At 39.5% G+C, this 72,089-nt stretch overlaps 3 pseudogenes; all 3 read left to right on the top strand.

Moving 5' to 3' along the window:
- The first annotated feature begins 10,221 nt into the window (after positions 1-10,221).
- Positions 10,222-16,610, top strand: LOC116275327 (annotated as a pseudogene).
- Positions 16,611-44,099: 27,489 nt separating this feature from the next.
- On the top strand, positions 44,100-49,098 carry LOC101016540 (annotated as a pseudogene).
- On the top strand, positions 45,235-46,813 carry LOC101015226 (annotated as a pseudogene).
- Positions 49,099-72,089: the final 22,991 nt, after the last annotated feature.

The following is a 72,089-nucleotide window of genomic DNA, read 5'->3' on the forward strand; positions in this document are numbered from 1 at the left end:
TCTACACCCAAAGGTATTTCCTGAGATTCTACTGGTCCATGGAATCCAACATCTAGAAGTCACTAAACTAATTCACTGTCTTTCTCATAAATTATAGTTTAAATATGGCAATAGATGATGAATACAGGGTTTCTTTGATAAGTCTCCAGATAATTTACCCATGGACTGGAGTGTTGAAGACTAGAAGTGTTTTGCTGGTATTTTCTATGTACTCAGTAGAGATCTAAGAATCCCACCGGAGGGGGAAATCCCTGGTTGGTCTTTTTCAACAAAGAGTTTACAACCACCTAAATGAACTAGAAAGAAAACACACACACACACACACACACACACACACACACACACACACACACGGCTTTCTGAATAGACACAAAAGCATTAAAAAGAAATCACGGTGAGAGTGCATATTGATGTGGAGGAAAGCAAAGTTGCAGACTCAGCTACCATGAATTGGTAGAGAAGTGAGAGGAACTGGGCACAGAGGAACTTCTTGACAGAAGGCTTTAAACAACATGCCCAGAATTTAGTCAGAAGTTCATGGCAGACTAATGCTCATCATACTCAACCCAAGTATCAGGTTCAATCAGGAATGAAGAGGCAAGGAAATGTCTGAGGACCCCAAAATTCTCTCTCTCCTTTCAGTTACAAGTTAAAAATAAGCCTCCATTAACGTTATTTTAGATCAACTTAAAAGTTTTAAAGACATGAAGCCCAGTTATGAGTCTAGCAGCATAATTTATGTGAGACATGAGTCAACTGTGGTCTAGTTCACTCATTCTCAATAAAATTGGTTTATGGTGGGGCATGAAAAAAATCTTAGATATTACAGTGGTTTATGTTCTTCCAAAGCTTCATCCTACCTGAAAAAATATTATTTCTCAATGTTTAATTTCTCTCACTAGGGAAAAAATAATTTTAATTAAATTAATTCACAGACATAAATTTTAATTTTATCCCATTTCTCTTCTTAGAGAGGCAACAATGAATAGAGTTGGAGGAACATTGGTCTGGATCTAGAAATAGAATGAGACGTAGCTTTACTAATGACATTTCTTTTTTGCATTTTTTAATGAAGACTGTCCTTAGTGTCTCAGTTCCCATTTCAGCATTCTTTTCTCTTCCTGAGGAGTCCCTGGTCCCAAGTTCTGACACACAATTCTTTTTGTACTCAGGAAAATATTTGCCATATCAATCATCTATACATTAGGGAAAATTTAAGGCAAGTTTTCTCCTTTTGGCATATTGGAATTATAAGACTTTTATCACACTATGGAATAAAAGGATTACTGCATTGTTAACCTTAATAATTATCACATCACATCACATCACAGGGACACACACTTGCTGGATTTAAAACTGTTTTTGTACTGATTAGCAGACATTCTTCCAGATGTGCCAGGTAGTCATTGTCCTTACTATAATACTTAGACTTTATTGCCCAAATGTGTCAAGACCCAGGACCCAAAAGGTATGACCAACAAGGAGTGGGCATATGGTAGTAGCTAAAGCTTATTAAGCTCTTACTATGTACTAGGCCCTGTTCACATCACTTATGTGCTCAACTCTATGAAGCTCCAAACAACTAAAACAGCTACTAATAATAGCATCTCCTCTATTTTTGAGATGAAGAAACGAAAAAGAGAAAAGTTAAGATCTATGCCAGGTTACATGCCCAGCAAGTACCAGAGCAAAGGTTTACACCCTGCTAATTTCACACCAGAGCTTGCTTCCTGAAGCACTTCACAATACTGCCTTGGAAACTGGTTCAGAGAAAGAACTCTTGGGCCTGGTAGATCAGCATTCAAATCCTGTCTCTGCCATTTCCTACCTGTGTGACTTTGAACTAATTACCTACTTTATCTGAGCCTGTATTTGCAGTTTGCTCACCTCATAGGAATATTATAAGGCATAAATGAGATTGTGCCTAGCCGAACAAAGCAGGACTTAAATAATAATCAAGATCAATATTGTTAAGGTGTCAATTCTTTCCAAATTGATCTACAGATTCAATGCAGTACAGTCAAAATATCAGCAAGTTATTTTGTGGATACCAACAAACTGATTCTAAAAGTGTATATGGAGAGGCGAAAGACAGAATAACCAACAGAATATTGAAGGACAAGAGCCAAAATAGAAGAATAACACTAATCAACTTTGTTTATTTTTATTTTTTACGTTTTTTTTTTCCTTTAACTTTTAGTTTAGATTTAGGGTGTACATGTGCAGGTTTGTTACATGAGTATATCACATGATGCTGAGGCTTGAGGTATGGATCCCCTCATCCAGGTAGTGAGCATAGTAACCAAAAGGTAGTCTTTCAACCCATCCCCCTTCCCTCCCTTCCCCCTCCAGTACTCCCCAGTGTCTATTGTTCCCATCTTTGTGTCCAAATGTACTCAGCGTTTAGCTCCCACTTACAAGTGAGAACATGTGGTATTTGGTTTTCCGTTTGTGCATTAATTTGCTTATGATAATGGCCTCCAGCTGCATCCATGTTGCTGCAAAAGACATGATTTCATTCTTTTTTATGGCTGCATAGTATACCATGGTGTGTATGGACTACATTTTTTTAATCCAGTCCATTATTGATGGGCATTTAGGTTGATTCCATGTCTTTGCTGTTGTGACTAGTGCTGCAATGAATATATGCATGCATGTTTCTTTATGGTAGAATGATTTAATTTCTTTTGGGTATATAGCCAGTAATGGGACTGGTGGATTGAATGATAGCTCTGTTTTAAGTTCTTTGAGAAACTTTCAAACTGCTTTCCACAGTGGCTGAACTAATTTGCATTCCCACCAACACTGTATAAACATTCCCTTTTCTCTGCAGCCTCACCAGCATCTGTTATTTTTTTACTTTTTAATTAGAGCCATTCTGATTGGTATGCAATGACATCTCATTGTGGCTTTGATTTGCATTTCTCTGATGATTAGTGATGAACATTTTTTGTATGTTTTTTGGCCACTTGTATATCTTGCAAAGTATCTGCTCCTGTCCTCTGCCCATTTTTTGATGGGGTTATTTGGTTTTTGTTTGTTGATTTAAGTTCCTTACAGATTATGGATATTAGACCTTTGTCAGATGCATAGTTTGCAAATATTTTCTCCCATTCTGTAGGTTGTCTGTTTACTCTGTTAATAGTTTCTTTTGTTTGCAGAAGCCCTTTAATTAGGCTCCACTTGTCAATTTTTTGTTGCAATTGCTTTTGGAAAATTAACCAAGAATTCCTTGCCAAGGCCAATATCAAGAAGGGTATTTCCTAGGTTTTCTTCTAGAGTTTTTATAGTTACAGGTCTTACATTTAGAATTTTAACAAATCTTGAGTTAATTTTGTATATGATGAAAGGTAGTAAGGTAGGGGTCCAGTTTCATTCTTCTGCATATGGCTAACCAGTTATCCCTGCACCACTTATTGAATAGGGAGTCCTTTCCCATTTGCTTGTTTCTGTTGGCCTTGTCAAAGACCAGATGGCTGTGATGTGTGGATTTATTTCTGGGTTCTCTATTCTGTTCCATTGGTCTATGTGTCTGTTTTTACACCAGTACCATGTTGTTTTGGTTACTATATCCTTGTAGTATAGTTTGAAGTTTGGTAGTGTGATGCCTCTGACTTTGTTCTTTTTGCTTAGGATTGCTTTGCCTATTCAGGTTCATTCTGGGGGTGCATATATTTAGGACACTTTTTCTAATTCTGTGAAAAACTATGTTGGTAGTTTGAAAGAAATAGTATTGAATCTGTACATTGCTTTGGGCAATATGGCCATTTTAATGATATTGACTATTCCAATCCATGAGCATGGAATGCTTTTTTCATTTATTTCTATCTTCTCTGATTTCTTTCAGCAGTGTTTAGCAGTTCTCTTTATAGAGCTCTTTTACCTCCTTGGTTAGCCATATTCCCTGATATTTCACTTTTTTTTGCGGTAAATGAAAGTATGTTCTTAATTTTACTCTCAGCATGAACGTTATTGGTGTATAGAAATGCCACTGATTTTTGTACATTGATTTTTGGATCTTGAAACTTTGAGAAAGTCATTGATCAGTTCTAGAAGCCTTTAGGGTTTTGTAGGTACAGAATCAGATTGTCAGAAAAGACAGATAGTTCGATGTCTTTTCCTATTTGGATGCCTTCCATTTCTATCTCTTGCCTGATTGCTCTGGCTAGGACTTCCATTACTATGCTGAATAGTAGTGATAAGAGTGGGCATCATTATCTTTTTCCAGTTCTCAAGAGGAATCGTTCCAGCTTTTGTCTGTTCAGTATAATGTTGGCTGTGGGTTTGTCATAGATGGCTGTTATTATTTTTAGGTGTGTTTTTTCAATGCCTAGTCTGTTGAAGGTTTTTATCATAAAGGGGTGTTAGATTTTATCAAAAGTTTTTTTCTGCAAATATCGAGATGATCATATGATTTTTGCTTTTAATTCCATTTATGTGATGAATCACATTTACTGACTTGCAAATGCTGAACCACGCTTACATTCTAGAAATAAAGCCTACCTGATCATGGTGTTTTAACTTTTCTTTTCTTTTTTTTTTTGAGAGGGAGTCTCACTCTTTTACCCAGGATGGAGTACAGTGACACAGTCTCGGCTCACAGCAGTCTCCACCTCCCAGGATCAAGCAATTCTCCTGCCTCAGCCTCTTGAGTAGCTGGGATTACAGGTGCACACCACCACACCCGGCTAACTTTTGTATTTTTAGTAGAGACAGGGTTTCACCATGTTGGCCAGGCTGGTCTCAAACTCCTGACCTCATGAGATCGGCCCTCCTTAAATTCCCAAAGTGCTGGCATTATAGGCGTGAGCCACCACACCAGGCTGGTGTGTTAACTTTTTCATATGCTGCTGTACTTGGTTTGCTAGTACTTTGTTGAGAATTTTCATGTCTATATTCCTCAGGGATATTGGCCTGAAGTTTTCTTTTTTCACTGTGTCTCTTCCAGATTTTGGTATCAGGCTGATACTGTCTTCACAGAATGAGTTAGAGAGGAGCCTCTCCTCAATTTTTTGGAATCATTTCAGTGGTACCACTTCATCTTTGTACCTCTGACAGAATTCAACTGTAGACCCATCTGGTCCAGGGCTTTTTTGGGTTAGTAAGTTTTTATTACTGATTCCATTTTGGAACTTGTTATTGGACTGTTCAAGTATTCACTTTCTTTATGGTTCAATCTTGGGAGGTTGTGTGTTTCCAGGAATTGTTTTCATTTCCTCTATATTTTCGAATTTATTTGCATAGAGTTGTTCATTATAGTCCATGAGGACCTTTTGTATTTTTGTGGGATTAGTTGTAATGTCAACTTTGTCATTTCTGGTTGTACTTAGTTGGATCTTCTTTGCTTTTCTTTGTTAATCTAGCTAGCAACTACCGAACTTTAACACTTACTATAAAGCTACAGTAATCAAGACAGTGTCTTACTAGCAAAAGAATAAACACATATATCAATGGAACAGAATAGACAGCCCAGAAATAGATCCACACAGATATAGTCAACTGATCTTTGACAAAGAAGCAAAGGCAATACAAAGAACAAATGATAGTTATACAGGGAATCTGCACCTCCCATTCAATGTTGCTGTAAACCTAAAACTCCTCTAAAGAATAGTCTATTTAAAAAAGGAAAAATCATCAGGATAGGCAAAAGATCAAGACTAGGAAGACAGAGAAAGAAGAGTCTTCTCGGCTTACAATCTTCTGAGCCCAAGGTATCTAGGATAGCACTTAGGGAGGTAACAATGAAAAGATAAGTGCAGAATCTTCAGATAGCAAGAGAATTCAGTCAGGCACATGGTCAGCCAGATTGCTAGGGGCCACTCAGACAAGGATAGAGAAAAGAACCGAGTATCTGTGTTGACAGATATATGTTGGTGACCAAAGTACTCCTGAGATGTCTCCTTCCTAGCTCCAGATCCCATCCCAGAACAAGCCCTTCTCCAGAGGCAAAGCTTCCACCTCTCCCACTCATCTATAGCTTCTTGAACATATCAAACAAAGATGTAAAGGGTGTACTAGTTAAGCTCTTGTTGAATTCCTATAACCATATTGGAAAGAATATGCAGCACTTCAATGCAGACAAATGATGACAAACCACTGAGAGGGCTATGGGAATGAATGTTCTAAAAGAGCCAGGAATCAGGAAGCTCTGCTCCCTGGAATCAAATATAAGCCAAAAAGCATTCTCACCTGGTAGCCTCAAACATATCACATAGTTAGAAGGTGCTGCCAAAAACTGAGATCAAAAAGAATGGAGAGAAGAGGGGAGAAGAGAGACCCAACATTTTCCCCCAGGACCAAGGTAAAGACACTTAATAGCGTGACCCACCCTATGGCACCTTAGAAACAAAAGGTCACCGTCCAAGTGCAAATGAACTTCTTTCCCTGCTGTGACTGCATTTCATAACTTTTGTTGCACTTCCTAATGTGGAGCCGCTCCATCCATGAAGTCATTTGTTTTCCTGGGAACTCAGTTACAGGGCTTGCCAATCATTCAGATCATAGCTCTGGCCAGGAAAGCTGTGTGAGGAAAGAAATGCATTAAACTCTTTACTGCTCTCTGTTAGGTCAGTCAAAGCATTTGAATCCCATACGATTGTCTTTAAAAAAAAAAAAAAAAGTTATGCATACAAAGATAACAAGTTCCAAATGTTGTCTTTTTCTAAAGGTACATTTGCTTCAAATCATATGTTTTTAATCTATGACACAACAGTCTCAGTTATAATTATTCCAATGCCACATATTATCCAAAAGCCAAGAGATAACATGCAGAAGTGATGAATGCGTTATTGGTGCCACAGAATCAATCTGTTGATTCAAAACAACAGAGTCACACAGAAAAAGAAGAAATAGTAAGCAACAGATCCAAGTTGCATTATGCCTGCTCACAGAACAGAACAGAACAGTTTCAGGCCTTCCAGGCCAGTAGCAAAGGATCCTTACTTTGAGGAAGGACTCTGGTGTTAGTCATTTGCACTTTAATGTGAATTTGAATTACTCAAACCCCACACTCTATTTGCATTTGAACTTTTACCTATTATTGGAAAACAAAAAAGGTTTCCTCTGGTTATTAAAGGAATTTGGAACCTTGATGAATATATAAAATAGATACAGAAAGAGAGACAGGGAAATCCACAATATGTTTAAGAAAAGAGACTTTACCAAGAGTGTTTTTAATTGCACACTGCTGAAACATTAGCTTTAGTGCCTCCTTAGCCTTATAACCACAGAATCTAGTACAAGATTTCTTTTTTTTTCTTTTTTTCTTTTTTCTTTTCTTTTTTTTTTTTTTTGTCACATTCCATCAAGCATCAGGCTCCAAAAAGTGTTTTTTGTTTGTTTGTTTGTTTTGCTCTGGGTAAATATTACCCATTTTTCAACGCATATCTCAAAATGGAGAAACTAAACAATGATTGAGAAGACCTATATTTTCCTGTCTTCACCACTGTAGTTTATGTCATTTGACTAATTGATAGACGTAAAGCTTTAGACATGTATAAACTCTAGGATTTAGTGAAGCACTGTAAACAATGTAGACTGTCTTATAAATATGATACAATCCACTGAAATTCATATTTTAGAGATTTCAAAAAAGAAAGACCCAAAACATTGTCTAGATGGAACTTTGGAATCTTAGAGATCTCCTCCTTTCCCAGCAATGATGCTGTTACTGAACTAGACCTGTTTTGCCCATGATGCAGTATGCCAATCACCAAGACAATGAGATTTGCAGCAGAGAAAGCATTTATTTATGTGGCAGCCAAACCAAGAGATGGGAAAGCAGGTCTCAAACCCACCTCCCCAAAGATGGGGACTGGGAATCCTTTTGGAATAGTGGAGCAGAGTGGTGTGAGGCAGAGAAAAGTGAGTGGGGGTAAGGAAAAGTGTGGTAATCTATGTTCTGTGCAAGAATTAGTCAAGATTCATGGCTCTTCATAGGATGTATGTTTGCAAAATGGCAATATTAGCATGATCTGAGGGTGGAGCTCATGGCCCTCTGATGTCAAAAGGCCACCCACTGGACATTTACACAGGCCCAGTTGAAGAGTCAGTGGTCTCAAGTGACTCAAACTGAACAAGAGTAGACTCTAAGTTTCTGAAAATCAGTTTAGGCAATCTTTATCATTGTGAAACGGAAGTCTCCCTAAATTGAAGACTCCCTTCAGTTTCAGGATGGTCATTTGAAAACCATTTAGGCAACCATTACCATAGAGAAAATGAAGGGAGTCTTGTGATATATTGCTTAGCTAAGTGATATTCAGGGTAAGTAATTTTTTTAAATAGCTAAATCAACTAAAAGCAAGTGAAGCAGGATAAAGGTTGATAAACCCAGTCAGGTTTGCCCTTAGCTTCCATGTTTTCCCTTAATCATGAATCTCTACCTCCAGCCAAATTAGACCACACTGACCATGCTGAAATCACTTCAGATTCATTTCTGAAAAGGTATCTTTTTATCCAAAGAAAGGAAACAGAGCTGGTCAAATTAGGAAAAAATTTAAAAAAAAAAAAAAAAACAGACAAAAACAACAAAACCCCTTGGTCAAGACCAATGGGCAATATCACACTGAATGGAAGTGAGAAATTCATTTAACTCAAGCAAGTCTGAATTTCGCTCTGTGCAATGAATAATCTGGCATTTCCCTATTTACAAGTGAGCTTCTGACAGGCACCCTAGCACAAGGTTGTCCCTTTTCTTCATTTTATAATGAAAGCCTACACCACAGTTGTGGAAAGTGAAAGTAATTGTTAGTTAAAAACCCCTTTTAAGAATTAATTTTATTTAAAGACTTACAAATCTGTGTATTTCAGATTAAACTTAAAGCATACCATATCTCACAGAATTTTGTGGAGGAAATGAAATAAATGAATATTTCTTGATATGAAACCCAGATCCTCCATGAGAAAAGAAACCTGACCTGTGTTGCTCCTGGATATAGTAATCTCAGCCTGACAGAAATCAAATTTCCTAGGAACTCAATCCATAATGAATTATTCTATTACTTGGGAAAGAAAGAGAAATAATCTATAGATATACATTTCAGAAGAAAAGCATACCATTAACTGACATGAGATATCTTCCCATCCTGATATGAGGTGATTAAAGTAAACACAAAATCTAATATCTGCATCAAATAATGAACCAATTTTAGAAATTAGTACAAAAATTGTATTTTGTTCTTGTAGGCATACTAGAAATATTTGTTGAGTATCTACAATATCCAAAATACCATCCCAGAGAAAGTCACATTTAAAAGGGACATAAGATAAAGTCCTTTCTAGTTAGTCTCAGCATGTGCACACACACACACACACACACGCACACACACACACATTCACATAAATAAAAATTATCAAAACCCCCAAGTAACTTTGACATATCAGAGAGAGATGTTTTCTGAATTCAGTATAATTTTTTTCTTCTGTAGAATATACTTAAACAAATAAAATTTGAAGGCTAAGTTCTGTGGTGGATGCATTGGGTTAAATGTTATTTAATAGACATTCTGCATTTGCAAACAGATTTCAATAACTTGTAAAGTGCCCAAAGTGTCTACCTGTTAGCTTTAGTTTACATGGAATTAAATCATGTGCATGTAATAGAGTTCCTAAAATGGTGGGAAAAAAAACAGCTCTCTTAAGTAGGTACATATTTTCTTCTAAGAATTTGTGTAATTTTATTTAGGTAAGAATATCTCATTCTCGTAGCTCAGAAGTAAATATAAGCTTATATATAATTATCATAAGTTTTAAATGACTGAAACCCTGTTCAATAAACTGCAATTGGCATAAAAATCATATTCAGGAGTGACTATCAAAATAAAAATAACAGATAACCTTTCAGTGCTTATTATGTGCTGACCCCTATGCTTATATGTATGCTGATCTCATTTAGTCATCAAAACAACCTCTTCGGCCGGGCGCGGTGGCTCACGCCTGTAATCCCAGCACTTTGGGAGGCCGAGGCGGACGGATCACAAGGTCAGGAGTTCGAGACCACGGTGAAACCCCGTCTCTCCTAAAAATACAAAAAAATTAGCCGGGCGCAGTGGCGGGCACCTGTAGTCCCAGCTACTTGGGAGGCTGAGGCAGGAGAATGGCAGGAACCCGGGAGGCGGAGCTTGCAGTGAGCCGAGATCGTGCCACTGCACTCCAGCCAGGGGAACAGAGCGAGAGTCCGTCTCAAAAAAAAAAAAAAAAACCTCTTCAAGAAGGTATTCTATTTATCCCCATGTTTAACAAGCGGGAACTAGTAGTCTGAGTGCTTACACATTATAAGATACTGCCTGCCTTCCAACCAAGAAATGCAAATTAATATAATATGTCATTTTTAGGCACAACCTCAGCACATTTAAATAAAAAGTAGGTGTTCATTAAAAAAACATTCTGGCATTTTTTTGCTAGTACATATAAGTAAAATCTTAGTTTAAATAATAACACCACCACATCCTATTCTATTTTAAAATTTCCATTCCATGATCAACCTAGAAACACATGTCCCTGGAAACAGTGTGACTACAAACGACTTTATTCCTGACAATGGCAGCCCCATCTGTCTAGTCTCCCAGCCTTAGGGAGCCTTCCTGCCTAGTCTCCTGGTATTTTTTTCTTACCTCCTATTGCTTGTCATCAACCTGGTTCATGCAGTCACAACCCTGTGGCCAGATTATCCCAGCAGTACACAGCTTTCACTGCATTTTCTTCTAATTATTGTTTCTTTCCCCAGATCTTAACTACCAAGCTTTATAAAGGTAATCCACACAGGTTTTCTCCTATTTACTTCCTGCTCCCTGCACTCTGGTTCCTGCCCTCATCTTCATTCTTTCGCAGACTCCTTTACGGTTGCTCTTCCTTCTCCTACCTTTAAGTGCTTCCCAAGACCCATCTTGAACCCGCTCTCTCCCTGCTCCACACCCTCCTTGACACAGTTCAACCACATATGCCAGTAATGCTACAATATCTCTCTCAACCCTGATCTCTCCCTTGAGCTTCCAACTTACATCCAACCTCTACAGGACACTCCCTCTGTATGTTGCACAGGCTCCTCGCACTCATGATTTTCTCCCAAGCTGACCCTGCCTCTTCTCCTGCACTTCCTTCTCATGAGTCCAAACCACCCATACCACCCTTGATCTCCAGTCAGAAAATTCACCAGATTTTTCTCCCAAATAGTTCATGAATCCACCCCGTCCTCTCTAAATGTACTAAGCTATAGGTCCCAACAACCACCCTCACCTGGACTATTATGATAGCCTCCTAATGATTTCCCTGACTCAGTCCTGCCCCTAGGGACTCCATTCTCCACAATGCCATTGGATTTTTCCTAACACATAAAGTCTGCTTATTCCAACCCCTTGCCCAATTGCTACTGATGGCTCCCATCACCTGCCTGTCTCAGCAACATCCCCACTATTTCGCATGACACATTTTATATTTTCACAGAATCAAATTCACATAGGCCCTCTGTGCTCTCTAGTCCATTCATTTTCTGTGATATTCTTCCTGCATGAAATTCCCTCCCCATTCTTTGTCCAGTAATCCCAGAGGTTAGAAATGGGTCCAGGGAAAGCTTCCTGGAGAGAAAAGACACCTTTCTAACAAAAGAAGCATGAAATGGAATACCACACACAAAGTCCTGGGCCCCCAGCCTATGTCAGCTTGAGCTAATAGTCCCTGAAGAATTATGGTTTCAACTGACCCTTTGCATAAACTATCTTGCTCTGAAAACCACCTTTTTATGTCCCCATTTTATTGCCACATTTCTAAATTCCCTGGGGGCAGACCATGTTTTAAGCCATTTCACATTCCTGCTGTCCACCACAGTACAGCACTTTATACATGGTAAATATCAATTAATTTCCCAATGATGTAACTGGACAACATCTATTAGACATCACCTTTATGAGGAAAAAAATGTGCGTTTGGATTTGCATAGAAGGCAAGGTTTGATGGTTAAGATTTCACATCCTGGCCGGACTTCACATACTTTAACTCATTGTGTCCCCATAGCAACCCTCTGAGATAGGTTTATCTTTGCCACCTCATGGAACAGGATGCGGATGCACACAGTGGGCCTAAGGAAACTCACCAAGAGAAAAGCTAGGCTGTGGAATCAAGTAACCTGACTCCAGAACCTCTGCACTACTCAGGGCTCAAGGGCCTGCCATGCAGGAACCAGGGTAACAGTTGCCACCTGCTAGACACTTGCAATATTACTTGACAGTTTTAGCCTAAATTCCACTAGTTATAAAGCCTTTTAACTCTACCCCCCTCCAAAATATACCTTCATCTCAAAAGAACAACATATATGACAAATGTGTACAATTAAAATTGTTTTATTTAAGTATAGTTTCTGATGAAGGACTTAAGAATTTATTTATTCTCTTTCACATCTGACTGGTTATAGTTACTGACTCTATCAAGCAGGGAAGGATATAGAAATATTAAGAGAAAAACATTGATTGAACCCTTCAGTAGACTGCAGGAATAAGTTTTCATTACAGTGAGATTTAGAAGCAACAAAACATTTAATGCTCCATCGGGCTTATAAAAATGAATAGTTTCATATATATGGAAGGACAGTGATTTGAAGAATTTACAATACACAGCCTCCATCTCCTGCACACCCATGTTCCCCAGGGTGCCTGCTACCAGCCCAGGAAGCTAGGATACTCCAGCTTCATGCCCGCAGAGTCAAGCTGTTACTGCAGAAATGCAAAATGTCACTACTCATGTTGGTTTTCTTAAATATTTCACACATGGAACATTATATATATAAAATGTCTGTATAAGCCATAAGAGGGTTATAATAAAATAAACTGCAATATGCCCAACCCAAAACTGGTCCAAGCTCAGTTTTGAGGTTCAAAATACAATTTTGAATCTTTGAAAGAGACAATAGCCTTGTGAGGAAGGCTTTCAAGCTGCGATTGCATTGTTTGGGTCCTAGCTTAAACAATAAGAACAGAAGCAAGCAATGTGGTTATAACAAGTTTGTTGGAAATCCTTCTCGCTCTTCCTTTCCAACTTAGGCCTGGCAGCATGGCTCCCATAAAAAAGGGTGGTGAGAAGAAGGGCTCTTCTTCCATCAAGAGGTGGTGACCCAAGACTACCCCATCAATGACATTCACAAGCGCATCAGTGGAGTGGGCTTCATGAAGCATGCCCCTCAGGCACTCCAAGAGAACCAGAAATTTGCCATGAAGGAGATGGATACTCCAGATGTGTCCATTAATGCCAGGCTCAACAAAGCTGTCTGGGCCAAAGAAATAAGGAATGTCCAATACCATATCTGTGTTGTCCAGAAAACATAATGAGGATGAAGATTCACTAAACAAGCTCTATACGTTGGTCACCTCTGTACCTGTTACCACTTTCAAAAATCTACAGCCAACGTGAATAAGAACCAGCTGCTGATCATCAAATACATCAAATAAAGTTTTAAAACTACCAAAAAACAAAAGGTTTTTGCCCAGACTCAATAAAGATTCCATAAGACAAAGGAATCTTTGGAGAAGACTTATCAGGGCAGCAAGAATAAGATATAAAGGCACCTTTTTAGACAGCACCTTTGATGCTGTGTCCCCGTGCCCTTTGCTCCAGTGAGTGGGGCTATCGAATGCCCCAGTAAGTCTGCAGGCCCATAAGTTCCTGTGTGGAACCCTGGAAAACGGCACGATTGCCTGGGACAAGAAAAAGAGACACAAGGAAAGCCTCAAGTATACTGGGTTGTAACCTAAAATTATCATGTTTGCCAGACATTTTCTAAGATTTTATTTTCTAATGTGGATGGCAAACAGAGATAAGATGAAGTCAGAAAAATAAAGACAGTTTTGAATGTGACTAAGACATTTGCACTTATAACATTTTGAGTAGAAAAAAGACACAGACTGTTTTTCCTCTGCTCTCACACCACAACAATCATCACAGACCACTTCTGTGACCAAATGTGTGAAGGTTTTTCCACACACAACAAGCAAGCAATCATTCCTGCGGTGGCCACAGCTGGGTATCCTTTAACTGTTCAATTCTGACACTATCTACCCGAAGATAGTGTCAGATCCCACAAGCTGAGGGCTCAGTCCCCAAGACTGCCCCCCGCTTTTTAGATGCCAATCACAAGAGGTTGTTTTATCTGTAATTCTGATCAATTGGCTATAAATTAGAGGTGACACAACCCTCTCCTTGGATGTATTAATTTGCTAGCATGATTGACAGAACCCAGAGAGATATACTTACATTTACCAATTTATTATAAAGGCTTTTACCAACAATGCTAATGAAGAAATGCATAGGATAAGGTATGGAGCAAGGGGCCAGGAGTTTCCATGTCCTCCTTCGGTGCACTCCCTTCCAGGAACCTCCACATGTTCAGCTGTTCTGGAAGCTCTCCAAAACCTGTCCTTCTGGGTTTTTATGGAGGGTTCATTGCATAGACATAATTGATTACATCACTGGCCATTGGTGATCGCCTTAAACTTGAGTCCTTCTCCCCTCCCTGGAGGTTGGGTAGAGGGGCTGAAAGTCCCAAACCTCCAATCCTGCCTTCCTTTCTGTGACTAGAAGCCATCCTGAAGCTACCTAGAGACTGCCAGCCATCAGTCAACTTATTAGCATACAAAAATATATCACTTTGTAGATTCTAAGGATTTTAAGACTTGTATATCAAGAAATGGGGACTAAGACAAAATATACATTTTATATTACAAATATAGGTTGGAAAATTTTTTTGAATTTCACTATAGTGGCATATACAAACCCCTAGGGAATAGTATATCAAGTAGTATATGTAATGGATCCAGCTAATGGAGCAAATCGATCTAAATATCTCCACTTTTGTTAATGCAAAGCATTTATCTGCAAAAGGAGTTAAGAGTTGGTTTGTTAATTGATTTGTGAGCACTACAAATATGGAAAGTTGGGATTACCTACTCTTCAACTTTTGCAAAAAAAACTTTTGCAAAAAAAACTTTTGCAAAAAAATTTTGCGAATAAACTTTTGCAAATAAAAAAATGAGGATCATCTTTGAAGTGTTGCTATCCTCTGCTCAGGAGAGGAATTAAGCATCTTGGGTAGATTATCTGAGGCCGGTTAGTGGTATTTACTCCTGACAGGTATCAGAAGAAAGATGTGAAACCTTCCTCCATTCCAAACATTGTGGGATCTCTGTTGTCCCTTTTGAACCAATATTATTCTTTCCACTTTGAAGACCATTTAAGATTCCCATCTTCTTACAAAACCATGAAAAACACAAAAGGGGAAGCACAGATTCTAAGCTTTCTAGCCAACCCACCTCTACACAAAGATCACGCACACAATGTGAAGCTTCAGATACTGAATGGTCAACTATTACACGATTTTGACCTCCGACAGATGATTTCTAGAGCCCTCAGATACCAACCAGTTTCTCTTTTAAAAAAAGGATGTTATTATGTACAATTGTGTAGATACTATGTGCATGTTTAAATGCATTGTCATTACAGATTTCTGAATCTCAGGCCCTCGTGGCTTCACTTTGTAATTCCAGTGTGGCAAAGGATGAAGAACTTGTGGGTTTTGGAATCAGAAAAATTGGAACTGAAATCTGAGGAAGCCACTAAATTTCTGTGTTGTCTGGCAGGGAAGTAGGGCTGAGAGTGCCTGTTAAGGATTGCTTGTTTTTAATGATGACAGGCAATGTTCGTAAAGCTCCTATAATGTATTACTATGTAAATTATACGATTATTCAGTTATTACAGCCCTTGTTTTGAACACACCACTTTTACATTCATTGGTACTTCTCAGTCTTTTCCACACAAAGACTGATAATGGGAGAGGAAAGTAAATATCCCCCTCAAGAAACAAGAGAAATTTTCCATAAAAGATTTCTTTGTAATCTTATGGTTGACCTTATATATTCGTATTAATGTGATATTTAACTCCATTCCCTTCTACTATTGAAGAACACTGAGGTCTACAGAGGCTTGTTAGCTTGCTCAGGGTTACATACTACATGATAATCTGACAGTGAAGCCACCTTCACATATCATCTTACATCTTTTTATTAATATTTGACTCATTTTAATTGAAATAAATTAAAATTTATCAGGAAATTGCATATCACAACAATAAAGAAAAACCAGTATCCCTTGCCATAAACAGAAAATGGCCAAAAAATAAATAAACTCTAGGAAAAAACAAACAATATTATGACACTCTGGGTGGATACAGTTGTCTGTTAAAGACTCTAAGCCCCAAAGTCAATTAAAATAAAGCCTTAGCAAAGTTAGGGACACATTAATAACATGTTAGAACCAAGTAAGAATTTCCTCTTGTCATTATCAGAAGAATTGGAAAAAAATTATAAAGAGGAATAACATTCTTGTATGCAATTGAATGTAACTGAGTGCTGGGTCCGTGCGCCAGCTAAATCCCTGCACCAGCTAAAGTTGTCTGCAAACATTACAGTTTGAGAAAGATATTTCTTTGCTATTCGATGCTTCAGGACAGGATATACATAGATGAATAGATGAATAAGACCCAGCCATTGCCCTAGAGAAGCTTACACTTTAGAAAGGATGACAGATGTACAACACAAAATTTCAATACAGTGTTGTGAGTGCTTTGACAGACATAAACACATGATATTATGAGAGCAGAAGCAGAGTTGTTGGCGGTGGGGGGGGGGGGTGACAAGAAATAACCCTTGCAGAGAAGATGCCTGAGCCAAGTTTTAAAAGAGAAATAGAAGCCTGCCAGGCAAAGAAAAGCACTCATTAACTGCTCAACAAGGAAGATCAGTTACTCAATCCACATGGCTACACAAGAAAAACACACACCATCAATCCCTGTGAAACCAGCATGAGAATCAATCCTGAAGGAGCATGTCTCTGGCGCTTTTGATGAAAAGTGGAGCAGAGATCTCAGGGGGAAAGATGAAAGATCAGAGAGACCTCTAGGTATAAGAACCTTGTCTCTCCACACCATTCATCCACTCAAACTATTTTTATTGGACACAACTGAAAGAAATATTGTTGGCAAATAAAATATCTACCAGAACGTTCTGGACTTCTTCGTGCTGCATACATGCTCGATCTTTGACCGTACAGCACAAATCCATATTTGAGTGGTTAAGGGGCCTTATAAGACGAGCTCTTGTTATGAATGAAACTTTGGTGATTACATCAGCTGCACTAACCCAGAACAGCTGACAACCACTGCCAATATCATGCGTTCAGCAATCAGCAACATCTTTGGTACAGATGTCAGGGAAACCATAGTGCCAATTATGCTGTAATGAAGAGAGTAGAGAATCTGGCTAGGGAATACTCATTTCATGTCTTCTTTGAAAAAGCAAATCTTAAAAGAGGGCAATGTACAATATATACTGTGCATCCTGTCACGCTTTTTGGCTTGAGCTGTGCTCCTTTTGACTCTGTGGATAGTCGAACTTTCTGATCTTAGCATTGGGATGGTATAAGCTAAAGGGTTTTGGCACACACAAAACCCACTACATTCTTGAATGCTCAAGACAGCTTTACAGTGTCTTAAGCTACATCTGAGCAAACCTGTTTCTTACTAATACTGTCAGTGTTTTTTAACATTTTCTCTACAAAACACAAAATTTTAAAAAATATTTCGTTACGGCTCAGTTCATCAGAACCCATCTAAACTTAACACTCAGTTGAATGATCCTTTTTGTGTTCCACTTTTTACAAAATAATTTAGAAAATAAAGAGTAAAAGACAATCTTTTATAGAAAAATAGGCAATGTATCCCTGGGGTCGATGAAGACTTAAGTCCTTCTCTCTCATTTCTGGAATGGTAGTACTATGCAATTCATTCATTGTTTTTCCAGTAAATATTTACTGAGCATCTATTGTATGCAAGGAACTATTCCCAATGACAGTCAATGTTCAAAACTGTAAGCCTCGGGTACAACAGCATTCTCAATCATTAGAGAAAAGTTACATTATGCTTACTATATTGAACTTATTAAGGTTAAAAAAAAGTTACAAAGATTTTCATCAGTAAGGTAGGAAATAAAATAGATTTATTGTCCAATCTTTGTTATTCAGATAATTCCATTACAATCACCTCTCTCCTCCCCCAACTATACCATTTAGTAACCCTTTTGGTAGTTTCAAGACTTTTTAAAATTTGAATAACTCTATGGATCAAAGGCATTAGAGTAAGCAAAAAAGTTTAGTTTCTGGCCAAAATATGTAAGTGCAAAACTATAGAAGAATGAAGAAGAAGGAATTGCTACAAGGCAGATCTTTGGATCATGAAGGTGATGCACCTTCAAGGGGCTGTGTAAATTTAGACCTCAAGTACACTATTGCTTCCAGAAACTGCTTCCAATAGAAAATGTTATAGGCATTTTAAAGCCTCATGGGTGAGTACCTGAAAATATCACAGTTGGTCAAAAAACATATGTGTTTCAACTTTTTCTAACTTGCTTTGGTGTTAGCTTATAAAAACTCATAGGTGTATATTGGACTCATTAAATTGAGGAACTTGTAAGCACCAGCTCGATCAAGGCAGGGTGCTGACAGGCATTATACATTATGCAAGCTTCCCCACACCACTCTGCCAATGTGCTTCCATTTTAATCCAAAACATTCCCAGCTTGTCAAATACTAGGCCTCCCTGGAACACATAAAACCAATCATGCCACCTCATGCGGAGGTTCTCTGATGTGGACAGATTTCCACTAGAGACTGTAAGGAACCTCAACCACATTTTCACATGTTACTTCAAATCAATCCGAACTTCTCTCTTCAAAGTTAGTATAATCACAGCGGTGACTCCAGGAAAAGTAGGTAGAAGAAGAGTCCAAATCATGCTGGCTTAATAGTTGTCAAATACTAGATTTATTCATCATTGAATAAAATCAGTGAATATTCATGAATCAGCTAAAGGCATTTCTTTTAAGAATGCATTGGGGGTATATATAAATATATATACACACACACACACATATAAACACTTCTCAAAATTAGAATCTTCTAGGACTGTTAAGATCAGAGTTAAGATGAATACAAAAAGATACTTTCAAATATCCAAATTTTCTAAAGGGGCCACAGAGAGGGCTCACATAATATATTTCACAATTTCATATTGACAAATTGGTATGTCAAGAAAATCAGCATCTTTGTAGCAAGATAGTGGACAGATGCATAGAAGAATCATGACTAATTGTTCTACAAAGTCAGTAAGTCTGAGCCTTTCTAACAGAGCTAATATGTCAAGGAAGAGAGAGATAAGAATTGGAAATCTTATGGAAAACAGCCAGGCAGGAAATACAAAGGGAAGCATGTTAAATTATAATTGAAAATCATATGAGTCAACTTTGTTCTAAAACATATGTGGTGCTGGAAGCAAGACACCCAGGAAGAGTGATTGTGAGCTATAAATAAAAGATTTATGACAACCTGAACTATAAAAGACTAGTAGGGTGGTGAATTCCTCATGATGGAAAGGGAACTGTATCTAAACCTGGTGAGAAGAAGTCAGGGGAAGAGTTCTGAATTCAGCAGAGGACCCGAAAGAGTGATAAAGTGGAAAAAGTAATCATGTGCTTTCTTCAATAAAAATAAAAGAGAAAAATGCTACAAAAAATAAAATCAATTTTACTAATATCTTGAAGAAGTTCAGAGGGTATTTAATAGTCACCCTATATCTGAAAACATACTCATTTATGCCACTTTTTATGTGTGTTTAGTGTAGATGAGTCTTTAGGTTAGGGAGCCTAAGAGATAGATACATTAATGGAAGGTTATGTAAAAAGCTTGTGTTGTCCAGTGGAAGAATTATACAGGTCAGATTTACTGATACAAAAATCTGAAATCCAAAATGCTCCAAAATCTGAAAATTTTAAGCACCAACATGACACCACAGTGGAAAATTTTACACCTAATGTACAAGTCTGTTCTCACACTGCTAAGAAAGACATACTGGAGACTGGGAAATTATTAAGGAAAGAGATTTCATGGACTCACAGTTCCCCATGGCTGGGGAGGCCTCACAATCATGGCAAAAGGCAAAGAAGAAGTAAAGGCACATCTTACATGGCAGCAGTCAAGAGAGCTGGTGCAGGAGAATTCCCACTTATAAAACCATCAGATCTCTTGAGACTTATTCTCTACCACAAGAACAGTATGGGGGAAAGCACACCCATGATTCCATTATCTCCACTTAGCCCTGCCCTTGATATGTGGGGATTATTACAGTTCAAGGCGAGATTTGGGTGGGGACACAGTCAAACCATATCACCTGACCTCGTGTGATTAAAACATACACAATTATTTAAAATATTATATAGAATTACATTCGGACTATATGTGTAAGGTGTATATGAAACAAAAATGAATTTCTTGTTTAGACTTGGGCCTCATATCTGAGATATCTCATTATGTACATGCAAATATTTTAAAATCTGGGAAAAATGCAATATTTAAACATTTCTGGTCCCAAGCATTTCAGATAACGGATACTTAACTTGTACTAGGCCAGGTCAATTTCAGTGTCTTCAATAGACGGATCATGCTGAAAGGGGAAAAAACAATAATTCCAAGGAATCTGATTTCCCCAAATCTAACATCTTATCAATAAATAAAAAATATAGGGTCTAGATCCTGTTTCTCATGTCTAAGTACACATCAACTAGAATGTGAGACACAAAATTTGGTTATAATCAGCGCCAATATAAGGGATGTCATTGAATGAGATGGTTGGCATTTATTAGTGGCTTTATGACCAGCTTAGCCAACAGGATGTAGCACAATGTCGCTGGAATGCTCAGCAACAAACTGGGCAGCAAAGGACCACTATAAAAAGGCGGAACAGAATTTAGTGATCTCAGTATATTGGACTAAAATCAGAATGATGTTCTATAGGAATGATTATGGTCAATGCCATTAGTCATTAAAGAAATGCAAACTAAAATCACAATGAGGTGGCAGTACATACTGATTAGAATGTGTAAAATTAGAAAAACTGATCACAGCAGGTGTTTGTAAAGACATAGGTGAAATGGAGCCTCAAACACTGCTAGTGGGGGCACAAAATGCTATATCTACTTTGGGAAACAATTTAGCAATTTCTTTAAAAGTTAAACATACATCTACATATTGTCAGAGGCATTTGAACCAGAGCCACTCCATTTTGAAGAAGGGCCAGGTAAAATAAGGCTGAGACATGCTAGGCTGCATTCCCAGTAGGCATTCTTAGTCACAGGATCAAACAGTAGGTCTGCACAAGGTACAGGTCACAAAGACCTTCCTGATAAAATAATGTACTAAAGAAGCAGGCCAAAACCCACCAAAACCAAGATGGCGAGGAAAGTGACCTCTGGCCATCCTCACTGCTCATTACGTGCTAATTATAACACATTAGCATCCTGAAAGATACTCCCAACAGCAGCACGACAGTTTACAAATGAAACGGCAACATTCAGAAGTTACCCTATATGCTCTAAAAAGGGGAGAAGCCCTCAATTGCCCACCCCTTTCCCAGAAAATTCATAAATAACTCACCCCTTGTTTAACTTATAATAAAGAAATAACTGCAAGTATAATCAGTTGAGCAGCCCACGCCACTGCTCTGCCTATAGAGTAACCATTGCTTTATTCCTTTACTTTCTGAATAAACTTGCTTTCAATTTACCCTAAGGACATGCCCAAAATTATTTATTATGCGAGGTTCAAGAACTTTCTCTTGGGGTCTAGATTGGGACCCCTTTCCAGTAACAACATGATCCATCCATTCTACTTCCTACAGATTTACCCAAGAAAAATAAAAGCATACGTTCATACAAAGATTTGTACACAAATGTCTATAGCAACTTTATTCGTAACAGACAAAAACTGTAAACAACCCAACTATCCATTAACAGGTGAATGAATAAATAAATTGTGGTATATACATACAATGGAACACTATTTAGCAATATAAAAGAGTGGACCATTGATACAAACTACAACTCTGATGAACTGCAAAATAATTCTAAGTGAAAGGAGCCAGAAAAAGAAAGGAACTCATATTGAATAATTCCATTTACATAAAATTCTAGGAAATGTAAACTAATCCAAAAAATGACAGGGAACATATCAGAAGTTGCCTGAGGATTTCAGGGTTGGGGGAGTAAGGGCATGAGGAGGATAGGAAGAGGCAGTAGGAGAAAGAGATATAAAAGGAAATGAGGATCCTGGCTAACATGGTGAAACCCCGTCTCTACTAAAAAATACAAAAAACTAGCCGGGCGAGGCGGCGGGCGCCTGTAGTCCTAGCTACTCAGGAGGCTGAGGCAGGAGAATGGCATAAACCCAGGAGGCAGAGCTTGCAGTGAGCTGAGATCCGGCCACTGCACTCCAGCCTAGGCGACACAGCGAGACTCCATCTCAAAAAAAAAAAAAGAAAAAAAAGGAAATGAGGTCCTAGGCATGGTGTCTCATGCCTATAATCCCAACACCTTGGAAGGCCAAGGCTAGAGGATTACTTGAACTGAGGGGTTCAAGAAGAGCCTAGACAACATAGTGAGACCTCGTCTCTACAAAAAATTAGTTGGGTATGGTGTTGCACACCTGCAGTCTCAGCTACTCAGGAGAATGGCTTGAGCTCAAGGAGGTCGAGGCTGCAGTGAGCCATGATCATGCCACGGCACTTCAGCCTGAGCAACAGAGCAAGACCCTGTCTCAAAAAAAATAATAAAATAAAATAAGTAAATAAAGATAAAAGAACATGAGGACACTTTTGGGAGTGGTGGCTATGTTCATTATCTTGAATGTGTTGATGGTTTCATTGTTTCATACATATGTTGAAACTTATAAAACTATACATATTGAATATGTATAATTTATTATATGTTGATTATACCTCAATAAAACTATAAAAGCACTTGCACAAAATAGAACTTAAGGAGAAAATTACAAATAACATAAAGAATGGGCATGATAATGGATAGCTTAGCGCATCTATACATCATCTCTTTAAAGGCACAGTTAGAAAGGCAACATGATATTGTTGTGCAGGAGCTGCAAGTAATCTTTCCATTATAACAGTCCTGGTCTTACCTTTACTCAAATACAGAGGTTAGTCCAGGATTCATATCTGAAAAATGATATAATGCAATTGAATAGAGAATCTATTCATTGCATATGTTGGTTTCCCTAAGAAGTACAAGCATGGAATCATTTTAATTTTCTAAATAATGGTTACTAATTTCACCCTTTCAAAATCCCCTTTCTTCTGGGTAGCCACCTCCCTTAACAAAATCTCAATTTGAGTCCCATTCTTTTTTTCATCTTCTTTGGTGATTAAAGCCATCTTATGCCCTGTGCAAAGCTTTCTTTCTCTTTTTTCTTCGCCTTTAGCTGAGCCGTTGGTTCAAACTGCCTGGGTTGGGAAGATGGGGAGAGGTCTGCTCTCCCACTCTGCCCTCTTACTCCCTCCTTTTGCTCTTCTTTACCACCCCCCAACACACACATGCTCCTCACAAAAGTTTCAGTGGTGAGCAGTGGGTGAGAGATGGCATCCTCTTGCTTCAGTAGCCATAAGTCATGGGTGGCAAGTCTATTCTCCCTTTGTCTGTTCTTTGTTGCTGCACCTCTCCCTGTGGCAGGAACCTAAATGCTGCCTGTCTCAAGGGGATACATTTGCTGCCTTCCAGAGGATGCTCATGTATTAGTCCGTTTTCACACTGCTGATAAAGACTTATCTGAGACTGGGTAATTTACAAAAGAAAGAGGTTTAATGGACTTACAGTTCCATGTGGCTGGGGAGGCCTCACGGTCATGGTGGAAGCTGAAAGGCATGTCTCACATGGCAGAGGACAAGAGAAGAGAGCTTGTGCAGGGAAATTCCCCTTTTTGAAACCATCAGATCTTATGAGACTTATTATCACAAGAATAGCATGGGAAAGACCCGCCTCCATGATTCAATTACCTCTCACCAGGTCCCTCCCACAACACGTGGGAATTCAAGATGAGATTTGGGTGGGGACACAGCCAAACCGTATCACTCAGGGACCTCTTCCTGCATAGTACACGCCACGTGGAAAGTCACTGAGGTTCAGAGGCTCTGCCTCTTCCTCACCACCATTATCCACTAAAAACCCTTATCCACTAAAACGATGGCCCATCCGCGTGTTTTTATGGCTTAGGTTCCCTCACCCAAAGAGACATCGCTCTTAGAAGCTCCTCGCAAGATAACTTAAGCCCTGCCCCCATTGGCAGCCTTTCCTTGACCACAGGGAACACCCTATCCCTTGGGTTTCAAACAGTGCGAAAGCAGACTGCCTCCTGCCCCACACCAGCACCCTCTTACTTCTGCCGTCTCTCTCTAACTCCTTCCCCTCACATGCAGTGCTGCACATTCTGATGGTTTCAGGTTTAGGAGCACAGTAACTTTCAGAGAATAAACTGTGTTTCTAACTACGGAGAGAAGAATAGACTAAACCCCTCAATCTTGTAGAAAGTAGAGGGAACAAAACAAATACCTTCTCTTCCCCAAGGCAAAATGAGGAAGAAGATACCGTTGCCACTGGACAAACTGCATTTCCCCCAAAGTCAGCTTCTTCCCCCACTCACCCTGGTAGACCTTTTCTTAATAAAGGCCTTAATTGTTGTGCTACTCTCAATGGGGTAGGGTAGGGGACACACATTGGGAGGTAAGCCCTCTTTGGATTTGGCCCTAGAGAATTCCACAATTGTTCTCAACAGGGTGGGCTCTCCTATAACCCCTTAGCCACAGCAGGATGGCCTCCAGGGTAGATCACCAAAAGGCCCTACACACACCCTGCATGAACCTATTCCTTATATAGCCCTCTGTGGCATGCTGCAAAGAATTCCTGTGTGGATGGGTGTACAGTCTGACAGGGAATACCAGACAAGTCACTGAATAACCATAATAGAAAAAAATAGAAGAAATTCCATAAGGAAGTCAGAGACAAATATCAAAGTTAGATTGTCCTGTACCAAGTGCTGCTCAGTCACCACTTTCTCAAACTCAAAATAGAGGACGAGATTTCCCCAGCTGTGGGATCATGAAAACACTGGCATTTGTTCTGAGCCTTGGAAAGAATGAAGAGTTTAAACTTGTAGACTTAGGTGGGGAGGCAATTAGAAGTGACACATTTTTTTGGAGACAGTAAATCACAAGGGGTAACTTGTTAACTATTGTTAAATACAGTCTTTCTCAACTTCCCTGATTATATAAATCGCTAGGGGTGCTTGTTAAAAATACAGATTCCTAACTCCACCCTAGATCTCTGGATCAGATCCAGAGGAGACAGGGAATCTGAATTTTTAACACACACCTCCTATCTGATTCTTATAATGAGGTAATTTCATTAGTAAGAAATACTAATAAAAGATCTAAAGCCTTCAAGTAAGAAAATTATTACCTATCTCACTGGACAAAAAAAAAAGGAAGAAAAACGGACTATCATTTATGTAACAGTTTGGTGTGGAATAGGAAAGACTCTAATTAAAGGTTTCTAAACACTGGAATAGGGTTTTATGAGAGTTGGAATCCCCATCCCTGAAAAGCTTTTAAAATGGAGGAGATCACCATTTGCCCTGGAGGGGCTGGCACTAGGTAGTGAGCAGAGAACTGAACTATTTGGGGATCATTTTGGGAGTGTGAGAAACTGAAACCCACTCAAGCCAGCATGAACAAAAAGAGTACATCATGAAGACACACACAAAGGAATCTCAAAGAGGCCAAACAGAGGAACCAGAGCTGGTCTTAGGGAACCCAGAAAGTCACCAGGTACCTTTGCCCTTCCTTTTCCTCTCTCTCTCTGGGACCAAGTGTGCTCTTATGACTGCTTCTCTCTGCACATATACTTAATTATCTTCTCTCCATAGACCAGCTTCTCAACTTAGTCATTCATATACTAAGGGCAATATGATGCCTTAGATACTCAGAATGAACTGATACAGTCTCCATGCCCGGGTTCCGTATTCCTCCAGGTGACAAGATCTGATTGGTCCATCTTAAGTCTCTTGCCCACCCCAAACTAATCACCTGTGGATAGGAGGACTCTTTCCTGGCTGTGCATGTTCCAGGCACTAAGAAGAGGGTATCACTGGGAGAAAATGGAGAACCTCTCATATAAGAATAGATCAAATTATTCTTCTTAATTTGAAGAATTTTATATTTTACTTCAAAATATAAAGTTGTCTTAATTTTATATTTTACTTCAAAAACAATAATGTTTTCAGTTCCAAAATGTATTCTCTTAAGAATTGCCCATCTTGGTTTTGTTTTGAAACTCTTATGAAAGGAACACTCTTTTAATGCCACTGAGAAGGGCTTGTAAACAATGAATGATCAGATGCAGAATCTTCTGAGTCATCTAAACTCTTACCTAAAGAATTTCTGTGTCTACAAACTCAACCCCAGGAGCATTTGCTGAACTTCCTCAAACTTATGATAACCAATCTCCGTCATCTTAAAACCCATGAACTTCAAGATAAATTCAATGTGTGCTTTTGGTTAACTATTACTTAGCTTATCTGAATATTGACTAGTTATCTGAAGTCCAGAGAGCTGTTTAAAAAAGCTATTGCAGTCCTTTCTCCTTGAACAAGAAGATTGATTTTTACCCTTGGTACACGGAACTTGACTCTAGTAGCTCCTCCACTTGAGCTTGTTTAGTCAATCTGGGTCCCCCAGGGATTCAACACTAAGTTTATTCATAAAGTCGGTTTTTCTTGGCTTAAGTAGGAAAACTGCTGTCCTTGTTTCCTGAGGGTAAGAGACATGAACAAAGAACCAGATTATCAAACTGAAGAACAATTCTATCTAGAGGCTCCTGTAGCATCATCAATAGAAGCAGAGGAGCAGTAATCCTAAGTATGTCTTGCCTCACCATGCATGCAAAATCTCCAGGCTGTAAACAGCCATCCTCATTTCTTTTCCTCTGCTTCTAATGGGCCCACTTGACTCCCTGCTCATTCACTCCATCCTCCTCTGCTGCCTCCTCTCAGTCATGGGTCTCTTCCTAGTCAGGGGCTCCCACTCCCAGAATATAAATTACAATTGCCCAATGACTACTGGATTTATAGGGTTATCTACTTTTACCAATAGGATCATTTTAGCATCTTCTAATACTTTGAGGCTTTAATACAGAAACAGGCGGGAGGAAAATACTTTCCTTTATTAGAACATTTCACAGAGAAAAGTCAGCGAAAGAAATTTCATAAAAGACCAGAAGTAAAGGAGGTGTTCAGTTTGTTTGTTTTGGTTATTGTTTTGTTTTGTTTTCGTTTTTGAGATGCAGTTTCACTCTGTTGCCCAGAGTGGAGTGCAGTGGCACGATCTCAGCTCACTGCAAGCTCCGCCTCCCGGGTTCACTCCATTCTCCGGTCTCAGCCTCCCGAGTAGTTGGGACTACAGGCGCCCGCCACCACACCTGGCTAATTTTGTTTTTGTATTTTTAGTAGAGACGGGGTTTCACCATGTTAGCCAGGATGGTCTCAGATGGATCTCCTGACCTCGTGATCCGCCCGCCTCAGACTCTGGAAGTGCTGGGATTACAAGCATGAGCCACCGCGCCCAGCCAGTTTGTTTTTTAAAGCTCCACTTGTGGCACCCTGACCTCCAAAGCTTTGAAAAGCTAACAAATTATTCATCTCGAGCTACCAATTTTCCAGAGTTCCTCTCACCTGCAATCAGAGTTAGTCTTGAGCATAGATTCTGAAAAGGGTATATTTGTCACTAAGAAAAAGAGGCAAATTGAGAGATGCTGTGGATGTATAAATTTCTGGGGGAGAATATAAGAAGACAGGCTAAATATCAACTGTACATAGTTCAAGGGCCTGAAACGGATCGTTTAGATAGAATGTGAATAAGCCTCTCTGGGCTGGCACAGAAGGAAAGACACACACCCAAACAAAAATAGGACACCTCTAAAAAATCAAACAACATCATCTTTTAAAAAAAAAAAAAAAAAGTTTTTAGATTAAATTCATGTAACATACAATTAACCATTTTAAAGTACACAATTCAGTGACATTTAGTGCACTTGTAATGTTATACAACCACTCCCTCTCTCTAGCTTGAGAACTTTTTCATTACCCCAGAAAAACATACCATATCATTCTCCCTTTCCCCCATCCCCAAGGAGCCACTAATCTGCTCTCTGACTCCGTAGCTATGCCTATTCCAGATTTATCATATAAAATGAATTACACAGTATGTGATCTTTTGTGTCTGGCTTCTTTCATATCTTTTTTTATAATATTTTAATGTGTTAGCATCATGTTTTCAAGAGTCATCCAAATTGTATGATGTATCTGTACTTCACTCCTTTTTTTTTTTTTTTTTTTTTGAGTCAGAGTTTTGCCCTTGTTGCCCAGTCTGGAGTGCAATGGCACGATCTCGGCTCACTGCAACCTCTGCCTCCCGGGTTCAAGCAATTCACCTGCCTCAGCCTCCCAAGTAGCTGGGATTACAAGCAAGCACCAACATGCCTGGCTAATTTTGTATTTTCAGTAGAAATGGGGTTTCTCCAGTGGGTCAGGCTGGTCTCAAATTCCCAACCTCAGGTGATCTGCCTGCCTCGGCCTCCTAAAGTGCTGGGATTACAGGCATGAGCCACCACGCCCACCCTTCACTCCTTTTTATGACTAGATCATTATTCCATTGTATATATGTACTAACATTTTGTTTATTCATTTATCTATTGATGGACACAGGTTGTTGAATAATGCTGCTGTAAACACTGTATACTAGTTTCTGAGAAGAACACCATTTATTGTGATCCTTAAAAGAAAGGAAAACACATTTTTAACACAGCAACTCAGCACCCATTCTTCTACAAGTTGTAGCATGTGCAGTGGTACAAACTTAAAAGATGGCCCAAACACAGGACAGGAGAAAACCTGAATGGTTTCTTAGCCATATACAAAACTAGAAAACTCTAGGAGATGATATTCACACCTCAACACACTTAAAGGGGAGCCCATTTGCCCAGATAAAATCAGTGGGGATGAAACTGACCACACTTCTACCAAGAAGCAGAAAACTGTTGTGACCAGCTTCAGACATGATTGAACAGGGGTATTTCCAATGACTGATGAATTAACATCACTGAGAAGTGAGCTTTTCTGATGACGTGCCCAGAGGCAGGCATAGAGTGCCTGTGGGAAGAGAAATTTAGAAACACTGTTCTTTTTTCTAAGACTTTTTGTTGTTGTTGTTTTGGGTTTTGTTTTGTTTTTTAAGAACTGCGCAGCTGCAGAAATTGTGTGAGCATTTTGGGACTGTCAAACTCCCATCTAACTTTGTGAAGAATTCTTCTGAGTGGATTTTATTGGTTTCAGCTGGAGAATCCACCCCCACCCCCTCCCCCCGACTAGCAGAAAGCCACATGCCCACCAAGCACTGCCTCTCTTCTCCTGCCCTGAAGTGATCAGAAAGCAAGAGTTCACCATGGGAGAAAACACGTGGAGTCAATTTGTGCCTCAAGTTAGTCCACAGCTTTCCACAATCTACAAGGTGATAAGGTGGAGTTGGCAACATCCCAATAGGAACAGCAGCCCAGAACACTTCTCCTTTGCTAAGGGCATTTGTGCCTCTTTTTCTTTTTGGCAGGCAATGGGTTTGACTTTTCTAAATGTTCAGTAAAAGACTGTTCAGATTTTTCTTTCTAAAACTTTCTGGAGCTTCAGCAGCACTAACTGAATTCTATATCAACATGCACAATGGAAAAAATATTACTGGCAACAAATACATAAATAAGGACTATTTAGGGAAAGGGGTGGGGTGGGAGGTTGCTGGGAACATCTGCTCCTGCTCACAACATTCAAGCCGGCCCACCTCGAAGCGCCCCCCAACCCTGCTAGATCTTGATGCTCTGATGTTCACAAAGCAGCTCAGCTCTCCTCCGAGTCACCATGTCAACACTGGGGATCCAACCAAGTGTTGAAAAGTAGTGTGGAGACCTCCTTCAGGCGTAGTTTGTGAACAGCAGGAGCAATCACTTCAGCTCTCTTTGCTCGGACACCAAATGTGAGTCTTTGCCAACTCCTTGGCTTTGAGGATAAGCTTTAAGGAAGACCATTGCTGGATAACATTTCCCATGTTGGAGATAAACTCTAAATTCTTCCAGGCCATCATGAAGGAAAAATTCCTGACGATAAATAAATCCAGCCAAACAATCTTCACGTTAGGAACACTATGACAACTTCCTCGCCATTAAAATGCACTTAAAAGGGGGCATTTCTACAGTGATTCCCCAGAAACTGTGTGTGTGTGTGTGTGTGTGTGTGTGTGTGTTCTGGAGTAGGGAGTCAGAGTTCAAGTAGACCTCAAGATAAATATGACTTAAAATTTCAGTGTACCTCTTTGTATTACGAGTATTTTCACTGAGATGCCAAAAAAAGGAAGACCACTGGGGTCCCTGACTTTTTAATTTGGTAAAAACACATAACATAAAATTTACCATGTTAACCATTTTTAAGTAAATAGTACAGTAGTGGTAACTATATGTACACTGTTGCTCAACAGATTGCTAGAACTTTTTCATCTTGCAAAACTAAAACTCTACACCCACTAACAACTTTCCTTTCCCGCCCCCACTTCCCAGTCCCGGGGAACCACCATTCTACTTTCTGCTTCTAATGGTTTGGAGTCCCTGGCTTTTAAAACTGGAAAGAACTTAAAAGCCATCTAATAAACCTTCTGCTCTCAGCTAAGTAACTTGAGCTGTGGAACATTTAAGTGACTGGTTCAAGGTTGGCCAGTGAGTCATGGAGCCAGGATTCAGGCCTCTGCTGCCCAAACCCCGCTCTGTCCTCTGTGTAGCATTATATCAGTTTTAGTTGTCTCCCATCATCCAAATCGATGTGCATTTACATGCAAAGAAATCATTTTGCAGTAATTAATATTATAAGCATCAAATTGCAATTCCAGAAATACTTTGTAAATTCAGTAAGACAGTCAAAGAAAATTTATGTCTATCACATAATCCTCCCCACTCTGCTTAGGTTTGAGGTAACAGTATACAATTCTCATAGAGAGTCGGGAATAAGCTCTGTGTTAGAATTTAGATTTAATTTAAATGTTAGGCATTGCACCTAGATAATTGAAAATTCTGGAGAGAGTTCAAGTACATAAAAGGTGGGAAAGGGTTTTTTACTTGCAATGGAGTCACAGTAAGTACAAGAGGAAAACAATGTGCTGATCACGGGGTGGTTAAACATAAGAATGGATGACCCAATAATGCCATGAACTCACCTTTTCTGAAGGTCATTAAAATCTGTTTCCAGATTCTCATCAATGTGACATCACTGAAGGAAACCCTGGTATTTCCTTGCCAGGCTTCAATTCTATGACACTAAACCACCAGGATTTTCATAGGCTATCCTAGAAGTCCAGGGATGGGCTGAAAAATGCATCAGAGGGACCATCTGCAGCCTGGTGGGAGCTTCATCTCTTGGGCAGAAAAGAGATTCTGAAAATATCCTGTATTGAATTTCACCTTTGTCTCAAGATCCTCATAGTCTACCTGGGTGACATCCCTAGAAGGCAACAGAAGGTTGAGTCCAAAGCTTTGACACCAGGAAGGCTTAACTTGCTTTTGTAAAATCACAAGCTTGAGCTGACACTGAAACTCCAAAAATGAGTCTCCCAGTTCTGTGGGCACAGTAAATGAACATGGGACAGAGAAGCACTGAGGCATACCAAAGCCATTGAGGGCAGCCATGAGATTCATGGCGAGGAGTTTAGACTGCGGAAACAGGATGTCTGGTTTTGAGTCTCGCCTTTGGCTTTATGCCTCTGGGCAACTCATCAAACCTCTCTCTGACTCCGTTTTCTTTTTTTTTTTTTTAGATTCAGGGGAACATGTGTAGGTTGCATGCCATGGAGGTTTCAGGTACAGATTGTTTCAACACCCACATAATAAGTATGGTACCCAATAGGTAGTTTTTCAGTTATCACCCTCCTCCCAACCTCCACCCTCATGTAGGCCCTGGTGTCTGTTGTTGGCTCTTTGTGTCCATATGTACTCAGTGTTTAACTGCCACTTATAAGTGATAATATGTGGTATTTGGTTTTCTCTTCCTGCATTATTTCACTTAGGATAATGGCTACATCATGTTGCTGCAAAGGACATGATCTTGTTCTTTGTTTATGGCTGCATAGTATTCCATGGTATATATGCACCACAATTTTTTTGTCCATTCTACCATTGATGGGTGTTTAGGTTGATTCTACATCTTTGCTATTGTGAATAGTACTGTGATGAACATATGTGTGCATATGTCTTTATGATCAAATGATTTATATTCCTTTGGGTATATAGCCAGTAATGGAATTGATGAGTCAAATGGTAACTGTGCTTTGAGTTCTTTAAGAAACTTAAACTGCTTTGCATGATGGTTGAACTAATTTATATTCCTGCCAGCAGTATATAAGCATTCTCTTTTCTCTGCAACCTCGCCAGTATCTGTTATTTTTTGACTTTTTATTAATAGCCATTCTGACTGGTGTGAGATGGTATCTCACTGTGGCTTCGATTTGCATTTCTCTGATTAGTGATGTTGAGCATTTTTTCATGCTTGTTGGCCACGTGTGTGTCTTTTGAGAAATGTTCATGTCCTCTGCCCTCTTTTTTATTTTCTTTTCTTTTAGACGGAGTCTCGCTCTGTTGTCCAGGCTGGAGTACAGTGGCATAATCTCAGCTCACTGCAAGCTCCACCTCCCAGGTTCACGCCATTCTTCTGCCTCAGCCTCCCGAGTAGCTGGGACTACAGGTGCCCACCACCACGCCCGGCTAATTTTTTGTATTTTTAGTAGAGACGGGGTTTCACTGTGTTAGCCAGGATGGTCTCCATCTCCTGACCTCGTGATCTGCCTGTCTTGGCCTCCCAAAGTGTGGGATTACAGGCGTGAGCCACCATGCCCGACACCTTTGCCCTCTTTTTAATGGGGTTGTGTTTTGTTCGTAAATTTGTTTTAGTTTCTTATAGATTCTGGATTTTAGACCTTTGTCAGATGCATAGTTTGCAAATATTTTCTCCCATTCTGTAGGTTGTCTGTTTACTCTGTTGATAGTTTCTTTCGCTGGGTAGAAGCTCTTTAGTTAGGTCCCACTGGTCAATTTTTGTTTTTGTTGCAATTGTTTTTGGAGTCCTTGTCATGAAATTTTTGCCAGGTCCTATGTCCAGAATAGTGTTGCCTAGGCTATCTTCCAGGGTTTTTATAGTTCTCAGTTTTACATTTAAGTTTCTAATCCATCTTGAGTTGATTTTTGTATATGGTGTAATGAAGGGGTCCAGTTTCAATTTTTTGCATAGTCCATCTCAGTCTTCTTACCCATAAACTGAAGATGATAATAGTAACTACCTCACAGGGTTGTGCCGAAAATAAGGTGAATTAATAGATCTAATTCACTTAGCACAGTGCCTGGCTAATCATGAACACTCAGAAAAACACCAGCAGTTATTTTTTTTTATTAATATATTTTTATTTAAAAATTGCTTTTATTAGACAATCATAGCAGGTCTGTGATATGCCACACAACTCCTTACTTTGAGGATTAAAGTACTCATTCCACCAACTACTGTGAGAGTTGACAGCTAACAATTCTCACCCCTATTGGGGGACTGCCATTATCTGAAGAGAGTCACTTTGAGCAAGTTTATGCTCCCTTCCCAGGGGTGGCTTGGATCCAGTGACTAGCAGCACAGGGATGTAAAGGCTTGCTTCGTTGCACCAACTTATGATACCTTTGCTGTGGTAGTCCAGTTCCAGAGTTTCTTGCTGGCATGGATCTCTCATGCCTTTGTTGTGGCTACACTAGGGTTCAGCTTCTCCCTCTGCCCAGTTCAGCTTCCTACACTTCCCCAACAGGTGCTAATCCTAAAAGAACTCCTCAATAAGCTTCTGCATGCTGGTGTCCAATTCAGAGTCTGCTTCCTAGGTAACTTGACCCAGAACCACAATTATCAAACAGATTAAACGACTCTAAAGTGGCCACTATATATTGGGAGGAAAGTTTTGTCATCTGATTACAAAGCTAGGAAGTGGTGTCTTGTTGCTTAGGATTTATCTTCCATGGCACAGGTATACATATGTAACAAACCTGCACGTTATGCACATGTACCCTAGAACTTAAAGTATAATAATAAAAAAGAAAAAGAAAAAGAAAAAAAAAGTAAACAGCAGTTATTATTAACAATCCACTCCACAATGTGCACTGTGATCTTTTTACTCACTCTTTCTACCACTCTCTCCCTCTTCTTCCTTTCCTTGACACCTTCTTTCCTCTTATCACCTGCCTATGCCCCCTCTCATTCCCATGGGCAAGATCAATCTTACTTTTGGCAATTTGAGGAACAGCCAAAAGGACTCTTCTGCCATAACATAAAAGTTCCTCTAAAATATAATTAGACCTTCAGTCTTCCAAATAAATAATCACTTTTTAATGTAAAAGTCATGGCTTTTAATAATACTGAATAGCCATTAAGTTTTAGCTTTACTCCTAATCACTCTGGCACATCCTCTTATAGTTCTATCTGTCTGAAATTTTCTTGTTTACTTAGTTTAGTACAGTTCTTCTCTGCAAGCTCTGTAAAAACAGAAGCTTTACTATCTTGTTCACCATTATATCTCCAATCCCTACAACAGAGTCCAGCACATAGTAGATGCTCAATAAATATTCATCAAGTGTTGAATGGCTGAGCTACTTACTGTCTTCCAAAATTTGCCATGCTGTTCACCCTCTGGTTCTCTCAATATGCTATTTCCTCTGCATGGATTTCAAAATTCATTCCAGATATTCAGTGACTGCCTACTGTGTATTTCCCTGGCCCACTCCTGCCAGTTCTCCAGGGCTTAGCATGAGCATTTTGTCTTCCACAAGGCCTTCTCTGACCCACCCAGGCTGGATCAGTGATCTTCCTACCAGCTGCTGCAGTGCCCTTACCTGTCCCACTCCCAGCTTTGCATTCCCGAAATCTTCAAATACCCGCAAAGCCCTAAATACAATAGATTGTCTACTATCAAATTTGTATTGGAGTAGATAATAACAAAACTGAGTTCTAACATGGCTGGTGTGTATGTATAGGGGTGGAGGAGGAGTCTGCAGAGTGCAGTCACTTCTGTGACCCCCCCCCACCTCCACCCACCATGCTCTGTCCCTCTGCGAAATTCTAAATGGCTTCATGTCAGGCCTTGAGGATAACACGAGAAGAGTCAAAACCATGAACACCAAAGGTGCGGGTGTATCTCTGTTAGGTTTCCTATGGTAATAATTCTTTGAAGAGAGAAACTGTCTTCCTCACAGTTTTCCTACACTTGGCCCAATGTTGAAAAGTGTCAGAGCCTCCACTCTGTACATGAATAAATGAATGTGCTAATTTATATCAATTTAATTACTTTCAACTACAAAATTCTGTTTTGTTTTTGGTTTTTTAATCAAATTTTTGAATCAATTTGGTGATATGTTTGTCCCATCTCGATGACACAGTGTTTAAAAATAAACGAAGATTTCTTTCTAAATATTCCTTCTCCAAGATTAAATGATGCATTTAAGCCAGAAAATCCAGAAATTATATGGGCTCAGAATGGAATTCCAGATACTTCATCAGGCTCAACTCTGACCTCAAATCAAGACACTAGGTGTTGCCACGTCACCACTCACACACTTGGGTCAGGCCATTGTCCTGCATTTGACATTAATTGCACCTTCTGGACATACATGCTCAGGTTAAAAAGCTCTGAATGTGTGACAGAGTGACAGAGGGTTAAAAAGCTCTGAATGTGTGACAGAGTGACAGAGCAACTGGCAAGCACAGGCCAACATCAACATATTTAACCAGGGCAAGTATGGAAAAGATCTGGATGCTGGTTCTGAACTAGCTCCCTGGCCCCAACCCCAATGATAATCCAATAGCTTTGAGCCTTATTTCTCAAGTTAAGTCAGGCCCAGAGGACATTTGGAGAACCTCTATTAGTGGGAATATGCCCTCAGATACCCATGGGAATAGGTAATAAAATGGGGTAAGACAAACATACCCAGTTTTATTTCTAGACTATATCATCAAAACAGAAATAGTCTAAAGTTGACAAATTTTCTCAACTGTACCATAGCAATGATTTATATATCCTGTAATCTTAATATTGCCTCCAAATGTGTGAAAAAAGAGACCGTACCATTTCAAGACATTTAATTTTTGATGTCAAAATAAGTTACTCATTGTATCAATTCCAGCCAATTAGGGACCTCACCCTGATATATATCTGTACAACACGTCCTCCTTTAAAATACTCTATTCCATTGCTCAAAAAGGAAAATACTTTGTGACAAATTTAGACATGTTGGGCAACAAAATATGTAGACGGCTGCTTGGTATGCAATTAAAATACCATTGGTGGGAACAACTGGCTCTGGCAATAGTAAAAGGAAATATACTTTTCCCTTCAGGAAAACAATTCCAGTTGACAGTCTCACTGAGCAAAATGAGATGGAGATCTCAGCATGGCTCCTGATAAGAGGTCCCCCTGACCCCCATTCTGCACTTGGGGAGTCAGAAATACTTTTGGAAAGGAACCAAAGAGAGTTGCACACGCTTCGCACTCAGAGTTAACAGACAACACGCAGCAGAGCCCCTCAACTCTGCACACTCTGTGGTGCAGCCCTATGGGAAAGAGTTGCAAGAGCTGACCTCAGATCCGAAATCACAAGCACTCCTCTCAGTGTCCTAGAGGGAACACATTTTAGCAAAAATGAACTAGAAGTCATCAAGAACATGTCACACCTCCAAGAAGACCTATGGTGTAGTTTCTAGGGATATACCTGCCCTCTTTATTGTACTTTGAAAATTCCAAAATATCAGTTAAGCTTCCCATTTAATAATTTTTTAAAAGGTCAGTTTATTCCCTGGTTTAACTAGGGTGAAAGAAAGTCTTATCTCTCAGTATTCCCCTTTTTTAATAGAAAATACCAAACATGAGCAAAAATAGGGAGACTAATACAATGAACTTTTCATTTATTACCTAGCTTCAACAATTACCAAATAATGGCCAAACACATTTCTTCTCAAACCTTGCACACTCCCCTCTGCCAATACTGGCTTCCCTAAGGCAAATCTCATACATCACATAATCTCATCTGTAAATATTTCAATCTGTAAATATTTCCAACTGCATCTTTGAAGGATAAGGGCTCTTTTATAACATGGCCATTAACATATATAAAAACTGAAAAATAATTCTGCAACACCAACAGATATCCAGTCAGTAATCAAACTTCCCTGATTGTCTCATATTTTTCATTGTTTGTTCAAATCAAAATCCATGTATTGCAACTGACACGTCTCACATCTCAATCTATAGTGTTCTTTCTTCCCCTATCTCTGCCTACCTGCCCCCCCCCCCCACCCACCCACCCACACACACACAATTTGTCATTGAAGAAACCAGGCTTTTTTCCTGAATAATTGTTCACATACTGGATTTTGCTGGGTGTATCTTCATGGTGTCATTTAATATGTCCCTCCTCCCCTGTTTTTTCCTGAAAACTATTTGTTATGTATAGAGGCTTGATTACATTCAGGTCTGACTTTCTGACAAGATACTTCATGAGTGGTTAAACATGGGGATCAAGGGGCACTTTATATCTGGTTGTCTCTCTTTTTGTGATGTTAGTAGCCATTGAAGATCTTCCTGGATTGTCTCATTAATGGTTGCAAAATGGTGATATTCTCCATCTATCCTTTCTTTTTCTGTTATGAATACTTATTTAAAGAGATATATTTCATTATCAGCTATTTGATTATCCTGAGGTATGGCTTATGAAGAAAAGAAGATAAAATTGTCAATTATTTCCCTTTATCACTTTTCAAAACAATGAATTAGCTCCCTAGCATCCTCAAAATGATTTTTTGTTTTTATTTCTAAGTATCATTATGAACTCATGAATTTTAAAGCATTTTGTATAATTTGATTTATTTCAGTTATTAGTTTACTGTTTATTGGTGCTCAAATTGTCCCATTTTTAACCAATGACAATCTCTTCAAGTTGTCTCTTGAGTTCTTTTCTCAGGATCCCATATTCTTTAATTAATCCCTTGCTTTATGCTATAATATGTTTCAGGCTCATCTTGTACATTTTCTATTACAGACTTGGAGTTAGATAGTTACCTAAAGAACCCTAGTTCTTTTCACTGGAAAAGGTATTCAGAACCCACAATGTGAGGGCTAGCTTTCTTCGTGCTACTGGATTGGTCATTTTTTCTTGAGATTCTCAATAGACAAAGCTAGAAAATATGCTTTTTGAGATAAAGTCTTGCTATGTCACCCAAACTGGGGTGCAGTGGCGTGAATGAGGCTCACTGCAGCCTCTATCTCCTGGCCTCAAGAAATCCTTCTGCTTCAGCCTCCCAAGTAGCTAGAGCTACAGATACATATCACCATACTCTGCTGTTTTTTTATTTTTTGTAGCGGTGGGATCTCTCCAATTTGCTCAGGCTGGCCTTGAACCCCCCTGGACTCAAGCAGTCCTCCTGCCTCAGTTTCCCAAAGTGCTAGGATCACAGTCATGAGTCACTGTGCCCAGCCCCTAGACAATGTTTTTTTAAAAATATATACCATACATTTTTACTGATATTTTTTCTTTTTTTTTTTTTTTTTTTGAGATAGGGTCTCACCCTGTCACCCAAGTTGGAGTGCAGCGGTGCTATCATGGCTCACTGCAGCCTCAACATCTCAGGCTTAAGTGATCCTCCTGCCTCAGCCTCCAGAGCAGCACCACCCTACCTGGCTAATATTTTTTAAATAAAGGTGGGGGTCCCACAATGTTTCCTAGGCTGAATACTGATATTTTGTATTTAAATGTACAATAATAGGGTTTTTACTTAAGCTCTTTGATTTTATATTTATATCTCTTTTCTCTTATGCTAAAAAATACTAGTTAACCATAAACATTTAAGTAATTATTCTCTTTGTTCTATAATCTCATGCATAAGAGTTTCAGAATAACAATACTATTATTAAGAACACAATAACAATATATAGCCTAGATTTTGTATGCATCCTTATAGTCCTTAAGTGTATATACCACTAGGGATATGTTGTAAAGTATTGGGTTTTAAAGTCTCTTGGAATAGACCTTCATGTGGTGATGTCATCAACTTGATACTCAATTGGATTCATTGGTTTTACTTTTTATTTGCTATTTTATAGATTTATTTTTAAATTTTACTTTATTCATAACTACATAAAATATATACATAGTTTCAAAGTCAAATCTACAGATTCAAACATAATTTAAGTGACTTTTTTTCATTTCTGAGTATCCTATTATTCAAATTTATATTAGACAATATATGTGTGTATATATATATATTCCTTTCTTTGATCACTTTTCTTATCTTTGCTGCTTTCACTTAAAAATATATTAACAATATACCCTAGTGATCATGAAAGTATATAAACATACTCACTTACTTTACTTTTTTATAGTTGTATAGCACTCCTCATTTATTTGTATAACTACATAGCACTCCACCGAGTGACTGTTCCAAACTTTATCCAACAAGTCCTCTATTATGGACACAGGTTGTTTCTAACCTTTTGGTTACAAACATTACATTAATAAATTGTTTTGTGCCACATTTGGGGAGCTCATTTTTGTCTTCAGGATAGATTTCGAGAGGTGAAATTGCTTGGCAAAAAAATAAGTACATATATAATTTTGCTAGATATTGTCAAAAGTCTGCAATAGTTTGCATTCCCACCCAAAATGCCTGAGTACTTATTTCTCCACAAACTGACAGAATTTAAAGTAAAACTTTTGAATTGTTGCCAACGTGATAGCTGAGGTTATATCTTAGTATAGTTTTAATTTACATTTCTTTTATTATAAATAAGACTATCTTTTCACATTTCTAAAGGCTATTTAAATTGCTGTGAGTTATCAATATGTCATTTGTTTTTCTGTAGAATTGCTGGTCTCTTTTTGTATTTAGAAGCCCTTGAAATAATAGAATATTAATCCTTTATCTGTGCCAGAAGTTGCAAATATTGTGCCAGTTTGCCGTTTTACTTTATCTGGGGGGCAGGGGCACAAAAACAATTTTTTGTTCCATGTTTATAAACTCATATTGCTTATATATTTTGAATCATCATAAAATTTTTTTTCTCATTCCAAAGTTATAGAGAAATTCATCCATGTTTTTATCTGATAATTGTATAGGTTCATTTTTATGGCAAATCTCAAATACTTTTAGAATTTATCCTGGGTGTATCTTTTTCCACATGGCTACCCTGTTATCCTAATACTTGTCTATTTTGGATTTCGTCTCCCACCAAAATAAAGTAAAAACCAAATCTAATCATGAGGAAACATCATAGAAACCAAAACTTGAGGATCATTCTTTAAAATTACTGTCATGTATATTTTTACATTAAAAAAACTTTATTTTTGGCCAGGCGCGGTGGCTCATGCCTGTAATCCCTGCACTTTGGGAGGCTGAGGCAGGCAGATCACGAGCTCAGGAGGTTGAGACCATCCTGGCTAATATGGTGAAACCCCCCGTCTCTACTAAAAAAATACAAAAAATAAGCCGGGTGAGGTGGCGGGTGCCTGTAGTCCCAGCTACTCGGGAGACTGAGGCAGGAGAATGGCCTGAACCTGGAAGGTGGAGCTTGCAGTGAGCCGAGATCATGACACTGCACTCCAGCCTGGGCAACAGAGCGAGACTCCCTCTCAAAATAAAAAATAAAAATAAAAAAAATAAAAAACTTTATTTTTAAGAGCTATTTTATGTTCACAGCAAAATTGAGAGAGAGATATAGAGATTTTCTTTATACCCTGTGCCCCCACACATGCCTAGCCTCCCCTATTATCAACAGACCCTCTCCCTTCAAAGTGGTACATTGGTTAGAATAGATGAACCTACATTGACACATCATTACCACCCAAAGTCCATATTTTTAGATTAGAGTTCACTCTTGGCGTTTGCATTAGTCCATTCTCACATTGCTATAAATAGCTACCTAAGACTAGGTAATTTATAAAGAAAAGAGGTTTAATTCACTCACAGTTCTGCAGGCTTAACAGAAACCACGACTGGAAGGCCTCAGGAAACTTAACAATCATGGCGGAAGGCAAAGGGAAGCACCTACCTATTTACAAAGGTGGAGCAGGAGAGAGAGAGAGAGAGAGTGAGGGGGAATATGCCATACTTTTAAACCATCAGAGATCTCAAGAGAACTTCATCACTGTCACCAGAACAGCATGGGGGAAATCTGCCCCACCATGATCCAATCACCTCCCACTAGGTCCCTCCCCTGACACATGGGGATTACAAGTCAACATGAGATTTGAGTGTGGACACAGAGCCAAACCTTATTAGTGTTCTATATTCCATGATCTTGAACAAATGAATAATGACATGTATTCATCGTTGCAGTATCATTCAGAGCAGTACCACTGCTCTAAAAATCCTGTGTGCTCTATTTATCCCTCCCCCATCCCAATCCATGGCAACAACTGATCTTTTTATTGTCTCCATAGTTTTGCTTTTCTAGAATGCCATATACTTGGAATCATACAGTGTGTACCCTATTCAAATTGGCTTCTTTCCCTTAGTAATATGCATTTAAGTTTCCCCCATGTCTTTTCATGGCTTGATAGCTCATTTTTTAGTGTTGAATAACATTCTATAGTCTGGATGTGCCATCTGGCCTGCATTTTCCAAAATATAGCAATATAGGAATGGAAAAAGACAAAGAAAGGCAACTAAAGAGATATGACAAATGAAAGCAATATATGGTTCCAGTTTCCATATTGTACTTGTGGGGGCAGGGGGAAATGTTGTAAAGGACACTGTTGGGAGAATTGTCAGAACTAGTATATGGGTTGTATATTAAAGTGCTATGTCGATATTGAATGTCCCAAAGCTGATAATTCACCGCACTGTGAATATATATGAGAATATTCTTGCTCTTAGGAAATATACACTGAAATATCAACAGGTAAAGGGGCATGATATATACAACTATTCTCAAATGGTTCCAAAAATACATAAAATATGTGTGTGTGTCTGTGTGTGTGTGTGTGTGTGTGTGTGTAGAGAGAGAAAGAGACAGAGAGATAAAATAAATGTGACAAAATGTTTAAAATTGGCAAATCTTGCCAAAGATTATTTGGGGGTTCTTTATACTATTCTTGCAAGTTTTTTGGGTAACTTTGAAATTATTTCAAATTAACAAAATAAACAAAATTCTATCTTTTCCCCTACTGAACTCAGATGCTGCTTGTATCATATTCTCCATACCCATATTCTGTCCCATTCTCTGTGAGCAAACACTACGCTACTTTAATTATAGCAACTTTATAATATGTTTTGAATATTTTAACTAAGTTTTAAACAATATCTGAAAGAATGTATCCTTCTCATTATTCTTCTTTTTCAGGATTTTCCTGTATATTCTTCCTTCTTTGTTCCTTTTTACAGAAACTTATGATACTCTTATTGGAATAATATTACATTTATAGATTAACTTATAATTGACAACTTGGTGATGTTTAGTCTTTCTATCCAAAACTTGATATGCATTCCCATTTGATCAAGTCCACTTTTGTGTTTTTCGGGATGTTTCTTAACTGCGTTTTGACACTTTGCTTATTTTGCCCTTATAAGTGCAATATTGTTTCCATTATAACTTATAACAGGTTTTAATATACCATTTGAGTTCCCGAATAAAAAGTTTTTAAATCATTTTACAATTATTCTAAGGCAGATGTTTTCTAGCCTGTTTTTGGTATCTTATTATTGCTGGTTGTGTTGTGAAATTTTCAAAACAAAATATACTATCATTCACTTTAATTAATATTGCAAAGACAGGCTATGGTTAGTACATGGGGAGATAGAAATCCCTGAATTCCAAGAGTTAAACTGGTTGAAAGCAACACATGGCAAATGACCTCAGCAATCTGCAGAAGGCTTGTATCTCCACATCAAAAACCAAAGGAAGAACACTGGAAAAAATAATTTAGTCTTGATGAAACGTTAACAAAATCTTTAATCTTGTTAGTGGCATCAGCATACCTGAAGAAAGCATATGTGAACTAACTCTTTAATTAAACGTTAAGAATTTGTCAAGGTTTGTTCAGTCCTGTTAAGGAGGAAAATAACTGAATTATTTAAAAAAAAAAAAAAAAAAAAAAAAAGGAAGTCTGAGGACTAAAGAAAAACCCTCCAAACAAAACAAAATTCTTTATGTTTCTGTATCTCGAGTCTGTGCTTCCATACCTGCCAAGCAATTTTCGGGGAGTTAAAGCATTTGCCAACTTTCAGGTGTCCAGCCTCCCCCAGGGATATTTCTCACTGAAAACAAACCAATTCACCTGTGATGTACACATCAGTCTGTAGCGAACCTGAGGGGAATACAGTCATCAGGTCCGGATGACCTGAGTGCAAACACAGCACTGCCAGCCCAGAGGCCTCCTCAGGTGCTGACTTCTGCCTCTCAAACTGAACACAAGCCATACTGGACACCTGAGGGAGATTAAAAACTATAGAATCAAGTGGGTGAAGGATATGAACAGACACTTCTCAAAAGAAGACATTTATGTGGCCAATAAACATATGAAAAAAAGCTAATCATCACGAGTCATTGGAGAAATGTAAAGCAAAACCACAATGAGATACCATCTCATGCCAGTTAGAATGGCGATCATTTAAAAGTTAGGAAATAGATCCTGGAAAGGATGTGGAGAAATAGGAACGCTTCTACACTGCCGGTGGGAGTGTAAACTACTTCAGCCATTGTGGAAGACAGTGTGGTGATTCCTCAAGGATCTAGAACCAGAAATATCATTTGACCCAGCCATCCCATTACTGGGTATATACCCAAAGGATTGTAAATCATTCTACTATAAAGATACATGCACACGTTATGTTTAGTGCAGCACTATTCACAATAGCAAAGACTTGGAACCAACACAAATGCCCATCAATGATAGACTGGATAAAGAAAATGTGGCAAGATCGAGGCTGCCTCCCCAACTCAGCTGGTGGGAGGGTGGGGGAGGGAGGCGGGGAGAGGAGAAGGCCGCAATGGAGGAAGAAGGAAGTGGCAGAGGAAGAAGGAAGCGGCGGAGGAAGAAGGAAGCGGAGGTGCCGCTTACACAGCAGCTCAGGTGGCACCCGGTACCTGGAAGTGTCAGTGCAGCACAGTAGTTGGTGCGGATCCCGCAGACCTTGTAGTTAAATTAAGGAAGAATAAAAGAGATGAACATCTCTTAAAGAGAAGGAATGTACCACATGAAGGTATCTGTGAAGACTCTGATATAGATGGTGATTATAGAGTGCAAAATAACTCTCTAGAAGCTATTGTTCAAAATGCTTCAAGTGATAACCAACGAATTCAATTAAGTGCAGTTCAAGCTGCCAGGAAGCTTTTATTCAGTGATTGAAATCCACCAGTTGATGACTTTAAAAAATCTGGAATATTGGCCATTTTAGTCCATTGTCTGGAAAGAGATGGCAATCCTTCTTCACAGTTTGAAGCTGCATGGGCTTTGACAAACATTGTACGTGGAACTTCTGAACAAACTCAAGCAGTAGCTCAGTCCAATGCTGTGCCACTTTTCCTGAGGCTTCTCCATTCACCCCATCAGAATGTCTGTGAGCAAACAGTGTGAGCATTGGGAAATATCACAGGTGATGGGCCCCAGTGTAGAGATTATGTCATAAGTCCTGGAGTTATGAAACCTTTACTTTCCTTCATAAGTCCATCTATTCCGATAACATTCTTAAGAAACGTTACTTGGGTTATGGTCAACTTATGTCACTACCAAGACCCACCACCACCAATGGCAACCATTCAGGAGATTCTTCCAGCCCTTTGTGTTTTAGTTTATCACACAGACGTAAATATATTGGTAGATACAGTCTTGATCCTCTCTTACCTTACTGATGCTGATAATTAACAAATACAGATGGTAATAGACTCTGGAATAGTTTCTCATTTGGCTTCCTCAGCCACCAGGATGTTAAAGTTTAGACTGCTGCACTTCGAGCTGTGGGCAACATTGTTACTGGAACTGATAAGCAAATACAAGTAGTTTTGAACTGTGATGCCCTTTCACACTTCCCAGCACTCCTGATACATCCCAACAAGAAAATTAATAAAGAAGCAGTATGGTTCCTCTCTAAAATCACTGCAGGAAGTCAGCAGCAGGTACGGGCAGTGATTGATGCCAATCTTGTACCAGTGGTGATATACCTTTTGGATAAGGGGATTTAGGCATTCAGAAAGAAGCTACTTGGGCCAAAAGTAACTTAAAAATTAGTGGAAGGAAATAGCAAGTGGCTTACCTTATCCAGCAAAATGTTATCCCACCTTTTTGCAACTTGTTGACTGTAAAAGATGCAAAAGTGGTCATCCACAAAGCCTGAGTCCTGTCCTCTCACTCTCCTCCCCAGAGAGCATGAACTTCACCACTTTCTCCACCAACTACCAGTCCCTGGGACACCTGGACAGTGAGCAGCATGGCCAACATCTATGCAGGCACCAGGGGCTCTGGTTCCCAGATCTCCCCGTCCCACTCCACCAGCTTCCAGGGCAGCATAGGGTCCAGGGGTCTGTCTGCAGGGATGGCCGGGGGTCTGACAGGAATGGGAGGCATCCAGAACGAGAAGGAGACCATGCAAAGCCTGAATGACCTCCTGGCCTCCTACCTAGACAGAGTGAGGAACCTGGAGACCAAGAATCGGTAACAGGAGAGCAAAATCCAGGAGCCCCTGGAGAAGAAGGGACGCCAGGTCAGAGACTGGAGCCATTACTTCAAGACCATCGAGGAAGATCTGAGGGCTCAGATCTTCACAAATACTGTGGACAATGCCCACATCGTTCTACAGATTGACAATGCCCATCTTGCTGCTGATGACTTTACAGTCAAGTATGAGACAGAGCTGACCATGTGCCAGTCTGTGGAGAGCGACATCCATGAGCTCCACAAGGTCATTGATTACACCAATATTACTCAGCTGCAGCTGGAGACAGAGATCGAGGCCATAAGGAGGAGCTGCTCTTCATGAAGAAGAACCATGAAGAGGAAGTAAAAAGCCTACAAGCCCAGATTATCAGCTCTGGTTTGACTGTGGAGGTAGATGCCCTCAAATCTCAGGACCTCACCAAGATCATGGCAGACATCCAGGCCCAATATGACAAGCTGGCTCAGAAGAACTGAGAGGAGCAGGACAAGTACTGATCTCAGCAGTTGAAGAGAGCACCACAGTGGTCACCACGCAGTTTGCTGAGGTTGGAGCTGCTGAGATGATGCTCATGATGCTGAGACATACAGTCCAGTCCTTGGAGATCGACCTGGGCTCCATGAGAAATCTGAAGGCCAGCTTGGAGAACAGCCTGAGGAAGATGGAGGCCCGCTACACCCTGCAGATGGAGCAACTCAGCGGGATCCTGCTGCACCTGGAGTCAGAGCTGGCACAGACCCAGGCAGAGGGACAGGGCCAGGCCAAGGAGTATGGGGCCCTGCTCAACATCAAGGTTAAGCTGGAGGCTGAGATCGCCACCAACCACCGCCTGCTGGAAGATGGTGAGGATTTCAATCTTCGTGATGCCCTGGACAGCAGTAACTCCATGCAAACCATCCAAAAGACCACCACCTGCCAGACAGTGGATGACAAAGTGGTGTCTGAAAACAATGACACCAAAATTCTGAGACATTAAGCCAGCAGAAGCAGGGTACCCTTTGGGGAACAGGAGGCCAATGAAAAGTTCAGAGGTCACACCTTATACAAAAATTAATTCAAGATGGATTAGAGACTTAAATGTTAGACCTAAACCATAAAAACCCTAGAAGAAAACCTAGGTAATACCATTCAGGACATAGGCATGGGCAAGGACTTCATGTCTAAAACACCAAAAGCAACAGCAACAGAAGCCATAATTGACAAATGGGATCTAATGAAACTAAAGAGCTTCTGCATGGCAAAAGAAACTACCATCAGAGTGAACAGGCAACCTACAGAATGGGAGAAAATTTTTGCAATCTACCTATCTGACAAAGGGCTAATATCCAGAATCTACAAAGAACTCAAACAAATTTATAAGAAGAAACAAACAACCCCATCAAAAAGTGGGCAAAGGATATGAACAGACACTTCTCAAAAGAAGATATTTATGCAGCCAACAGACATGAAAAAGTGCTCATCATCACTGGTCATCAGAAAAATGCAAATCAAAACCTCAATGAGATACCATCTCATGCCATTTAGAATGGTGATCATTAAAAAGTCAGGAAACAACAGGTGCTGGAGAGGATGTGGAGAAATAGGAACACTTTTACACTGTTAGTGGGAGTGTAAATTAGTTAAACCCCTGTGGAAGACAGTGTGGCGATTCCTCAAAGATCTAGAACTAGAAATACCATTTGACCCAGAAATCCCATTACTGGGTATATACCCAAAGGATTATAAATCATGCTACTATAAAGACACATGCACATGTGTGTTTATTGCGGCACTATTCACAATAGCAAAGACTTAGAACCAACCCAACTGCCCATCAATGATAGACTGGATTAAGAAAATGTGGCCCATATACACCATAGAATACTATGCAGCCATAAAAAAGAATGAGGTCATGAAGCTGGAAACCATCCTCAGCAAACTATCACAAAGACAGAAAACCAAACACCACATGTTCTCACTCATAGGTGGGAATTGAACAATGAGAACACTTGGACACAGGGCGGGGAACATCACACACTGGGGCCTGTCAGGGGGTTGGGGGCTGGGGGAAGGATAGCATTAGGAGAAATACCTAATGTAAATGATGAGTTGATGGGTGCAGTAAACCAACATGGCACATGTATACCTATGTATCAAACCTGCATGTTGTGCACTTGTACCCTAGAACTTAAAGTACAATTTAAAAAAAAAAAAAATCAAAGGTCAAAAAAAAAAGATTCACAAGTTGTGCAAGTAGTACTCAATGGACTAAGTAATATACTAAAAATGGCCAAAGATAAGGCATAAACCATAGACTATTTATTTATTTATTTATTTATTTATTTATTTATTTTATTTGAGATGGATTCTCACTCTGTCTCCAAGCTGGAGTGCAGTGATGCGATCTCGGCTCACTGCAATCTCCAACTCTCTGGTTCAAGCAATTCTTCTGCCTCAGCCTCCTGAGTAGCTGGGATTACAGGCATGTGCCACCATGCCCAGCTAATTTATGTATTTTTAGAAGAGACGGGGTTTCACCATGTTAGCCAGGATGGTCTTGATTTTCTGACCTCGTGATCCGCCCAGCTCGGCCTCCCAAAGTGCTAGGATTACAGGCGTGAGCCACCACGCCCAGCCAGGCAGTCTTATAGAAGAAGATGGAGGGCTGGAGAAAATTAAACAACTTCAAAATCATGAAAATGAAGACATCTACAAATTGGCCTGTGAGATCACTGATCAGTTCTTCTCTTCAGATGATATTGATGAAGACCCTAGCCTTGTTCCAGAGGCAATTCAGGGTGGAACATTTGATTTCAATTCATCTGCCAATGTACCAACAGAAGGGATCCAGTTTTAGAAAGATGTTGTGGAAGTTAGGTACAATGCAGCACTGAGATATAGACACATACACATATATACGTATATACATATATATGTGTATATATGTGGGTATATATATATAAAGGTTTGATCCATCAAGCTTGGCTCATGGGATCTGCTGCTGCGTTAAATGGGGAAATAAAACGTGAAGATTTCATTTGAAATCACAGAAAATACCCAAATGAGGTCAAGATGGAGAATGGGTGCAAGTGAGAATGGGTGGCAAAATGTAATGGAAACTTCACATGAATGCTTATTTAGGTTGTTCAAAGTAAAAAGGGCTACAGGTCACAGGTCATCAGTGTCTGAGAAAGAATATTGACTTTATATCAGTTGAGGGGAAAGTGTAGTACTGTCATCCTCAACCTTGTAAGAGCATAAAAGAGAATAAGCTGCCCATATAAGTCAAAGGAAAATGAGCCCAGGCCTTGCTCTGAAGCAATGTGTGAATGGACAATGTTGAATGAATGTCTGGCTCAGTGATGGACAGCCAGGTTCATCTTTAAGATCTAGGGCTCATCCCTCATGAAGCAGACTCCTAGTCCTGGGGTGACTGTGTATGAGGATTTGGTTGTAGAGCTGTGTGTGAATTCATGTAAGCTTGATTCACCTTCAGGGGCTGATAACAAACCTAGTAAATCATCAAAATGAGATCATAAGAGTTAATGTACAGTGGACATGAAAACAAAGACTGGTTTAGCAGCAGACATTGGTTTACTCTACAGCCTGTGTTTTCTATTTCCCCCTTTCCCACCTCCTTCTCCCCATTCCACTTCTTTTTTTTTTTTTTTAGTTTTTTTTTTTTTTTTTTAGTTTTTCAGTTTTTATTTACCTAGTATGCCTTCTTTTAGTTGCTTCTTAAGTCAGGAAAGTTTTCAGGAAAGTTTTCAGGAAAGTTTCCCTGTGCATTTGCACCAGATGAATGTTTGATGCTATGAAAAACTTTCCATAGCATCAAAACTAATTTGCAGAGGTTTTTGCATTAAAAAAATCATAAATTTCTCTCAAAACAGACTGCAGTACACAAGTTGCCATAATAGTACAAAACAGTAAAATGCGCTTAAAAGGCCATCTTTTTCATTTTCAGAAATAACGTGAAGATGTTTGCATGAGGTAAATCTACAGCCTGATTTTAGATTTTGTTGAGTCCTGTAAAGAAGAAGAAAAAAAAGTTTCAATTGTGGCAGAATACCATGCTGTGTTTAAATGTTACTTGTTTTCAAACTTTATTTTCTATGAAAATGACATGGAAATTTCTAAAATGGAATTTGGTGTATATGTACTGCTGAATAAAGAGCAATGAAGAGGTTTGAGTAGATGCACAAATCACATAATGGTTTGAACACCTTTAACAGTATGCCTAATCTGCTCAATTATTTTAGAATCTTTTTTATTTTAGATGTAGACAGCCATGAACAATCTATTTTGAGCCACTTTAGGGAGAAAACTTTGTATTTTTTAAACTTGCATAAAAGTTAGGCAAATGGTTTTTATAAATTAGAATAATACCTCAGTTTTGATGTTATGCACACTAAATTATATGTGACATAAATTAATTTGTACAAAAAGAACTAGGTGGCTCATTGTAAAAAATCCTGTGCCTTCCCCTTTGAGCATAAGTGTTGCATGAACAACAGATTGTTACAAGAAACATACCAGGGGGTATACCCAAAGGATTATAAATCATGCTGCTAAAGACACATGCACACGTATGTTTATTGCAGCACTATTCACAATAGCAAAGACTTGGAACCAACCCAAATATCCATCAATGACAGACTGGATTAAGAAAACGTGGCACATATATACCACTGAATACCATGCAGCCATAAAAAAGGATGAGTTCATGTCCTCTGTAGGGACATGGATGCAGCTGGAAACCATTACTCTCAGCAAACTATCACAAGAACAGAAAAACAAACACCACATGTTCTCACTCACAAGTGGGAATTGAACAATCAGAACACTTGGACACAGGAAGTGGAACATCACACACTGTGGCCTGTTGTGGCGTGGAGGCAGTGGGGAGGGATAGCATTAGGAGATATACCTGATGTAAATGACGAGTTAATGGGTGCAGCACACCAACATGGCACATGTATACATATGTAACAAACCTGCACATTGTGCACACATGCCCTAGAACTTAAAGTATAATTTAAAAAAAAAGAAAGAAACATACCAGGGGGGCAGTTCCAAGGTAGCTGAATAGGAACAGAACCAGTCTACAGCTCCTAGCATGAACAACACAGAAGATGGGTGATTTCTGCATTTCCAACTGAGGTACTGGGTTCATCTCACTGGGACTTGTTGGACAGTGGGTGCAGGACAGTGGGTGCAGCCCACCAAGTGTGAACTGAAGCAGGGTGAGGCATCACCTCACCTGCAAAGTGCAAGGGGTCAGGGAATTAACTTTTCTAGCCAAGGGAAGCTTTGACAGATGGCAACTGGAAAATCGGGTCACTCCCACCCTAATACTGCACTTTTCCAATGGTCTTAGCAAATGACACACCAGGAGATTATATCCCATGCCTGGCTCAGAGGGTCCCACACCCACGGAGCCTCGCTCATTGCTAGCACAGCAGTCTGAGATCAAACTGCAAGGCAGCAGTGAGGCAGGCAGAGGGGCGTCCACCATTGCTGAGGCTTAAGTAGGTAAACAAAGCAGCCCGGAAGCTCGAACTGGGTGGAGGCCACCCCAGCTCAAGGAGGCCTGCCTGCCACTTTAGACTCCACCTCTGGGGGCAGGGCATAGCCAAACAAAACGCAGCAGAAACCTCTGCAGACTTAAATGTCCCTGACAGCTTTGAAGAGAGTACTGGTTCTCTCAGCACGGAGTTTGAGACCTGAGAATGGACAGAATGCCTCCTCAAGTGGGTCCCTGACCCCTGAGTAGCCTAACTTGGAGGCACTCCCGAGTAGGGGCAGACTGACACCTCACACGGCCAGGTACCCCTCTGAGATGAAAATTCGGGAGGAAGGATCAGCCAGCAACATTTGCTGTTCTGCAATATTCGCTGTTCTGCAGCCTCTGCTGGGGATACCCAGGCAAACAGGGTCTGCAGTGGACCTCCAGTAAACTCCAACAGACCTGCAACTGAGGGTCCTAACTGTTAGAAGGAAAACTAACAAACAGAAAGGACATCCACACCAAAACCCCCTCTGTACGTGACCATCATCAAAGATCAAAGGTAGATAAAACCACAAAGATGGGGGAAAAACAGCACAAAAGGTGAAAATTCTAAAAATCAGTGTGCCTCTCCCCATCCAAAGGAACACAGCTCCTCGCTAGCAACAGAACAAAGCTGGACTGAGAATGACTTTCATGAGTTGAGAGAAGAAGGCTTCAGATAATCAAACTTCTCTGAGCTAAAGGAGGAAGTTCAACCCCTTCACAAAGAAGCTAAAAACCTTGAAAAAAGATTGGAAGAATGGCTAAATAGAATAACAAGTGTAGAGAAGTCCTTAAAAGACCTGATGGAGCTGAAAACCATGGCATGAGAATTACATGATGAATGCACAAGCTTCAGTAGCTGATTCAATCAACTGGAAGAAAGGGTATCAGTGATTGAATATCAAATGAATGAAATTAAGTGAGAAAAGAAGTTTAGAGAAAAAGAGTAAAAAGAAATGAACATGGAAAGGAACAACCGGTACCAGCCATTGCAAAAACATGTCAAAATGTAAAGACCATCGAGGCTAGGAAGAAACTGCATCAACTAACAAGCAAAATAACCAGTTAATATCATAATGGCAGGATCAAGTTCACACATAACAATATTAACCTTAAATGTAAATGGACTCAATGCTCCAATTAAAAGACACAGAATGGCAAACTGGATAAAGAGTCAAGACCCATCTGTTTGCTGTATTCAGGAGACCCATCTCACATGCAGAGACATACATAGACTCAAAATAAAGGGATGGAGGAAGGTCTACCAAGCAAATGGAGAACAAAAAAAAGCAGGGGTTGCAATACTAGTCTCTGATAAAACAGACTTTAAACCAACAATGATCAAAAGAGACAAAGAAGGCCATTACATAATGGTAAAGGGATCAATTCAACAGGAAGAACTAACTATCCTAAATATATATGCACCCAATACAGGAGTACCCAAATTCATAAAGCAAGTCCTTAAAGACTTACAAAGAGACTTAGACTCCCATACAATAATAATGAGAGACTTCAACACCCCACTGTCAACATTAAACAGATCAACGAGACAGAAAGTTAACAAGGATATCCAGGAATTGAACTCAGCTCTGCACCAAGCAGACCTAGTAGACATCTACACAACTCTTCACCCCAAATCAACAGAATATACATTCTTCTCAGCACCACATCACACTTATTCCAAAATTGACCACATAATTGGAAGTAAAGCACTCCTCAGCAAATATGCAAAGGGCAGAAATTATAACAAACTGTCTCAGGACTGAGTTGAAATCAAGCTAGAACTCAGGACTAAGAAACTCAATCACAGGCACTCCTTCCTGGAAACTGGGCCAACCTGCTCTGAATGACTGCACTGATTTTATAGCAATGAAGCCAAAAATAAAGATGTTCTTTGAAACCAATGAGAACAAAAGATACAACATACCAGATATCAGGACACATTTAAAAGCAGTGTGAATTTATAGCAGCACTAAAGTGCACAGAGAAAACAGCAAAGATCTAAAATTGACACTCCTAACATGCAATTAAAAGAACTGAAGGAAGCAAGAACAGCACGTTCAGCAGCTAGCAGAAACCAAGAAATAAACTAAGATCAGAGCAAGAGACACGAAGGAATAGAGACACAAAAACCCTCCAAAATCAATGGAATGGGAGTTGGTTTTTGAAAAGATCAACAAGTGATAGACCACTAGCAAGACTAATAAAAGAAAAAGAGAATCAAATGAGCGAAATAAAAAATGAAATAAAGAGAGGATAGCCTGCACTGACACCACAAATACAAACTACCATCAGATACTACCAACACACTCTCACGCCAAATAAACTAGAAAATCTAGAAAGGAAATGGATAATTTTCCTGGACACTTACACTCTTCAAGACTAAACCAGGAAGAGCTGAATTCTGAATAGACCAATAGCGAACAAGTGGGGCCAATAATTAATAGCCTGACCAAAAGTCAGGACCAGAGGGATTCACAGCTAGAATTCTACCAGAGGTACAAGGGAGGAGCTGGTAATACCTGAAACTATTCCAATCAATAGAAAAGAAGTCCTCAGAACTCATTTATGAGGCCAACATCATCCTGATACCAAGCCTGGCAGGCTTACAACAAAAAGAGGTACAGATAGCCAGCAACCTGATGAACATCGATGCAAAAACCTCAATAAAATACTGGCAAGGCGGTCCGGCATCAAAATCTCCACCATGATCAAGGGCTTCATCCTGGGACACAAGGCTGGTTCAGCATCGCCAAGTCAATAAGCATAATCAGCATATAAACAGAACCAAAGACAAAAGCCACATGATTATCTGAATAGATGCGAAAAAGGCCTTTGACAAAATTCAACAGCACTTCATGCTAAGCGGCTCAATGAATTGGGGTATTGATGGGAGGCGTGTCTCAAAATAATAAGGCTATTTGTGACAAACCCACAATAATATCATACAGTCAGACGGCAAAAGGTGGAAGCATTCCTTTGAAAACTGGCATAAGACTGGATTTTCTCTCACCACTCCTATTCCAACATAGTGTTTGGAGTTCTGGCTAGGGCAATCAGGCAAGAGAAAGAAATAAAGGATATTCAGATAGGAAAGAAAAGTCAAATTGTCCTGTCTGCAGATGACATGATTGTATATTTAGAAAACCCCCATCATCTCAGCCCAAAATCTGTTCAGCCCTTAAGAAACTGTAAAGTCTCAGGATGCAAAATTAGTAATGCAAAATCACCAAGCATTCATACATCAGTGGAACAAACAGAGGCCAAATCAGGAATGAACTTTGACTCACCAGCCTTCAAAGAGGCCGATACCTAGAATCAACTTACTAGGGATGTAAAGGACCTCTTCAAGAGAACTGCAAACCACTGCTCCATTGAAATAAAGAAGGTTCAAACAAATGGAAGAACATACCATGCTCATGGATAGGAAGAATCAATATTGTGAAAATGGCCATACTGCAGGTAATTTACTAGATTCAGCATCCCCATCCATTACCAATGACTTTCTTGCAGGGTGGAAAAAACTGCTTTAAAGTTCATGAACCAAAAAGAGCTGCATTGCCAAAGACAAATCCCGATGTCAAAAGAACAAGCTGGAGGCATCAAATACCTGACTTCAAACTATACTACAAGTCTACAGTAACTAACACAGCATAGTACTGGTACCAAAACAGAGATATAGACCAATGGAACAGAACAGAGTCACCAGAAATAATACACACATCTACAGCTATCTGATCTTTGAGAAAAACATCAGAAAAACAAGGGAAATGGGAAAAGGATTCCTTATTTAATAAATAGTGCTGCAAATTTGGTAATATAAGAAGCTAGAGGCTGGATCAGCACCATACTCCTTATCACGAAGGTAATTCAAGATGGATTAGAGACTTACATTAGACCTAATACCATAAAACCCTAGAAGAAAACCTAGGTAATACCATTGGGACATAGGCACAGGCAAAGGACTTCATGTCTAAAAACACCAAAAGCAATGGCAACAAAAAGCCAAAAGGTGACAAATGGGATCTAATTAAACTAAAGATATTCTGCATAAAATAAACTACCATCAGAGTGAACAGGCAACCTACAAAATGGGAGAAAATTTTTTGCAATCTACTCATGCAAACAGAAACAACTCTAGGAACCTACAAGAGACTCAAACAAATTTACAGAAAAAAACAAACAACCCCATCAAAAAGTGGGCAAAGGATATGAACAGACACTCAAAGAGGGCCATTCATACAGCCAACATGAAATTCATACAGACACATGAAAAATGCTCATCACTGGCCATCAGGAAATGCAAATCAAAACCTGACAGAGGATACCATCTCACACCAGTTAGAATGGCGATCATTAAAAAGTCAGGAAACAACAGGTGCTGAAGGGATGTGGAGAAATAGAACACTTTTACACTGTTGGTGGGATTGGAAACTAGTTCAACCAGCTATGGAAAACAGTATGGCGATTCTCAGGATGGAACTAGATGTATCATACTGTTAGCCATCCACGATTGGGTATATACAAAAGTTATAAATCATGCTGCTATAAAGACACATCGCGCCGTATGTTTATTGCGGCACTATTCTATGTAAAAGACTTGGTCAACTTAAACCATCAGTGACAGGCAGTTAAGAAAATGGCGCATATACACCCATGGAATACTGTAGCCAATTAAAGGATGAGTTTGTGTGCTGGCGGGACATGGATGCAGCTGGAAACCATCATTCTCAACAAACTATGGCAGAACAGAAGCCAAACATGTTCTCACTCATGGGGTGGGGCTGGGTGTGAGATCACTGGACTAGGAGGGAACATCACACTGGGCCTCTCTTTGAGGAGGGAGGGGAGGTTGCGTGGGAGTTATACCTGATGTAAATGACGAGTTGATGGGTGCTGGCAAAGGAGTTGATGGTGCCGCTTAACATATGCATATATAACACAACCTGTACATTCCATCACATATGTCTGAACTTAAAGTATAATAAAAAAAAAAAAAGAAGAAATGAACAAAGCCTTCAAGAAATATGGGACTATGTGAAAAGAACAAATCTATGTCTGATTTAAACTGAAATTGATGGGGAGAATGGAACCAAGTTGGGAAACACTCTGCAGGATATTATCCAGAAGAACTTCCCCAACCTAGCAAGGCAGGCCAACATTCAAATTCAGGAAATACAGAGAACACCATAAAGATACTCCCCGAGAAGAGCAACTCCAAGACACATAATTGTCAGACTCATCAAAGTTGAAATGAAGGAAAAAATGTTAAGGGCAGCCAGAGAAAAAGGTTGGGTTAATTCAGAAAGGGAAGCCCATCAGACTAACAGCAGATCTCTCGGCAGAAACTCTACAAGCCAGAGAGAGTGGGGGCCAATGTTCAACATTGTTAAAGAAAATAATTTTCAACCGCAAATTTCATATCCAGCCAAACTAAGCTTCATAAGTGAAGGAGAAATAAAATCTTTCACAACAAGCAAATGCTTAGAGATTTTGTCACCAGCAGAACTGCCCTACAAAAGCTCCTGAATGAAGTACTAAACAGGGAAAGGAACAACTGGTACCAGCCACTGCAAAAACATGCCAAATTGTAAAGATCATCAATGCTAGGAAGAAACTGCATCAACTAACGAGCAAAACAACCTGCTAGCGTCATAATGGTGGGATTAAATTCACACATAATGATATTAACCTTAAATGTAAATGGACTAAATGCTCCAATTAAAAGACATAGACTGGCAAATTGGATAAAGAGTCAAGACCTATCAGTGTGCTGTATTCAGGAGACCCATCTCAAGAGCAGAGAAACACATAGACTCAAAACAAAGGGATGGAGGAAGATCTACCAAGCAAATGGAAAACAAAAAAAGGCAGGGGTTGCAATCCTAGTCTCTGATAAAACAGACTTTAAACCAACAATGATCAAAAGAGACAAAGAAAGGCTTTACATAATGGTAAAGGGATCAATGCAACAAGAAGAGCTAACTCTCCTAAATATATATGCACTCAATACAAAAGCACCTAGATTCATAAAGCAAGTTCTTGGAAACCTACAAAGAGACTTAGACTCCCACAAAATAATAATGGGAAATGTTAACACCCCACTGTCAACATTAGACAGATCAACAAGACAGAAAGTTAACAAGGATATCCAGGAATTGAACTCAGCTCTGCACCAAGCAGACCTAATAGACATCTACACAACTCTTCACCCCAAATCAACAGAATACACATTTTTCTCAGCACCACATCACACTTACTCCAAAATGGACCACATAGTCGGAAGTAAAGCACTCCTCAGCAAATGTAAAAGAACAGAAACTGTAACACACTGTCTCTCAGACCACGGTGCAATCAAACGAGAACTCAGGATTAAGAAATTCACTCAAAACTGCTCAACTACATGGAAACTGAACAACATGCTTCTGAATGACTACTGGGTACATAAGGAAATGAAGGCAGAAATAAAGATGTTCTTTGAAATCAATGAGAACAAAGACATAACGTACCAGAATCACTGGGACACATTTAAAGCGTGTGTAGAGGGAAATTTATAGCCCTAAATTCCCACAAGAGAAAGCAGAAAAGATCTAAAATTGACACTCTAACATCACAATTAAAACAACTAGAGAAGCAAGAGCAAACACATTCAAAAGCTAGCAGAAGACAAGAAATAACTAAGATCAGAGTCAAACAGAAGGACACAGAGACACAAAAAACCCTCCAAAAAATCAATGAATCCAGGAGCTGATTTTTTGAAAACATCAACAAAATTGATAGACCACTAGCAAGACTAATAAAGAAGAAAAGAGAGAAGAATCAAATAGATGCAATAAAAAACGATAAAGGGGATATCACAACCAATACCACAGAAATACAAACTACCATCAGAGAATACTATAAACACCTCTATGCAAATAAACTAGAAAATCTAGAAGAAATGGATAAATGCCTGGACACATACATCCTCCCAAGACTAAACCAGGAAGAAGTTGAATCCCTGAATAGACGAGTAACAGGCTCTGAAATAGAGGCAATAATTAATAGCCTACCAACAAAAAAAGTCCAGGACCAGAGGGATTCACAGCTGAATTCTACCAGAGGTACAAAGAGGAGCTGGTACCATTCCTTCTGAAACTATTCCAATCAATAGAAAAAGAGGGAATCCTCCAGAACTCATTTTATGAGGCCAGCATCATCCTGATACCAAAGCCTGGTAGAGACACAACAACAAAAGAGAATTTTAGACCAATATCCCTGATGAACATCGATGCAAAAATCCTCAATAAAATACTGGAAAACTGGATCCAGCAGCACATCAAAAATCTTATCCACCATGATCAAGAGGGCTTCATCCCTGGGACGCAAGGCTGGTTCAACATACACAAGTCAATAAACGTAATCCAGCACATAAACAGAACCAAAGATGAAAACCACATGATTATCTGAATAGATGCAGAAAAGGCCTTTGACAAAATTCAACAGCCCTTCATGCTAAAAACTCTCAATAAATTAGGTACTGATGGGATGTATCTCAAAATAATAAGAGCTGTTTATGACAAACCCACAGCCAATATCATAATGAATGGGCAAAAAGTGGAAGCATTCCCTTTGAAAACTGGCACAAGACAGGGATGCCCTCTCTCACCACTCCTATTCAACATAGTGTTGGAAGTTCTGGCTAGGGCAATCAGGCAAGAGGAAGAAATAAAGGGTATTCAGTTAGGAAAAGAAGAAGTCAAATTGTCCCTGTTTGCAGATGACATGATTGTATATTTAGAAAACCCCATTGTCTCAGCCCAAAATCTCCTTAACCTGATAAGCAACTTCAGCAAAGTCTCAGGATACAAAATCAATGTGCAAAATATCACAAGTATTCTTATACACCAATAAAAGACAAACAGAGAGCCAAATCATGAGTGAACTCCCATTCACAATTGTTTCAAATAGAATAAAATACCTAGAAATCCAACTTACAAGGATGTGAAGGACCTCTTCAAGGAGGGGACTACAAACCATTGCTCAACGAAATACAAGAGGACACAAACAAGTGGAAGAACATTCCATGCACATGCATAGGAAGAATCAATATCATGAAAATGGACATATTGCCCAAGGTCATTTATAGATTTAATGCCATCCGCATCAAGGTACCAATGACTTCCTTCAGAGAATTGGAAAAAACTACTTTAAAGTTTATATGGAACCAAAAAGGAGCCCGCATTGCCAAGACAATCCTAAGCCAAAAGAACAAAGCTAGAGGCGTCATGCTACCTGACTTCAAACTATACTACAAGGCTACAGAAACCAAAATAGCATGGTATTGGTACCAAAAGATAGATATAGAGTAATGGAACAGAACAGAGTGCACAGAAATAACACTACACATCTACAACCATCTGATCTTTAACAAACCTGACAAAAACAAGAAATGGGAAAAGGATTCCCTACTTAATAAATAGTGCTGGGAAAACTGGCTAGTCATATGTAGAAAACTGAAACTGGATCCCTTCCTTACATCTTATACGAAAATTAATTCAAGATGGATTAAAGATGTAAATGTTAGAGATACAACCACATAAACCCTACAAGAAAACCTAGGCAATAACGTTCAGGACATAGGCATGGGCAAGGACTTCATGTCTCAAATACCAAAAGCAATGGCAACAAAAGCCAAAATTGACAAATGGTATCTAATTAAACTAAAGAGCTCCTTGACAGCAAAAGAAACTACCATCAGTGGTGGGCAGCCTACAGAAGATGGGAGAAAATTTTTGCAAATCTGCTCATCGACAAAAAAGACTATATCCGAATCTACAAAACTCAAACAAATTTACAGAAAAAAAACATCAAAAATTAGATGCAAAGGATAGCAGACAGGCGCTACTCAAAAGGAACATTTATGCAGCCAACAGACACACGAAAATGCTCATCATCACTGGCCATCAGAAATGCAAATCAAAACCACAATGAGATACCATCTCACACCAGTTAGAATGGCAATCATTAAAAAGTCAGGAAACAGTTGCTGGAGAGGATGTGGAAAATAAGAACACTTTACACGGTTGGGTGGGACGCATAAACTAGTTCAACCATTGCTTGGAAGACAGTGTGACCCATTCCTCAAGTCTAGAACTAGAAACCACCATTTGACCGATATTACATTGGGTATATGCCAAAAGGATTATAAATCATGCTGCTATAAGAACGCATTTTACCGTATGTTTATGGCACTATTCACAATCATAGGGCTTTGGAATCTTAAGTAACATGTTGACGAACGGATTAAAATGTGGCACATATACCATGGAATGCTAGCAAAGTTCTAAAAAGGATGAGTTTCTAATGTCAGCTGGTAGGGACATGGATGCAGCTGGAAACCATCATTCTCAGCAAACTATCTGCGGGCATAAATGCGTGAACCATTCATAGGTGAATTGAACAATGAGAATGCTTTGGGAAGGGGTATACACTGGGGCCTGTTGGCTGGGAGTGGGGCCAGTAGGGAGGAGAGGGATAATTTGGGGAGGTCTGCCTAAATGTAAGTGATGAGTTAATGGGTGCAGCATAGCAGCTGCATTATGCATCACGTAACAAACCTGCACGTTGTGCACATGTACCCTAGAATTTACAGTGCAATAAAAAAGAAAAAAAAAATTCAACAAAAAAAACTATAGAATCAATTTAATGTGGTTTCATGTCTGCAATATAGAATTCGAAAACCCTATATCACTTCAGCATAGAGATGAGGAAATAGTTGGCTTTTCTTGACCTATAAACGGATTCTTGAGAGAGAAGCTACGTGGACCTGAGATTCCTTTGACATGCAAGATTCTCCATCTGGATGGATTAAACGGAACCTCTACAACAGGGCAGGTTAGAGCCCTGATGCAAGTGATCTAAGTATTGAGCTGCCAAGAAGGAGCACTGATGGCAAGAGTAGATTTTTTCAAGTCATTCTAACAAATGGTATTTTTGCTGTGTAACACTTTAAACCTCAGCAATTAAGTGGTGGCTATTCTCCTCTAGTAGAGATTTAGTGGGATCAACAGGAGCTCTACTTCAAAGTCACACTAATTTAAAATTATTCTCCAGAGCAGCCTTACCAAGTCCCCTGGCTTATTCCTTTCTATTCAAGGGAGGAAACCCACCAGGATTAGGGAGTTTGACTGCCTGCCTAGAGTTTGACATTTTACACAGCCAAGAAAATAGGTTTGTTACTCTAAAACCTCTCTCAGACTAAAATTAATTTGAGAACAAAGTTGAAATCTGCCTCCAACTTACTCTTTATTGTTAAATTTCCACTGAAAATTTCATCTCCACTTTTTATATGTCCAATATATTTTCTACTTTATGTCTTCTCAAGATTCTTAAGGTCAAAAATTTTAAGAGCTAGATTATAATAAATGATGCTGAAATTATGTTAAACCTATAAAACCGAAGTCTGGCTAAACCTATGGCTTTACTAAAATAAATAAGTGGTTTTATTAGCAAATTGTACTATATACTTAGACAGAGTCAAGCATTCTATTCTATTTAACACAGCTTTCATCTTTATCCCAACTGCCTTTCACTCTGTCAACTAGAAAAAAATACCAAGTATACTTCTAGGGCTTTCTTGAGGTTCAGCAGTCATTCTCACAGTCATGAAACAGACTTTTTCCCAGGAGCCTGCATGTCCTCAGACTTGAAGATGTATGTTTTCTTTTCATGCCAGTTTTTCTTTCATCTTCACTAAGAGAAATAACAAGGAATAGCTTTAAGATAATAAACTTGCCCCTTTACCTGTAGATTCACTTTGCCAAAATAAGAGATACAGACTAGCCAGGAAGACCCAGCTTCTACTCATTGCCTTGCTACCATAGGTATTTGATACCTGATGGCTAGGTGGCACTGCACTCTACCAATATTCTAAGACGTTGAATGAGGAAATCAACAACAGACCCAAAGCCTTCTATTTTTAATTTACTTTTACACAGCTTTATGCATAGCATTCTCCCAACTCTCAGCCCACCCCCACCCTTGAATCGTTGAGCTGTGAAAGCCTGATGTCAGGCAATTTCTCAACCATCAGTTTTAACTGTGGACCTCCTATGTAAAAGCATTACTAACCAATGTGTTAGGACTCTTGTGTTGCTGTTCCTGATAATTCAAGGACGGTATACATATAACCAAAGACACGAAAAAGTATTGTAATATGTACATTTCCCTCCCCAACCCTTAAATTAGATGGGTGATTTATGTCCTGGGTTATATGAGTGAATGATATCAATCTTACACATACAGATGTCCATGTGTATCTCCACCTGAGAAATGTTTGATCCTTGCACCAAATATTGAGGACCCAATTTTTTACATGGTAAAGAGAAATAAGCTTTTCAGATGGGGGGAAACACAGGTGCAGAACATGGAGGTGTAAAATGGTATGAGGAACTACAGCATATCTTGGGACATTTTTTTTTAAAAAAAAGGTAAAACCAGAGAAGTGGATAAGGTTCAGATATGAAACACCTTAAAAGCCATCTAAAGAGCTTGGATTTAGTCTTAGCTGTGAAGACTCAGGGAAGAGGTTAAAGTAATAGAGACATGACTGGACTTCTATCTAGGAAAGAACACTCTAACAGCAGCAAGGAGAATAGATTGGAGACCTACAAGACTAAAGGGAAAGGTCTCAGAAGCTGCTGCAATAATCCAGGTATGAAATTAGGAAAGCCTAAAGTAAATCAACAGAAGAGATGAATAGGAGGGGTATGAAGGAGAGATTTTGACTTGTTCTTAAATTAGGTTTTGGGGAAAAAAAGAGAATGGCAGAGTCACAGAAGACTGTCAGTTTTCCAGTTGCATAAGGCAGTGTTTTATACCAAGGGATACAATACAATAGGTTTGGTTTGTGGGGGGCGGGGGGTGAAAATGAGCTCCATTTTGGACATAACAAATTTGAAGCAACTGTACAAAATACAAGTCAGGATAAACAGAAGGCAGTTGAATAAATCATTTTGGAGACTAGGAATGAAGCCCAGACTGGAGCTATGGATTTGGGTGCCAGATGCTTATCAGTGGCAGTCTGAAACAGAAGAATAAGTAAGATCTCGAAGGGAGCATGGAGAAAATAAGACAGAGGATACAGCCTGGTGATCTCCCAACACGTTAGGGGCAAGTGTGGGAGGAGAAGCCAAGAAAAGTGACTGAGAAAAACAGAATATTCACCAGCCAAAGGAGGACCAAGGATCTGTGTCATCACAAAAAGACCCTCCAAAGCTAGAATAAAACATGGCCAACAGAGACAAATTCCACCAAAGACGTAAGCAAAAGAGAGGATTTATTTAGATTCAACAGTTTGAACACAGACCTGAAGAGGGCCAAGAGGATTGGATCAAGTGCACAGTTGGGGAAATCAGTCTGGGGAGAGGTAAGAGATGCCTTGTCTTCCAGGATTAGTGATAAGATCAGAGGAGGCTGAGGGCAGAGAAAGGAAGTTTGCAGAGTGGACATAGGAAGTTGAGGAAGTTTGTGCCAATGGACTCAGTTTGACTGAAGAGGCAGCTCTGGATACCTGCTGAGAGAAGATCAGGCAATAGTGAGGGAGGATTCTGAAGACAGCCAGGGATATTTGCAGACGATGCTGTAGGAAATTCTTCCCTCCCCTGACACCACTTCCTTGGTACCCACCTGACCCCATGCCTAACACTCAGAACACAATTTCAATTAATAAATTAAATTAAATTTTAGATTTATTCTCATTATTGAGGGTCTATGTAGTGCAAGGCACTGTACTGAACTCAAGAGATGTAAAGATGTCACAATGTTTAAAGACATGTAAATACTCCCCACTGACATTTTATCAATGTGATGTCTACTCATCTTCAGGTCTCATCTTAAAATGACACTTCCTCAGAGGTACCAGTCCTCACTCCCTATACTAGGTTAGGTTCTCCTCTTCAACATTCTCAGCACACCATATGCTTTTCCTTGGAAGCTCCTCCAGTAATAACTAATTAGTTATAATAAAGTATGAAATATAATATTAATTACATTACATATATAGTTTTTAATATCTATCTTCTTTGCCTACTAAATTGTAACCCCCACGAGATCAGTAAGCTTGTTATTGCTAGATGCTCAGCACCAACAAACAACATGATATTTATTAATTCATTCATCCAATGAGTATTCAACCTCCCTATACAAGAAACATAGTGTACATAACAGATGCCCAGGAAATACTTGTTGAATGAATGAATCAATGAATAAATAAATGAAGTTCTATAGGAAGTTTCATTTCTAAAAAATAAAGTCTACTGAGTAATCTATAATCACAATTTGATATGGTACAAACTACTTGCTTAAGGGATTCCAAGTATGGGGCACACACTTGGGTAAATTTAAATGCGGAAAGCTAACTTTTGACAGAAATGATGATTTGGGGGGGGGAAGTATGAATGTAGAGTGGATGCTAAGAGGGTAGGTGTCCCACAAAAGAAAATCTTATTACTAGAACCATTCTTCACAGGCTGGACCTCGCTGCTTACTATAGCAAAAGGAATAGAATGTCTCTTACCTTAATTGGACCATGAATAATACTTCTGTTCTACTTCTAACCAAAAACATATATATGCTAGGTTATGGGATTGCTGGGGACTAGGACTTACGGTACAATTCTATAAAAAGAAATATCATTATACTTTTGAATCTCTCGGATTTAATTGAAGTTTACAAATGAAAAATAGCTTTGTATTACTACTCTGAAGAAAATGATGATAGGAGCCCACCATGAGGAGCAGCAACACAAAAACAGCAAAATGATAAACATTACAGGTCCAGCCTGCTCAAATCTGTCTATCTTGTAAGACAGACTTGTGTACATTTTCTTGGCATATCTGGTCTGTTTGAAGTAAATAGAGTGTAAAAAGGCCTTACCCATTTTTTCTTTAATTCCATTGGCCCTCTTAAAAAGACCAATGAGTCTTTTAATAACTAAACAGTAAGTCTGGAAATCATACCTAATCCTAGGAAATTTTACACTGTTTGGGTGGCCTACAACAGCAAAGACCTTGTAAAAACCTTTCCTGCAGTACCTTTTTGCAAATAAATCACTCTTGCAAACAACTTTTAAAATCAGGATACCTCCAATAGCAATGCCATTTGGCTTGCAAAAGTTTCCTTGGCTCTGGCCATATTCACCCAGTCCAGGGTCTTTCTAAATTTCCATCCTTAGCCATGTTAGTGTAGAGAAAAAACAAAACCTGTCATCATTTTCATCTCCTGCCCCCAGCTCCTTACCAAATCAAAATAAACAAACCAAAGCTAATTAAAGGAAAAGTCAGAGCTAGTACTAAGCTAGTATTTACTAAGATGGTTGTACCAGGTGTTCAAAAGTTGAAATATTTCTATACCACCTGAGTTTTCCTCTTCCTTTCCAGCAACCCCATAATCTAGCAAATAAAAGGTTAATGATTTGTACCTACAGAGACATCTATTCTGAAAGTCAATGCCTTTGCTGTTTATGATTATAGATAGAGATTGAAACGATGGAGAGATACACAATAGGTATATAATATCATTCTTGGAAATAGGCAAACTACATTCACTCTTTCCAGCACCAACTTCCTTATTCCCTTTAGTTTCATCATAGTTCTCTCCTGCTCCTAAGCAAACAGGTGAATTTCATAATTAAAGAAAGTAAGAAGCCAATGTATAAATAACCCTATATTTCCACAGAGATATATTACAGCAGAGCTGGTACAAAAGATGACTATTGTAAAGAAAATCCAACTTTTAATTTTCATTATGAAATTGAAGAAAATCTTCTAATAAACTTTGACGTAGAGTTAAAAATCATGACACTAAAGATTTCTAGACCCGTGTGTGCTCAATGCCTGAGGTGCATGGACCTGTTTTACATTTGAAGTGTTAATTTTCCTCATACTGTGAGGTCACCTGACAGCTCACCTTCCTTTATCAGTCCTTCCCAGGGTGTGTCTTCGTCCACCTAGGCTCCACGCTCTCACTCTTTAAACATATCTCTCATGCTCTGTTAAAAGTTCCCAGATATTTATTTTCCTCTTCCTTTTATCTAGGTGTTTACAGTTTCTAAATGTGCCAGGGTATTTATCAAGAACAACCTATGAAAATGCTGCGAATTTGAGGTTGAATGTTAATAAATGGATGAGTTACCTTCAAGCAAAGAGCATGCCACTGTTCGTGAACCACTGCCCACTTTTACACTACTCATCAACTGATCATTAGCATGCAGTGTGGCTGGATGGTCCTTGTGGAGCCTAAACTGACATGGGGCTTGGTGTGGAGCCACAGGTATTCTTTCACCCAGTGTCTTATGGATGAGCTCATTGACATGGGGACACAGGAATCCCATGAGAAGACAGTCGTCTTACGTTAAGAATATGGAAGACAGACAGAGAAGATGAGGACAATGTAAGGAAGGACATAGCATCCACTCCAGCCCCACCCTAGAGACTCCACTGGACCCTGAGGAGGGGAGGACCTTCCCTCTCTAAGGGAGCTCTGGGGCTACAGCGAATGGCTGGGGGGTCCTGTGATCCTTTGGGGTGGGCACATCAGCAAGAGGGCAAGGGCAAGATCCCTCCCTTAACTACCCTGTGAGCAGTGGACACCAACAGAGTCTCTGGAGAAAAAAATATGAGACACTTGGGTCCCACAAACATAGAGAGAAACACATGAAGGCCTCCCAGAAATAACTAAAAAGGGGTAAGAGGGGCACTGTGGTCCCTCATGAGTAGGTGCAAGTAAGAACCAGAAGACACAGATTCTGGCTGTTCCTGTGACCTCTGTACACCAGGAGCTAGTGAGGCCTGGCAACATCATTCTGGGTTTCACTCAGTCACCTGCTAAAAGGAAAACCTTAGACAAATTACATTTAACATGGTTTAATTGAGCAAAAAAACATTCAGGAATTGCGCAGTCCCCAAACCAGAATACATTCAGAGAGATTCCAGCACTGCTGCATGGTCAAAGAAAATATATGGACAGAGAAAGGAAAGTGACATACGAAAAATGGAAGTGAGGTGCAGAAACAGCCAGACTGGTTACAGTTTGGTGTGTGCCTTAGTGTGTGCTTATCTGAACACGGTTTAAACAGCTGGCCGTCTTTGATTAGTCAAAACTCATTGATTGGCACAAGAGTAGGTTGTAGCCTGTTTACACAGCCAGTTAGATTACAGTTCATTTTATACAGAGAAACCTTTAGGCTGAATTTAAAATATATAAAGAGGCAGCAGTAGGCTAAACTTAATTTAACAACCTCCAGGTTAAGAAGCACTGTCACTATTTCTTTTTTTTTTTTTTTTTGAGACGGAGTCTCGCTCTGTCGCCCAGGCTGGAGTGCAGTGGCGCGATCTCGGCTCACTGCAAGCTCCGCCTCCCGGGCTTACGCCATTCTCCTGCCTCGCCAGGATGGTCTCGATCTCCTGACCTCGTGATCCGCCCGTCTCGGCCTCCCAAAGTGCTGGGATTACAGGCTTGAGCCACCGCGCCCGGCCACTGTCACTATTTCTAACAGTCTTCTGGGATGCAGGGAGGTGGAAAGGCATAGCACATACTCTTCATTTAGCCCTAAGTGAACACCCCATTTCAAGTCATTGGTCCACACATACACAGAATGTCACTGGGGCTGCCAGGAAGGAAACAGCAGTGCTGTTCAGGAGAGTCTGATGCTGTCCCTGCCATGGCCTCTGCTTTTCTGGATATGAACTCAGAAAGAACATTCCACACAATGGAAATGTCTGGACTTGTTCAGATGTTGTCAGGGAAAACTTTTCCCCTTTATTTAAAGTAATGTATCTGAACTTTTTCTTCTCATTATTCCTCCCTAATCAGCTTTTCTTAAGCATTTTTTTCTTATGCCCTCCCCAATGAAATGAAATTTTAATACCACAGATTTGCAGTACGTTTATGTAGTGTATGTATAGCTGTACTTCATACACTAAAAACGAAAGTAAGAATTTTTTTGCACACCAACAACCAATATTTACCCCCTTGGGGGTGAGAATACAAGATTTAGATTTCTTTTACTTTCACAGCATCTTGGGACCTAGGCCTGCAAGTTTTTGTCCCATCTGAGCCCCAGCTCATCCCCCACTGAAGCCAGCAGCACATAACCCTAGGGGGCCTGAAACTTTCCATCATGCACACAGTATTGGTACCCACGTGTGCCCAAACACCGTGTGGCTTGTGGTTATTACATCCCCAAACCAGCCAGCTGCTGGTTGGCCGGTATTTCCAAGCAATATCCACTTTTGTTTTACTGCTAAATCACATGTGCCTCTCAAATGCAATCCGCTACTACTTATTAGTTAGATACATCCTGAGCTTCTCTAGGACACCACAGTCTGATAATTTACCCTCATGATTTGGAAAATCTAATTCCCCTTTTTATACCAGAGTTTTTTGTTGTTTTTTTGTTTGTTTGTTTGTTTGTTTTTGAGATGGAATCTCGCTCTGTCGCCCAGGCTGGAGTGCAGTGGAGCCATCTCAGCTCACTGCAAGCTCCGCCTCCTGGATTCACGCCACTCTCCTGCCTCAGCCTCGCGAGTAGCTGGGACTACAGGCACCTGCCACCTCACCCGGCTTATTTTTGTATTTTTAGTAGATTCGGGGTTTCACCGTTGCCTCAATCTCCTGACCTCGTTATCCGCCTGCCTTGGCCTCCCAAAGGGCTGGGATTACAGGCATAAGCCACCGCGCCCGGCCTGCACCAGAGATACTTTTAAACCACATAGGCTCTCTGAAGTATCCCTTTGTATAAAATTATTTAAAACTTACCAAATTCCAAAATTTTCATTTTTCATAATCTATATGAACTGTCAAGTCATTGGTGAAGGTGGCAAAAACAGCAAAAATAGTTTTGTTCATCTCCCTACTCACCACTCAAAGAAAGTAAACTTCTACCTTTTCACCATAGGCTCTACCGATTCTCAAAAAGTGAATTTTTAAATGGAGAAGGTGTTTTTCCATTATGTTAAGCGGGGGAATCATTAAACAGGCACCTACTACTCTAGGGGAAAGTACACACATTCAATTCTAGTCATCATAAAATAGAAATATCCTAAACAGGACCTTTATGCTATACCATGGCACCTTCAGCCTTCATTTAGTGGTCTCACCTTCTCAGTAAGTCCACTCCAAGGCTGCTGATGGCATCCAATTAATCAACCAAGTATTAGACTTTGCGATGGAAAGCAAGAAGTGCTAATGAGGACCATGTGCAGTTGTGAATGGACTCCATGTGACCAGCCATGCCACCAAATGGAGAGGAAATGCTCAAGATGGAACTATTAGGAATCTTAGAGAGCAACCCCAAGTAGTTACACTGTGTGTGTTTGATTGTGCCGTGGGCCTCAGAGAGATTCCAAATGATCCACTGGTGGTTTGTATCAATTCAATTTTAACACATGTTATTTTCAAAATCTTTTAAGGGGGTTTATAATTTACTTATGGTGATTGTGGGCCCATTACCCTTTGACACATAACAATCTAATAGTTCAATACATTAGGAAGAATGCATACATTAGAAAAGTAAATATATCCAAATTAGTCACACTTGGGCCTTCCCACTTCAACTAATCATGATAATTTGTGAACATCTCTGAAATATGCTTTGTAAGGCTTGAATTCAAAGCCAACATCAGCTTTTAATCAGTCCTTAAGATTCACACCTTTTCATTTTCATCAATAATTTATTAGCCTGACACCAATGGCATGTTAGTATTCATGGCTTTTGTAGAATTCCTAACTCAATATTGCTCAGTCAGGAGCATGCCTTTGAGTGGCCTGAGAGATTTTGAACATTGACACACTGATACCTACACCAGGACAAGCTGAGTGAGCCTGATCTGAGAGCGGGATCTGGAATCCTTATATGATTTTTTTATTTTTATTTTTTATTATATGTTAACTTCTAGGGTACATGTGCAAAATGTGCAGGTTTGTTACATAGGTATACATGTGATATGTTGGTTTGCAGCACCCATCAACTTGTCATTTACATTAGGTAATTCTCCTAATGCTATCCCTCCCCAAGCCCCCCACCCCCCGACAAGTCTTGGTGTGTGAAGTTTCCCGTCCTGTGTCCAAGTATTCTCATTGTTCAATTTCCACCTGTGAGTGAGAACATGTGGTGGTTGGTTTTCTGACCTTGTGATAGTTTGCTCAGAAAGATGGTTTCCAGCTGCATCCATGTTGCTGCAAAGGACATAAACTCATCCTTTTTTATGGATGCATAGTATTCCATGGTGTATATGTGCCACATTTTCTTAATCCAGTCTGTCACTGACATTTGGGTTGATTCCAAGTCTTTGCTATTGTGAATAGTGCCACAATAAACATACATGTGCATGTGTCTTTATAGCAGCATGATTTATAATCCTTTGGGTATATACCCAGTAATAGGATGGCTGGGTCAAATGATATTTCTAGTTCTAGATCCTTGAGGAATCGCCACACTGTCTTCCACAGGGGTTGAACTAATTTACACTCCCATCAACAGTGTAAAAGTGTTCCTATTTCTCCACATCCTCTCTGGCATCTATTGTTTCCTGATTTTTTAATGATCGCCATTCTAACTGGTGTGAGGTGGTATCTCATTGTGCTTTTGACTTACATTTCTCTGATAACCAGTGATGATGAGCATTTTTTCACGTGTCTGTTGGCTGCATAAATATCTTCTTTTGAGAAGTGTCTGTTCATATCCTTTGCCACTTTTTGATGGGGCTGTTTTTTCTTGTAGATTTGTTTAAGTTCTGTCAGGTCTGTCAAAGATCAGATGGTTGTAGATGTGTAGTGTTAGGAGGACTCTGTTCTGTTCCATTACTCTATATCTATCTTTTGGTACCAATACCATGCTCTTTTGGTTTCTGGAGCCTTGTAGTATAGTTTGAAGTCAGGTAGTATGATGCCTCCAGCTTGTTCTTTTGGCTTAGCATTGTCTTGGCAATGCAGGCTCCTTTTTGGTTCCATATAAACTTTAAAGTAGTTTTTTCCAATTCTGTGAAGAAAGTCATTGGTAGCTTGATGCAGATGGCATTAAATCTATAAATGACCTTGGGCAATATGTCCATTTTCATGATATTGATTCTTCCTATGCATGTGCATGGAATGTTCTCCCACTTGTTTGTGTCCTCTTGTATTTCATTGAGCAGTGGTTTGTAGTCCCCTCCTTGAAGAGGTCCTTCACATCCCTTGTAAGTTGGATTCCTAGGTAATTTATTCTATTTGAAACAATTGTGAATGGGAGTTCACTCATGATTTGGCTCTCTGTTTGTCTTTTGTTGGTGTATAAGAATGCTTGTGATATTTTGCACATTGATTTTGTATCCTGAGACTTTGCTGAAGTTGCTTATCAGGTTAAGGAGATTTTGGGCTGAGACAATGGGGTTTTCTAAATATACAATCATGTCATCTGCAAACAGGGACAATTTGACTTCTTTTCCTAACTGAATACCCTTGATGTCTTTCTCCTGCCTGATTGCCCTGGCCAGAACTTCCAACCCTATGTTGAATAGGAGTGGTGAGAGAGGGCATCCCAGTCTTGTGCCAGTTTTCAAAGGGAATGCTTCCACTTTTTGCCCATTCATTATGATATTGGCTGTGGATTTGTCATAAACAGCTCTTATTATTTTAAGATACATCCCATCAATACCTAATTTATTGAGAGTTTTTAGCATGAAGGAATGTTGAATTTTGTCAAAGGCCTTTTCTGCATCTATTCAGATAATCATGTGGTTTTCGTCTTTGGTTCTGTTTATATGCTGCATTACATTTATTGATTTGTGTATGTTGAACAAGCCTTGCATCCCAG

The sequence above is a fragment of the Papio anubis genome, chromosome 6 (assembly GCF_008728515.1).
Source record: "Papio anubis isolate 15944 chromosome 6, Panubis1.0, whole genome shotgun sequence".
In the NCBI taxonomy this organism is placed as follows: domain Eukaryota; kingdom Metazoa; phylum Chordata; class Mammalia; order Primates; family Cercopithecidae; genus Papio; species Papio anubis.